This window comes from Triturus cristatus, chromosome 6, assembly GCF_964204655.1.
Source record: "Triturus cristatus chromosome 6, aTriCri1.1, whole genome shotgun sequence".
NCBI lineage: Eukaryota > Metazoa > Chordata > Amphibia > Caudata > Salamandridae > Triturus > Triturus cristatus.
Window position 1 is genome coordinate 1,654,001,399 of NC_140589.1, and position 72,089 is coordinate 1,654,073,487.

The following is a 72,089-nucleotide window of genomic DNA, read 5'->3' on the forward strand; positions in this document are numbered from 1 at the left end:
CCATCTGACCAGAGTGGGTTCCAGTAGATAATTGCGAGATACTCAAATGGGCCGGAGCAGTTGGTAGCAAACGAGGATGGTTCCTTACTGATAGCGAGGGAAGATTAGATAAGGATAAGTGACCCTTGAGGCCCGAGAGACGATAAGTGATGCTGAATCATCAGATGGCGAGCAGCAGACGGCGGCAGATGAGCATCGACGGCGAGTAGCAGCGCGGCAGAAAGCAGCAGTTCCAGGAGTGAGTATGAACATAATGAGATGTTGTAGATTGCGGAGTTGATTTGTTGTGTGATGTCTTGCGGAGTTGTTGTGTATGTCGTGTGATTGTGAGATCAGGCTGTGAGCGCGCGCAGCCCGGGAATTGTGGTGTAGAAGACACCTGAGATAGATTTTGTTGACCACCCAAAGGAGATCGTGAGGTACCATCGATCACCTGGACCGAGATAGGGGGAGCGAATGCGTGTGTGTATGGCAACTTAACGCTGGTCGTGGGTTGTGGTGAGCAGATCGGAGTGTTAGTAACCTATCAGAGGCGTTTTTGTCTGGCCGGACGGGGGCAGACGGGCGCCAATCGAGGTCAACAAGGTCGAGAGACTGTGGACGGACAGTCAGAGGCTGTGGACGGACAGCCAGAGAAATAACTTAATTGGTTATTTCAGTGTATGAATGGGACGTGAGTAAGCGTGAAACGAGTTAGGAGAAGGGAACTGCTGCGAACGAAGGAAGGTGACGTCAGAGAGTGTCGCGCTGTGATAGGCCGGTTGGTGTGAGTCGCGCTGTTATTGGAGGATTTGAGGATAAGAAGTAAATAGAGCGCGAGATCGAATTTGCTCATTATGAAGTGTCTTAGGGCTTTGCGAGAGTTGTGTAGAGGTGATAGGCATGTGGTTGTCCGCGGGGGAGAAGAAGCTCCTCCCGAGGATACACCGGCACATTACATGGCACAGAATGTGGGGTTACATACTATCGTTTGGATCGAGAATTGGCACAAGGTTACACAAGGTGAAGGGGAATTAGCTTTCCCGAGGTACGGCTCATTTAGATTAGCGGTGCTGTACCAACTGAAGACGGTGATGGGGTCCTTAAAACCCTTGCCAAGACCAGCACAGTTTGAAGCATTACATGCGTGGATTAGGGCAGCGCATGATAAGGAAAAGGGAAGAAGTCAGGAGAGGATGAGGAAGTCGATTAGGGCGTTTCAGGATGCCAAATGGGACGCAGCAGAGAAAAGATGGAGAGTGCAGACAATTGAGGAAGCGAAACTGTATCCCGCGATAATGGAGGAGACGGGGATAAGGAATGGGAAAGCACAGAAAGAGGATAGTGATTCTGATGATGATATATTGCAAAGATTGCTAGACGAGAGACCACCCCCTTATAACCCGGATGAGGCAGATGATAGGTGGAGCGAGAGAGAGGAAACTAGAAGGGTAACGATCCAGCCCGAGACCCGAGTGGAAGGGTTGGTCTCGTTTGAAACAGCGAGTTCACAGGGTCAGTCGGGGACCAGCCGAAGGATTGAAGGAGAGATGAGGTTACCGGATGCATTGAGGGTACCGGTCACCATTGGACCGATTGTGTCTATATACAGCCCGGAATCAGAGGCGAGAGAGAGGTCTGAACGAGAGGCAGAGAGAACTAGGCGAGAAAGTGGGGAAAGTGAGTTGGAAGGGGCAACGGCCCGACCTCCAAGCCCTGTGCAGTGGAGTACACCATTAGCAGCGGTGTCGGACACATCTAGGGGCGAAGAGGACGAGAGACCGGTGAGGCCGAGGACTCTGATGGAGTCGAGACCAGATTTAGGATCATGGGTACCGCCAAAGAAGCAAATGAGCTGGAATATGGGCCGAGCGGGGACAACCCCAGTTGCCTTTACGAGCCACTCTGCTCCCATAGAACTACCAGAGGAAAGGAGAGAGCAGGAATCGGAATGCGAGTATGATGAGGGACGTGGAGCAAGTTGTCAGGTGTTGAAAGGAGCCTTGAAGGCAGGAATGATAGATGTAGTAAGACTTAAAGCAGAGGCGGATGAAATAATATATGGGAATCTACCTCTGGAGAGAGTATTGACCTATACTCCCGATGAATTGCTTTTTGTGGCAAAGGATGTGACTCGTAAAGCACGAGTGGCACATGAGAAACTGGCGGGTTTGGCTAGAGAATATGGGGTGGATCTATCCAAGACTAGAGCATTACAAGGGAGCCATAGGATGCATTGTACCGAGCGGGAATTGGAAGAGAAAAGGGTTGTTGGTCTAAGGTCACATACCAAGGAATTGATTGTAGCTATGAGAATATGGCTGATGCTCGACCAATGGCAAGAGAAATGGGCTAGGAAAAAGAATTCTAGGGGAGCGAAAGGAGGGAGCTCTGAAGGGGATTTGCAGGAGGTAAAGATCCTTCCCTTGAGAGAGGTGGCGAATGGAGGATACGTGCATGTACCATGGAGCAGGGGGGATTTGGCCTCATTTACGAATGATTTTCCCAGGCTCAGGGAGAAGCCTGCAGAGTGGTACAAGCAAGTTGAGCGTTTCGTTAAGATTTCGAAGGTGTTGTGGATAGATCTGAACACCTTATTCGATATCGTAGTTCCGGGAGATCTGTGGAACGCATGTAAAATTGCTGTTGATTGGCCGGACTATGAGCCTGATAGGAACATAGTTACAAATGGTCCGTCGCCCGTGGTAATGAGGCTGTACGATAAGGTAATTACCTGGTTGAAATCGAAGGTTTCACCCCAAGATATCGATTGGGTGAAGATAGACAGGACAGTGCAGGAGCCCAAGGAGACAGTACATGAATTCTATGAGAGACTTTTGAAAGCTTTTAAGCAGTACAGTGGGTTAGATGAGCTGGAAACAAAGGACATGGGACAGTTTGTGTCTAAGTTCGTGCTGGGTTTGAAGCCCGAGGTCAGTCTTATGATACAGCAGCATTTGATCTGTTGGCAGAATAAGCCCGTAGACGAGATCTTGCGGTACGCCAGGTACTGCACGGATGAGATTGAGTCAAAGCACAAGAAGATGAAGGATAACTTATTGCTCATTCAGATGCAAGCGGCTCAGGGACCGCCGAATGGGGGTCCAGTGGGGCGAAGACAGGGAAATTATCAGACAGGGAATCAGAATATGCAGGGTCAGGGAAGGCCGAGACCCGTAGACCCTAGGACAGGAATAGATGTAGCAATCTTGAAGAAGACGACTGCTTGTCACCAGTGTCACCAGGTGGGACACTGGAGGCGCGAGTGTCCCTTGAACCCCTATAATCAGCCGCAGATGGAGGGAGGAATGGGTCAGGTCCCTGGGGCGGAACAGGTACAGACGGTGACTGTACCGAGAACGATGCAAGGGGGGACAGGCGTCTCGCAGGTGCAGGTTCCCCAGCCACCCAGGATGCAGAACATACAGCAGGGAGCTCGGACTTATTTGCAGATGCCCATGTTCGAAGTGGAAGAGGAGAGGGATGCAGATTTGCTGGCGCAGTTAAGTTTGGGTCAGGACGATGATTGCCTGCTCAGGGCCATACTAGAAGTAGATCAGAAGGGACCCTTTGTGGAAGCCGAACTCGATGGACGCCCTACTACCTTTTTGGTAGATACGGGGGCTACCAGGTCAACCATAAGATCAGCAGTAGTTCCGGGGGTAGCCCTCTCGGGAGAAAGTATACAAGTGGTTGGAGTGGCGAACAAGAGACTAGTGAGCCCCTTAACGGAACCGATTCCAGTCAGGATAGGAAACTTTAGGGATCGACATCAGTTCGTGGTGTGCGATTCTAGTCCTGTTTGTTTGTTGGGAAGAGACTTGTTGTGTAAGCTCAATTGCACAATCTACTGTACCCCGAAGGGAGTAGAGGTACAGACAAGAGATGACGACGCGACCTTTAAGGTTGCAAATCAGCAGGGGTGCGTGGAAGTGTACCCGGCTCTGACAGTGGAGGAGCTTCCACAGGACTTGAGGGAGTCAGTTGCGACCGATGTGCGGGATCTAAGCGGAGAGGAGATCGGCTTAGTCAGGGGAGTGGAACCAGTGAAGATACAGGTTAAGCCAAACGCGGAATTCCCGAGAACCCCTCAGTATAAACTGTCGCCTGAGACGATTGCTGGGATCAAACCTGTGATTGAGTCTATGATTAGGCAGGGAATACTGGTGGAGATCATGGGTAGTCCATGTAATTCACCCATTATGGGACTGCAGAAACCGAGTGGGAAGTTCAGGATAGTGCAAGACCTGCGGAAAATAAACGACATAGTTGTTCCATGTTGTCCAGTGGTACCGAATCCGTCTGTGATACTGTTCCAGATCCCATGCGAAGCTGGATGGTTCACAGTGATCGACTTGTGTCAGGCATTCTTTTCGATTCCCCTACATGAAGAGAGTAGATTTCTTTTTGCCTTTAGGCTAGAAAATCGTATATTAACGTGGTGCCGTATCCCACAGGGGTATACGGAGAGCCCATCGATTTTCAATCAGCTGTTAAAGAAGAACCTTGAAGGTCTTGTGTTGCCGAAAAACTCTGTTTTGGTGCAATACATTGACGACCTGCTTGTTGCGTCAGAGACAGAAGACGCTTGCAGGGTCGATACCATTGCGTTGTTGAATTTCCTGGGAGAGAACGGTCACAAGGTGTCTCCAAACAAGCTGCAATACTGTCTACCTGAGGTACAGTATTTGGGGCACAGAATTGAAAAGGGTAAAAGGAAGGTGTCTCCAGATCGCATTGATGCGATTTTGAGAATGCCAGTTCCCTCGACGCAGAGGGAAGTTAGAATGTTTTTGGGAATGGTGGGCTATTGCCGCCAGTGGATCCCAAACTTTTCCTTTGAAGCGAAGCCTTTGCAGCGGCTGACGCGAAAGGATGTAAGTGATCCGGTACCATGGGACGACGATTGTTTGAAATCATTTCTGAGGCTGAGAGAAGCCTTATGTAGCGCTCCTGCGTTGGGAATGCCGGATTATAACAAGGCATTTGCATTGTTCTGCTGCGAAAGAGAAGGTTGCGCATTAGCAGTGTTAACCCAGAATCATGGAGGTGTCCGTAGACCAGTTGCTTATTTCTCAGCTACTCTAGATCCAGTAGCTTCTGCGTTGCCCGGATGTCTCAGATCCGTTGCGGCAACAGGTGTCAGCATCGAGAGATGTGAGAGCATTGTGATGGGTCATCCACTTACTGTACATGTGCCACATTCTGTTGAATTGTTGATGACTAGGACTAAAACGCAGCACCTCACGAATAATAGGCTGACTCGTTATGAGCAAGTTATCCTTGCAGCCGATAATGTGACATTGAAGAGGTGTGCTGTTTTAAATCCTGCTACATTGTTACCTATTCCAATTATAGATGAGAATGAAGATTGTGAGGACCATGATTGTCTCGATGTGACTGAACTATGCACCAAACCGAGACCCGACATTGTCGACGAACCGCTCCCAGTGTCAGATGAGATTTTCTTCGTGGACGGTTCATGTTTAAGAGACAGTGTCGGTCGATTGAGAGCAGCGTTTGCTGTATGCACCATTACGGGTGTGGTTGAAGCCGCTTGTTTAGAAGGAGTACACTCCGCGCAGGTGGCTGAGCTCATTGCTTTGACTCGTGCCTGTTTGGCGGCCGACAAGATCCGTGTAACTATTTACACGGATAGCCAGTATGGGTTTGGTGTGGTTCATGACTTCGGACAGCTATGGTCTCAGAGAGGGTTTATGACGTCTTCAGGTTCTCCTATAAGAAATGGTGATTATGTGCGGAAATTGTTAAAAGCATTGCAAGGTCCTGATGAAATTGCTGTTGTTAAATGTGCAGCCCACACGAAGGGAAGCGACTTTGTCTCGTTGGGAAATAACTATGCAGACGAAGTAGCTCGATTTTGTGCAGAGCAGGGATGCAACTTTACTGAGATCCACATTGAGGAAACTGGGGAAGAGGTGGTGTATGGTCAGATGTTAGCAGTGGCTGACACATGGGAGGAACTGAAGCAGCTTCAGGAAGGGGTCTCAGATCAGGAACGGGACAGCTGGATACGAGCTGGATGTGAGAAGGGAGATGTGGATATATGGGTTTCGAATGATGGACGAGCAGTGTTGCCGGAAAGTTTGTTGAATCCCATGGCGAGGTTGATACATGGTGCTGTACATCTGGGTAGGGATGCCATGATGAGAGTGTTTCGTCAGACTTGGTACAATCCGAAGTTTCGTGCCGTGGCTGAAACTGTGTGCCAGAGATGTGTCACTTGCCAACAGATGAATGTAGGGAAAAGAACTGCTGTGACATTGAGCCACATAGGGAGGTCAGGGGGACCTTTCAATAGGATGCAGTTGGATTTTGTCGAAATGCCGAAGTGTAATGGGTTGAGGTACATATTAGTGATAGTATGTGTCTTTTCCAGGTGGGTGGAGGCGTACCCTACACGCAGATGTGACACACTCACAGTAGCGAAACTCTTATTGAGAGAACTCATTCCAAGGTACGGGTTCCCGATGTCCTTTGAATCGGACAGAGGAACTCATTTTCACAGCGAAGTTATGAAATTGCTTTGTGCTGCTTTGAATATAGATCAGAAGTTACACTGTAGCTATAGACCAGAAGCTTCAGGGATAGTGGAGCAGGTGAATGGAACTCTAAAGGCTCGGATGGCGAAGGTGTGTTCGTCTACGTCTCTGAAATGGCCTGACGCATTACCTTTGGTCCTTATGAGCCTTCGAAGTGTGCCTGATAGAAGAACTGGGTTGTCACCCCATGAAATCCTCATGGGAAGAGCGATGCGTTTGCCTGCAATACCTGCTACTGCTCTGATAAATATCACTGATGATATGATCCTGGACTATTGTAAAGGCCTTGCTGACGTGGTCCGTTCTGTGTCTCAGCAGGTGCAGACAGCAACGGTTCCAGCTGCGAGTGACAGGTGCCACGACTTGGACCCAGGCGATTGGGTCCTAGTCCGAAAGCACGTGAGGAAGAGTTGTTTGGATGCTAGGTGGCGCGGCCCTTTCCAAGTGATCCTTGTCACGAACACCGCTGTCAAGTGTGGAGGTTTACCGAACTGGGTGCATGCTTCTCATACCCGTAGAGTTCCAGCACCCTTGGAAGATACAGCCCCTCTCGAGAACCAAGATCCCAGTGAGCCGACAGAATCGCCAGAGAGGGCCAGTCAAGCTGTAAGGGTTGCTGAAGCGGCTGATGGTGCACTGAATCGAGTTGGGGGAGGACGTGAAGAAAGTACTGACCCAGAAACCGGCGAAGGAGCGAGAGGTGCAGTGGGTAGTACAGAATCGAGTTCTGCCGAAGAAGAGGAAGGCAGTGCACAGGGTATCGGAGAGAAGACTGGGGAAGCCACCGAAGCGGAAAGGGTTTGGCCCACAAAGCAGAACCGGGTAAACCTGAGGTTGGCCCCAGACACCGACCTTGCACCAGTTTCGGAAGAACCAGAAGAAGAATCGGGAGACGAGGAAAATCCTCAAGGTGGTGTGAGAAGGTCCAAGAGAACTCGAGTGCCAAGTCGGAAGTACGCTTCCCCGGAGAGGGCATACCAAGTGACTGATGCCAGGGTTACCGAGCACGGGAAGATTGAGGTCGATGACATTGGTCAACAGTGTCCCGCTCCAGAGGGTGGAAGTGTTGCTGAAAGTTCCGGGATTGGAGATCGAAGGGATTCTGACGATTCATATCCCAAGTCCGCCATTCCTGAGTACCATTCGAGGTATGATTTTGGACAATTTAGAGTTCCCGACGTTCACAGCATTGCCAGATCCACAAGAACTGATTATCCTTAAGCTCGAAATATTGCAGGGAGTCCTGGAGCTGTTGGGACCGGCGCTTATGTTAGATTGATTTGAGAAAGGTTGCCAGCTAAAAAGAAGATTACTTAGAGCCGAGCGGAAGAAGAACAAAATTAGGGATTTTTCCGTTATAGAACGAAGAAAGTTAGGGAGGGTTGCCTAAGTTCACGAAAGAGACATTAATGAGAAAGAGACTTATCCTTTCAGAGACTGCATTGGACATTGAGCATACTCCGAAGATGGCAGATCCTGTAAACCCGCATCGTAGGGCTAAACTGATAATAGGCACATTGATCGGAGTTGTAGTAGTCACCATATTTGCGGTAGTGATCAGTTCCTACATGGTGGCTCACAGGCAAGAGGGGAAGGTTCAGGGAGCACCCACACCTATTACCCCAGGGCAGAGTGGTGTCAGTATTAGCGAACAGGAATTATCGGAGTTGAGAGATGTTCGCAGACTTCACATGGATTTGTCAAAGGGTGATTTTAAGCTCAATGCGTATGCAAGGTTGCTGTATGAGTATGTTGATGCGATGGATGTGAAGGATTGCTATGTGTGCATGCAGTTGCCTGCTTCAGTGGATGAGGGTATCAAGTATCATCATCTCCCATTGACTTATGGGATTTCTTGTAGTATATGGCTCAGTTTATTTTATGACAGGAGACAGTTCGAGTATTTCTTCTCAAATTTTGACACGGTACTTCCCGAGGTGCCAGCAATCAAGCATTTGAATAGATATGATCTGGATAAGAAAGAGGACAGACTCCTGAAATATTTTAGACCGACTGTGAAACTGGATACGGCGCATGCTCACAGGAATAACCTGACATGTGCGTTATCAGAGATAGAGAAGAAATTCATAGACCAAGTAGAGGACAGGTATAGAAAGTTGACCGAGACACGACACACCGGAGATAGCCCAGTAGATTGGACGGACGAGGAGAGAGCTCACAGATCTAAGGGAAGTTATGGACCAATAGCATTGGATGAGGCACAGAGAGGGAATTTGTGTATTGCACGGCCTCAATCCAAGACGGAGAAGGTCGCAGTAGGACATAGCATTTGTTCTCAGACTTTTACAATGGAAGCTTATGCTAAGAATTTTATGCAAGGTCCAGTAGAAGTAATCCCGACAGTGTATTATGTTTGTGGGACGAATGCTTATGTCAGACTACCCGACAATTGGTATGGAGTATGCTATTTGGCTATCATATTCCCGAAGATTTATCACACAAGGGACTTGGAGTTGTTAGAGACGAAGCGACCGCCCAGGAAACGTAGGGCTACAAATGCCGGTGCAGTGATTGGGGACATATACGGAGCAATGATACCTAGTATGGGTGTGGTGTTGAATGATGTGAAGATCCGAAGGTTGGCGACTGTAGTTGATGAGTTGTCTATGAACACGGCGAGATCTTTGATATTGGTGGCTGGAGAGATGTTGTCGATCCGGAATATGGTTTTGCAGAATCGCCTTGCTTTAGATGTGTTGTTAGCAAAAGAAGGCGGAGTCTGCAAATTATTGAAAGTTCAGGAATGCTGCACGTATATTCCAGACAACTCGAAGGAGATAGGGAAGTACATAGACAACATAACGACTATTCACAAGGAGATTACGGATCTGACGGAGGTGAATGTGTGGGAGAAGATTGGATTAGGATTTGGAAGAGTGGGAACTTGGTTTGCGAATCTGGGAAGGGGATTTCTAGGTTCAGTGTTGAAACCAATTATTATTGCCGTGGTTTGTGTGATCTGTTTGTGGGGATGTGTGAAGGCATGGAAGTGGTATCAAGGAGGCAAGGTTGAAAGAGCTCTAAAGGCAAACGAGAGGAGGTTGGCAAAGCTCCAGGAGCAGCAATATGAGAGTCTTAAGAAACTGGAGGGAGTCCGACATGGAAACGTTATGACTAGCACGGTTTAAATCAGTTCTGAAGAAGGAAAGGTAATGGTGTGATGACGGATGTCATCAAAGGGGGGAACTGATGTAGCGTTTAAAAGTTTGAGAATTGTAGGGGTGCGTTATATTCACTGTTAGTTGGCACCCGCATATAATCAAATGTGTACTCAGGTATTTTGTGTGCAATGTATTACAACTGTATAACCTATATCGATTTTAAGTAGAAGTGCTAGCTATGTACAAGCACAAGGTAAACGTAGTAGAGAAATGTATAGTGTTTAGCTACGGGAAATGCAATGTGGTGTTAGAAATGTGTACCCCAGACTTCGTGTCTGTAGTTTGTTTAGGTTGACCACACATGAAAGAAAGACGTAAATGTCAATACTGTGATTGAAACCTGCTTGTGTAACCGAAGTAGTGGCCAGAATTCGCATATATCGTTGAGGCGAAAGGCCTGGTATTTTCTTATGTTAGCCAAGGGCAATAGGCCAAAAAGGATTTATTCCAGTAGAGGTTTTAGGCTGTAGTAAATTGCAACTTAAAAGATGTGAAGAATGTCTGCTTTGCATGATCTCACCCCAGGTGCAAGGACAGTTGCTCGTTAGTAGAGAAGCTCTTTGTTCGTAATTTGAATTATGTAGAGAAAGCCAGACATGGGAGTGTATTGGAATGTGCCAATCGTAACTCCTAGTGCGGATGGCGTCTGGGACTCAAGGCCAAGCGATGGACGATGGAACTGGACAGCGATCTGTGGAAAAGTACTGAAAGACGACCCCGGAAGGAGAGGAGGCGCAAAGGGCGTGTTCGGAGACTTGGGGTACTGTATTAGGGACAGCGCCCCGAGGGTGGAGGCAGAGCAGAGCGGGGCAGCCCAAAGCAGAGGACGGCTAGGCGAAGGGTAGAGGGGGCAACTTAGACCAGGCTCTCCAAGTGAGGACTTCTTATGAAGTTTCACTCTGACACCTTTTATTCGATGAGGGTCTCAAGGGATGGCTAAGTAGGGATGTCATCTAGTGCAGAGTAGGGACAGAGATGGTATGGTTCAGTGTCCCTAGTATCGACATTTGCTTGGTGGTGTTCTACCTCATGCTTTTAGAGATTGTACTTTTAGTTATTTTTAGCCGGATGCGGATTCTTCGTAGAGTAGCATTTGTGTTAGTGCCTATGTACATGTTGTGCCTCGTATTGAGGACTTTGTATCTGCAAATCTTCATGTTGATAATAAAAACCAGAGAGCCAAGAGATTAAGTTTCGAGTCCTTGATTATGGAAAATTGCAGACTGTAATTGTGATAACGGTGATTTTCCCTCCATGCTATTAGGCAAGTAAAAAGTTCCATCTGACCAGAGTGGGTTCCAGTAGATAATTGCGAGATACTCAAATGGGCCGGAGCAGCTGCATATCAACATGTTGAGCCGTGGTGCCTCCACCTTTGACCTCTCTGTCTACCCAGCTATCTTGTAGCTGGGCAGTGAGCCTGTCTCTTAGTTCGCACCTACGGGATGTTTCCCAGAATTATCCAATCTCAATGCTGTTGAGGCTTTTTTGTCAGGGTGGGGATGTTGTATTTGGCTCGATTAGCGGGCCATAGTGGGAGGTTGGTGGGCTTTTTGATTAAGGGGTTATATATGGCCCTATGGCTGCAAATTGTTTCTATTGTTTTTTTTGTATGCCATTCAGCTTGTACAACTACTAATCATTAACTCTTTTTCAAGGAAGATGCCTATTGTCTTTCACATCTAGAACAAAACTATAATGGGACCTATTAATGCACTCACCTGGAATGTTAAATGATTGTCATAAGGCGCAATAGAGACACTCTGTGGACATCTGCCTTCTGCAAGAAAACACCTCACTGAGTGGATCCTCTCTTGATTGTGATCCAGATGGGTGGGGCACCAACATGTAGCTTGTTACTCCAACTATGACCGTGGAGTGGCAATCCTCATTAGAAAGGCATTACCTTGGCATATGCGCCAAGTTATATGTGACATGCAGGCCAGGTTTGTTCTCCTCTCTGGCATTCTACATGAACATCCCATCAAACCTCTCTCTGTGTACATTCCTAATGTTGATGACCCCCTGTTCTTTGCAGAAATATGGAGGCTAATCAGGACACTTGGTCCTGGTGCGCCTCTCTGGGGAGGGGAATTCAATGTTGTACTTATCTGGAGATGCATCGATCTGGTGACTCCATACATCCTCATTCCCAAGCAGCGGTGCATTTGGGTCTCATTATGGAAGACTTTAACCTTGTTGACCTCTGGCATTCCTGACATGATGAACGAATAGATGGTACCCGCATATAAGCGGGCCATGCTTTTCAGTCTTGCATACATTTTGGTTTGGATCCGAGGACGTGTTGGCCTGGGCACTCCAGTTTCCCATTTACCAAGAACGTTTTCTAATCATGCGCCAGTTTTCTTGGAGCTGGCCTTTCTAGATAGTCCTCCTCTGGCTTTTATGTGGAAACTCCCACCCGGAGTTCTGCATGACTAGGTGTGCTAGGAGATCAGGACAGCAGGGGTGGAATACTTTGCTCATAACAACAATGCAGAGATATCTAGGTCTTCTCTTTGGGAGGCCTTTAAAGTCGTTATTAGGGGAGCCTGAATCACAAAACAAGTGGGTGTGCTCTGTGCTTTGCATGGTGATCTTGCATATCTGGAAAATAAATTCAGAGAACTGGAATTGAGGTTTTTTTGACACACACTACACTTGTGGTATTCACATCAAACCTTCTGAATTTGAAGAAGCAGCGCAACGAGAGACACACTATTTGGGTTGGGAACATGGGCTTGTCGGTTTGGGGAGGGCGAGCAATTACATCACTAAGATACATGATGACCATTCACACGTGCATATGCGTATACAGGCAGGACAGGAAGCCATGATGGACTTCTTCTCCTCTCTGTACCGGTCTCAACATGGCCCCACTCCCTTGATCTCTCTGCCTACCTTGACTCGGTCCAACTTCTATGGCTGAAGGACGGTCATAGACGGTACTTGGACAAACTTTTTACAGCTGAAGAGGTAATCAGGGTAATCGGAGCCGTGCCCACTGATAAGACGGCATACCGGTTGCATTCTATAGGGAATATGGCTCCCTGTTAACCCTGTATAAACATCATATTTGAACGAGTTGCACACCTTATTTTCGACAAATTTCTCCAATTTTATAGACTTTTACTTTTAACCGTTGCGTGCTCAGTGGCGTCGCGCCCAGCCCAAACAGCACGTGTGAAACCAAACAACAACATTTTTGGGACAACCTTCTGCCCCTATCCACTGGCACAGCCAAAACTGCATTTGCAATAAATTGTTCTTCTCGTATTCCTCTTATCCAATATTCAAAATGTTATTTTGTTCCATAGATAATCCATGTATTCCCTTTGGAATAATTTAGATCTTCATGCAAGAAAAGGCCATTTTCCATATTTCTAATGCTCATGCCTGGCCATCCAAACCTCACTTCAAGAACACGACTTAAGGCAAATTCATCCATAGCAGTTTATTAAAATCCAATGCATTTTGGGCCTCAAGGGCCCTTCGTCAGGGAAAACTGCTAGGAAGCAAACGTCCTCCTCACTACACCGAGGAGGAAGTTTGCTTCCTAGCAGTTTCAACCACTGCTGAGTGACCGTTTTTCTTTTCTCCCCATTTTTCCATTCCTTCTTCCCCTCCTCCTCTGTTTGGCTGCTATACAGCGGACTGTTAAAACCTGTTATTGATGATATGTATGCAGCTCTGTACATCACTACTAATTATGTACCTAGTGGTCGCTGTTTGGTGCCCTTTATGTTTTCTATTAATAAATGTAATTAAAAGGACAAAAAAATTAAAAATGCTGATATATGCCCTGTGAAAATCGCTCAGAAAATGAGTTTATACATATTGTAATGTATTTTTTAATTAAGATTACATTAAAATATTTTCTATTTAAAAAACAAAAAAAAAGCTGGCCTTGAAGCAACTCTTCTCCCAGTACTGTCCACAGAAGCCTCATTGACCCAAATGTAAATTTCCAGAATTTGTAAAGCAAACAACTACCTCCGGAGCGGTGGCACAGCACTCAGGACCGCCAGGAAGATTAAGCAAGCTATTGCTCAGAGTGACATGGTGCTGGGCTGATCTGCCGCCGGCACCGGGAATCAAACCATGTGCCCCAGGAGCCAGAAGCAATCGCCCTGACCGCTGCGCTACACCTCTTCCACAACCCAGCCGGTTCACTCTTCTGTCACAGTCTTTATAAACGGACCTGACGACTACTAACATACATTTACAGGCTGCATTTATGGATGAGTGTCTTGCAGGAGTTTCATTGTACAATGCAGGTTTAGACAAATCATACATTTTGTAAATGCAATTAAACTAACAATGCACAACAGGCCTGCAAAATATGGAAGCTATTAAAGAATTGAGACATGATGTAGCGCAAAATTCATTTTCATTTGTAGGGGTGCGTTATAATTAATGTTAATGTTAATGTTAGGGGGTACTTGTAAAGCGCAAACAATCATCCCAGATGGGATATCACGGCGCTATAGTTGCAGAATAAAGTGCGTAGGTAGTGAGGGGAGAGTGCAAGATGATTAAGTTTTTAGTCGGGTTTAGGAAAGAGAAACGTTTTTAGCTGCTTCCTAAAGGATAGGTAATTAGTTATTAATCTGAGGTTCACTGGCAGATTGTTCCAACTGTTAGCCGCCAGGTGGGAGAAGGCTCGCCCTCCCATCTTTGCGGTTTTAACGCGTGTGGTTCTGGCTCTAGCAGTAGTTTGGGAGCGTAGATTTCTGGATGGGATATAGAGTGTGACTTTGTTTTTTAGGATGCACGGGCCTGTATTATGTAGTATTTTATATGTTATGCAAAGTAGCTTAAAAATAGCTCTTTGTCTAATCGGCAGCCAATGCAGATCTCTCATGCAGCTCTTGGCTGAGTCGTATTTTCTTTTGTTACATATTGCCTTGGCTGCGGCATTTTGTACGGTTTGTAGTTTAGAGAAAAGATAGTCACTCATTCCAACAAACAGGGAGTTTCCGTAGTCCAACCTACTCATTAGTAGAGATTGGACCAGGATCTTTCTGCAGTCCAATGGTATCCATGAAAAGACTCTCCTCAGCATTTTCAATAATGCAAAGCCTTTACCACATATTGTGGATACGTGGGTTTTCATGCTTAAGGCGGTGTCCAATGACACCCCTAGATTCTTGGCAGTTGTAGTCGGGTCCGGGGGGGTGCAATTATACATGTAGATTGCATCCACATATAACCTTTCGTCGTGTTAACATAAGGTGTTAGGGCTCTGAGATGTAATGATATAAATGTGATGCATTCAGGCAGTTACATAGAAAACGTGAAAATCTAATGTGAAAACCTAATGTAACTAGCAGAAAACACTAACGTGAAAAATTTGTGTTGCGCAGCTGATAACCATTTATAATTGAATGAGTTTATTAACTGTGTCATCTTATATGTAGGAATATTAACCAAATGTGCCATATTTTCAATGCATTCTGCAAAGCTCATGCCCCATTTCTCATATGTTCACTGAATCTTGTAGGCCTGATACATTGAGCGTTAAGGCAGATAGGGAGAACTGTTGTATTTTACCAGGGAGAAGGCCTGGGAATCAAGGTCATCATGTTGCTGTTCAGTAACATCGCCGTCCTGTGGAAAACTACCTAAGAGAACGTGGTGAGAGCGGATGGTGTGACTTAAAAGGAAACCTTTCCATTGACAAGGATGCTTAAGTAGGGTTGTCACTTTAGTGTTAGTGTTAGTGTAGGGATAGATTGATGCTTTATATTCATTAACCCTCGCTGCAGGGAAATTTGAACTCATGCTTTTTGATCCTCTGCATTCTATTCCTTGAGTTTATTGTCTTGTGCATGTTGCACCGACTTACCTTTATCCACAGATTTGGCTTTATTTTGATTGCAATCTATTTCTACACTCTTGTCTTGAGGTGTCTTTATGTCCCTTTTTTTGGGCTGTGTAATAAATTAAATAACCTTATTTAGTGGTCTGTAGTTACTAAGTATTCAGAGGAGTTGTTTTTGAATTGATTGTATTGATTGACATTGTTAATGATTTCTCTCCCCTCCACTCTTTCATTCTTCAAAAAAGAGCCATTGTCTTGTGACTCTAGAACAGATCTAGAACTTATGGGCCTGGCCCTTTCAGCATTAAGTACAGTGGGGCTTATACGCAGGTTAAGTCTTTAAAGATGTGCTGGAAAACAATGTAGTCTACACATTCATCAGACGTAATCTTACTTTTAATCATAAGGCCTCAAACATTTGGTAAAATTGTTGCACTTTCTGAATGGGAGATATTGATCCATTCCACCCTTTTAATGTACTTTAGATCCTATGTTTACCAATATTAACATCTTTGCAGATAAGTTCACTTTTCTTCAAATATTTTTGCAAATTATATATATAAAACGGAAATCAGCTTTAATAAAGGAGAAATCCACAAAGCCATATGTAAATGGATCATATAAAACATCACACACTTAAAAAGGGCTTTCTTGAGATAACTTAGTTGCTTTTCATAATTTACCTATTATGTTATTTCCATTGGTCACATTCAAAACATGCTGGAAACAGGTTTAACTTTCTCTATATTGTTTTCAGATCTTTTCTTGTCATGATCACTTTCCTTTTCATCTGCCACTGTGGCGCTTTTTTCTGCTCCAATTCATGGACTTTCTCCTCTCTCTGCATGCATTCATTATAGGAAGAAGGAGCATTATGTGATGATGCTGGTTAGGCTTTACCATGCAATACTTTCATAATACCCCAAAGATGGTCATCAGGTTCACAATAATAAATCCTTAGCTCAGTCCTGGTAGAGTGGCAAAGGGTAGTCAGGCTTTACTAGAGGAACATGTGTTAAGCATTTTAGTGTTCCAACAGGGACGATAAGTAATTGATACAAATCTCGAAAGATATCAAACACCAATTTATAAAAACAAATCAGATTTTTATCTTGATTTAGATACCAAATTGAATGAGATCAGATACAGATAACCGGAGTTATGGATTGTAGAAGGAAACATAAATCACAGAAATTTTCCATCTCAGTCAATGGGAACAATTGGTAGTAACAATCGGTCACTTGCAGGTCGAGTTGCATGGAACCTGATGAGGGTGTGGTGATTTGTACTTCATGCACATTTATACCTTTCAGTTATTTATATGTAAGTTATGTTGTTATTTGTTTTTTGTCATGGTTCAACCGTGTGCCATATTATGTGTGGCTTTCATGCAAGTGAACTCCTGCTGAATAGAATGTTTACTTTTAAAAATGCATGTACAGCAGTTGGTCAGTTGGCCTTTGCTAACTGTCCCTGGCTGTTCTCCTATAGCTGTTGGAGACACTATACTGATTAAATCACTTACCAATAAATACTGGTCACGAGCTCTCGTGTCCCCAACCGTAATTTACTGCTGATAGGAGAAAATATATAGGCTATCAGTAGGCAGTCCTCTGTTAGGTTGATGTTCTCTGCTGCTGCATCATGACCAGTGATTGTTGAGGCAGTGTCAGTGTTTCGGGAAGCCTCAGCTACAAGACGAGTTTGCAGAGGCATCAGCATTTCAGAAGGATAGTGTTCCAAGTGTGCATACGTCATCGGCAGGAGTCGGCATTTGGGATGGAGTTCACATACCTCTTTGGCAAGGTTTAGCTCTCTGGAGGACTAGGAGCTGCCCAGCACACACATGCTTATGTATCGCTATTTTGGGAATCCGAGCAGATCATCGCAGCAGTGCTTTTCATCCCAGCCAGTGCTCCGTTTGTTGTGGTTGTTGTGGTGTGACAATTTCACGGTGTTCAGCACCCATAGTACATTGCGTGTGGCACTATGGATTCTTGTATATTATTGACTTTTCTGTGTGGAGATATCGTCCTACTTCTTTCAATATCATTTGATTTCTTGTCTGGTTTTAGTACTGCTGCCAGTGATATTATTATTAGTATCTTGCTGAACAGCAAACCAGGAAACTCAAAGGTACTGTGTTAGTTATTATTACATTCAACATGCAGCAGTGTTGCAATCCACCACCACCACTGTTACAGAATCCAGGGGATCAATCCATGAAATGGGCAAATTGATTGGGTTTGTTTAATAATTTCATGGAGTTATTGATGCAAGTTCATTCACCGCTAACAGAAAAAAAGGGTTGTTATTAAATGCTATTGGTAACGAGGCACAGGAGATCATGGACCATTTACCTAAGCTTACTCCTCCTCAAGGCAATGAGGATTATGAAGAGTTTACTGAAGCGCTGGACAGACTTAAGTTACATTTCACAATTGAACATAACATCATGATGGAACTTTTAATTATTTTATTCCAATCACCAGAGGTCATCTGAGATTATGGAGAATTATGTTGCTGTGCTATGTATTTTAGCTGCTACATGCAAGTTTGTTAACATTGCAGAGTTTTATATTAGAGATCAAATAATTATGCATTGTTACAACAAGAAAATTCAAGAACTATTGCTAAGACATAACAATCCATCACCCATGAAAGTAATTGATATTGCCAAGGGATCAAGAGATCACTGAGGTCAATCAACATTTTGAATGCTGATAAGCATAATCAACTTCAAAGGAAATAAAGCCACAAAAGGCAAGAACACTACTTACATCACTAAGGAAAATGTTCTACATGTGGATTAGGATCACATTTCAATAAACAGCATGAGCCTGCTGTATTTGAAGAATGTTTGAAATATGGGAAAGTTGGATACTTTTCTAGTGTGTGTAAATCACAACAAAATGTTAATAGGCATTCAGTGTAATAAGAATGTACAAAATAAAGTGATTGAGAAAGAGAATTTTGTTCTGGTGGTAGAGAGTCAAGCAGCTTAAATAATTATGAAGTGATTATTGATGGTATTAAGACCATGATGCTAACTAATTTAGGATCACCATTTACTCTTTTACCCGATGTGTTCTTTAAAAAGCAGTGAAAGAATGGAATGCCATTAAGGCGTATGGATATGGAAAATTCACCATTAATATCCTTGGTTGTTTTGCAGCATCTATCTCTTTCTTGTCTTTCTCAATGTAAGGCAAGATTTATGTCACACAATATGGGCAACATGTCCTGGGTTGGAGACACCAAGGAAGCTTGGGAATGGTTCTGGATCCTGCAGTTTATTTACCTGTGTGTTTACATGTCCACTTAACAAGGAATTGAAGGTATTCTTTCACAATATGGAAGTGAGTTTTGTAGGGGGTTGTTAAGGGTTTCATCCACAAGGATTAACTCAAGGAATGCACATGTCCTGTTGACATAAACTTTGGGATGTACACTTGAGTGCAAGAAAGGACCTTACTGATCTCTTAGGTTAATTACAGAATGATGAAGTTATTGAACCTGTTGATGCATCTAAGATTATGTGCAGACTTGAGATCTTTAAATAAACAGATTATATTTAACTACCACCCCTTCACAAAATACACAAACTATTAGCACATTTGGAAGAAGCTAAATACTTTACTTCCCTTGACCTGAAATCAGCCCACCACCAAGTTGAACTAGAGAAAGGTTGTAGAAATGTAAACACTTTTATAACCCCTGATGAGGATTTAAGACTTTGCAGAATGCCATTTAGGCTAGCACCAGCTGCTTCTGTTTTACAGAAACGTATGTTTAATTTGTTACAGGGACTTAGTGGGGTTATGGCTTTAGAAGATGACATTTTGATCTATGCTGACACAATTGAATCACATAATCAAAATTTATCTCAAGGTGTGCACATATTTCTTGGAAAGGGTATGACAATACAAACAGAAAAGTGCACATTTTTAACACAAAAAAATTGAATAGCTTGGACATGTAATTTGAGGTAAGGGTATCTCTTTCAAACAGAACTTACTCCAGGCGATTGAATTATTACAGGCTCCATCTATCTTTTAAGGATCAATTAGCTCACACCTAGGATTTTGTGAGTTTCATGCCAGATTCGTTAATGGGTTCTCTCAAATAGCATTGTCACTCAGACAACTACTTAAGAAGGGTGAAAAATGTTATTGGCATCAGGAACACCAACATGCCTTTGAGACCCTCAAACAGTCTATAGTTAATGCAGCTCCCTACTTTCCATTTAATCATACACTGCTTTGTATTGTGTATGTGGATGCCAGTGCTGATGGTTTAGGGGCAATTGTTGAATCAAAAAAGTAGTGCTGGTAAGAAAATGGGGGCTTGTACTTCTAGACCACTCTCAATGGCTGGGTCAAGATATTCCACTATTGAGAGAGAAGCATTATCCTGCACTTGGGTGTGGAAATTTAGCTTGCAAACTGAACATTATCTGCGCCATCTTGCCTCTCCCCAGCGCCACGCATAGCGAATACACGGCCGCCATTTTAGGCACCCCACTCTCTCCCCGCTCATTGTCAATCGCCAGCGCGTTCCCCTTGGCGCTGCGAGCATCCCCCGCGTGCTGGCCACCCCCGCTCTCTCATACAGGCCATAAACCCTCTCTTTCTGCGCGACCCTGCTACGGAACCACATCCGACCGACATCCCATACATGGTCATGCCTCTCCTTTGATAACCCCCTTCCTCTGCGCCCCATTGTCTGAACTGGTCCCAGGCCATCACCTAGCCCTGCGGATGCAGTTTATTGCCCCTACTGTAAGGGAAACACCCCACATCAAAGGGATTACAGTAGATCAAAGCCCCTACCCCCTGAGACCCGACCGGTCACACACACCCCCAGGAATTGGCGGAATACCCTGCTGCGCAATAGCCATCTCCTACTGTGGGTGGGGTGGGAACTTCTACTGTATCTATGTGTGGGATCGGATCTGAACCGGGGCTTCAGGGGATATTCTCCCATACATCAAGGGAACCTCAAGAATGTACTATGAGTAATAAAGCAATAAACCAGTGTATAAGAGACCAGGTCTCAGAGATGCAGTTAGAGCACCTCGTGACGATACCTTGCTGTCTGATCTGATGTGTTCTGCTCCGACGGAATAAAACTTTGTTTCCTGCCTTCCAGTCTCCGGCGCCTGCCTCTTTCATTGGTAAATTATCGAGTTGTATGAGAGGCGATTACCGCCGGGCAAATACTTGAAAGGTTATCGACTGAAACTGCCGCTACCATTTAACAATTGGCGTCCCAAACGTGGGGCCCATCAGCGACACGTGGATCCAGTGGGAGAGGTCCCGACGACAGAGTGAACGACTGCAACGATCGGGAGAGCTCCTGCCCAATAGACCCTCGTCTAGCAGCCGATCATCCGAACTTCACTGGTTCCGAGCAGACCTCTCTCGAGTGATCTACGGTCCTGACTGGGAACCATCAGGAGTGCCGCGGCAATAACGGAGAGTAGAGGACGATCGGGCGCTGGAGGCGGAAGACGAGAAACTGTCCACGCGGTCCGGGTAAGGTCGTGATACACGACAAATGGCGAAATAATTGATTGATTGTCCGAAATTTTTTGAATACTAGTATTGCTCATTGATTGTGCTCATTGATTGTTCTCTTTGAGATATTCGCTGTCTACAAACGGGGAGGAGTAGAAATACTCTCTCTCTCTCTCCCTTTGCAGATAGTGAAGGGTAGGTAACGCAGACTTTTGTCCCCGTTGAAACCCGTCGTGCCTATCTTTATCTCCCCACTGATTGATTGTCCGAACATTGATTGTTTTGAAGAATAGTGCTCTTTGAGATATTCTCTGTTTGCAAATAACGTAGAATAGAAATATTCTGTCTAGTCTTTGCAAGCAGTGAAAAGATAGGTAGTGCTGACTTTTGTCCCCGTTGAAACCCGTCATGCCTATCTTCTCCCCACTGATTGGTAGTTGGTTCTGCCCGGACCGCTTATTAGAGGTGAACCATCCGGCTCCACTGGAAGGCACCCCTAATAAGGACATGTTCACTAAATATGGACTAGTCGCCGTGGCTTATAGCAAACTGTGGCATAAATATACCAAGAAGGACCCCGAGAGTCAGTGGCCACTGATGGGATCCTTCGACGACCATAAGATAGAAGCGCTAGAAATAGCTCTGCGTAGCAATAAAACGACGCCTACTATGCTTGACAGTATCGGCATGTGGCGTAAAGAAGCAACGCAACGGAAAAAGAGGGAAGAAGTAAAAGCAGAAAAGGAATTACGAAAGGCAGCTCACCTTGCCGCTAGAAGGTTAGAAGAAGACATAAAGGAGAGAAGGGAAACTAAACTAAGACAGGAGCCCGAAACCTCAGGCCAGTACGCTGTTAGGACCCCTTCTTTGCTCTACCCTGAGTTGTCCTCCAAGCAGCGAACGAATGACGAATTACTGTTAGGTCCCCCGATCATTTACATGCCCCCTCCGTATGCACCCTCCCAATCAGTAGTGCAACACCCACAACCCCCGAACACGAGCGAAAGCAGTACCGGGGCCTCCGCGCCGGCTGAGCCTCTTGTGCCAAACCCAACGTCGGCTATAACGCTAGATGACCATGAGATGAGAAAGAAAGATTCCACCAGAATGAATCGATTAACTAAGGATGAACGAGCAGGAATTGATAAGATAGTAGGGACGCTGGTGGAGCGAAAAGAAAGTGAGGAGTATATAACAGACGTGTATAACTCGTATGCCGACAGCCGCAGACGACACTTCGTCGTACGGCTCTGTTATCACGCCCTGAATGCATATGAGGACAGATACCACGATAAAGGTCCCGAGGGCTTAGCGGCCCTATATAGGAAGGTAGACATTGGGGAAGAAAGAGAGGGCGATGTAACGAACCTCTTCACTCGTACACTCGAGGTCTACCGACACCTTAAAGAACATGGACAGACCACCAAAACAGAAACCCCCATAGCAACTAAACCCCAGGGAGGAAGGGCTGATGCCATGATGCCCATTAAAGAAGCTGCCCCCTACTGGGTCCCCCCACGGGGTCAGGGAACACACGACGACATCAACCACCAAGATGCGAAGGGAAGGGTTGTATATAACTGGGTCTATCAGCCGTGGGACCGGCAAGATATTTTGACTTTTAGAAAGACTCTACCCGACTTGAGAAAGAACCCGACTGCCTTCTACACAGAATTGGGTACAGCCTTAGGCTCAACGATAATGACGTTAGCAGATATCGACTTGTTCTTTGGGCTATGCCTGCCGGCTGATGTGTGGAAACAAATCCGGAAAGTTGACCACGCTGAGCCGTTCGGATATACCTGGGTACAACTCGATACCATAGATAAACAGCGAGAACCAGGACAGAAACCCCCGAAAGCCATCTTAGAGCTCCCAGACAAGATTGTACAAAAGCTGAAGACTCTAATCCCAGAAAGAAAGGTAGACTGGTCGATAGTGACGGCTTGCCGCCAGAAACCCCACGAAGATGTGTCTGAATACTTCTCCCGATTCGAGACTGTGTTTTCCGATTACAGTGGCCAAGACATGACCACCGCAACCGGACACCACCTCTTTGTCCAGAATTATGTAAAGGGTCTGTCGCAAGAAGTTTCCCAGAAGCTACAGACCAGCGAGAGTAGTTGGGCAGCCTCCAAGCCCGCAGCAATTCTCCAGATGGCCCAATACTACGAAAACTAGAAGAACGAGAACGATAGGGCGTCAGAGAAGAAGAAAAAGGAATTAAAGGAGAGGGTGATGATAGCACAGTTGCAAGGGGTGACAATAGGAAGGGAACCCCCGACAGAGAATTACCAACCAACCGCCCCTAGAAAGCTATCCCCTAGAGACCATACACCTACACCCTACAACGGACGGAGAGACTTAGATGGGAATCAATGTGCGTTCCGTAGAGGGTTCGGACACTGGAAATCCCAGTGCCCGGTCCTTCTGGAAATGAACAAAAATAGGGACCCCAGAGACACAGCATATGACCCCAGAAATAGAGGACGGGGACGAGGGCACACGAACGACGCCATCAACGACAGGCCAGGCAGACCAAACACCTTTGATCGCCCCCGACAAAACCAGTGTCAGCAGTCCGACTACGAAAGCACTCATGACTTCGCATAGGACCGCCAGGGGCAAGGGAGGGATCCAGTCGAACTCCGTGTTGACCAGCAAGGTCCTTACGTCACCGCTAAGGTCTTGGGCACAAAATCTCCATTCCTGGTAGATACTGGGGCGACACGTAGTGCGCTATCTAAACGACTGATTCCTAGGGCACCCTTGTCTGGCTCACACGTAACCTCAATAGGCTTTGACGGAACGCCCTCCGCTAACCCCTTATCAGCACCTATCCCCTTTGACTTAGAAGATAACACCACCGACACGACCTTTCTGCTCTCCTCCAACACCCCCGATGCTATTATGGGACTTGATTTGCTAAAACATTTTCGAGCTACCATCAGATGCTCCCCAGACGGAGTTCGAGTCATCCTACACGATAACCCAGATCTGTCCAGACCCTGTCACACACGGCGTATGCTCTCTATAACCGATGCTGATATGTCCCTACTCGACACATTACCTTCACATCTATGGGCTAAAACCGACTCAGACGTAGGGCGCATGGTGATCGACCCGGTACACGTAACCGTCCGACCGGATGCAGTGCTCCCAAAGCTTCCACAGTATCGGATATCACCCGAAGGCGAGAAGGCATTGGTGGAAATCATCGAGTCCCTAGTCGAGGCAGGAGTGGTAGAAGAAGTAGTCAGTAATGTTTGCAACAGCCCTATCCTACCCATTGTAAAAAAGCAAGGCGAGGGGGATGAGAAAGCCTACCGTTTCATTGTTGACTTGCGAGAGGTTAACAAAGTAGTCGTACCCCAGTACCCCGTGGTCTCAGACATCACCACCATCCTCACCCTGATTCCATCCACTGCCACCATCTTTACCGTTATTGATCTCAAGAACGCATTCTTTTCCATCCCCATCCACCCAGACAGCCGCTACCTGTTCGGCTTCACTTTAAAAGCCCGTTCGTACAGATTCTGCAGGGCACCCCAAGGCTACACTGAGAGTCCTAGTATTTATAGCCAAGCCCTCAAGAGGCAACTAGATGCAGTCCAACTACCCGATGGAGTGGTGTTGATACAGTACGTCGATGACATTCTTTTGGCGGCCGACACCACTCCACTTGCCGTCACAGCCACCATTCACCTCCTCCGCTTCCTTGCGGAGAATGGTCACAAGGTCTCCAGAAAGAAATTGCAATTCTGCCAGCCCCAAGTAACGTATCTAGGCCACCTACTATCCAAAGACGGGAGGAAACTTACCCCTGACCAAATTCAAACCATCCTAGAAACCCCTGTTCCCAAAACTCAGAAGCAAGTGCGGTCCCTAGTGGGCCTCACCTCCTTTTGTCGTCAGTGGTTGCCAAATTTCAGTCTTATCGTAAAACCTCTGCTTTCCCTGCTGGCTAAAGATACCCCCTTCCCCCTCCCCTGGACACCCGAATGTCAATCCTCCTTCCAAGAATTACGAGACGCCCTCTGCTCGGCCCCAGTCCTAGGAACCCCAGACTACACTAAACCTTTCTCCCTCTACACCCACGAAAGGGAGGGATGCGCGTTGTCTGTCCTAACCCAGTCCATAGGCCCTAAGCAACGCCCTTGTGCCTACTTCTCTGCCACTCTTGACCCCGTAGCCAGAGCTTTGCCCGCCTGCCTTCGAGCAGTAGCCGCCGCTGCTGTCTCTATCCGGCAAAGTGAGGGGATCGTGCTCTCGAACCCCCTCACAGTATTGGTACCCCATGCTGTTGATACCCTCCTGAACCAAACCAAGACTCAACACCTGACTAGCGCACGACTGACTGGTTATGAACTGACTCTGCTTGCACCCCACATCACATTGAAACGATGCACCACTCTGAATCCAGCTACACTACTGCCTCTCCCTGACGCTGACCCCAATGCATCCCCTATACATGATTGCGTGACCCTCACCGACGAACAAACCAAGAGTAGGGTTGACCTCCGGGATACTGCCTTCCCGGACCCTGACGGAGAACTGTGGGTGGATGGCTCATGCATCAAGCTCCCCGATGGCACCACCTCAGCTGCCTATGCAGTCACCACAGCTCAAACAGTTGTTGAGACAGCCCGCATCACACAGCGATCCGCGCAAGCGGCGGAACTAATTGCCCTCACACGAGCCTGCATCCTGGCAGCAGGGACAACCGCAAACATTTACACCGACAGTCAGTACACCTTTGGGGTAGTTCACCACTTTGGGCTCTTATGGAAAGAGAGGGGATTCTTGACTTCTCATGGCACACCCATCCTGCATGGAGATCTAGTCTCTGCCCTAACCGAAGCAGTCCTCCTCCCCACACGGTTAGCTGTGATCAAATGCCAGGCACACAAGAAGGTGACAGACATTATAGGACGGGGAAATGCACTAGCTGACATTACTGCCCGAACCACAGCCGAGAATAGGTCCACGACCCGTATGTACGTGACCAGGTCACAAACTGAGAAATGGAAGGATGCTAGGGAAACAATTAGGGATATCCAACTAGCCAGCACACCACACGAATTAACTGAATGGGCCCGGGTGGGATTGAAGGACGATGACGGTTGTTGGCGAACTAAAGACTCGAACAAATGGTTGCTACCCGACTCATACTTGATCCCCATGCTGACCATGGCACACTCCCCCGCACACATAGGGTCTGCCCCCATGATCGAACTCATCTCCAAAGTCTGGCACAACGACAGAATACCAGACTCAGCCAAACGTCTGGTCCAACAATGCCTAGTATGCCTCCAACACAACCCTGGGAAAGGAACTGCTGTACCCCGGGGAGGGTTTGGGGTCCCCAATCACCCCTTTGAAGTCCTACAAATGGACTATGTCCAGCTAGAAAGGTGCCAAGGTTTAAAGTATGTACTTGTCGTTGTGTGTGCCTTCAGCAAGTGGGTGGAAGCCTACCCAACCCATGACAACACCGCTATGACTACCGCAAAAGTACTACTGAAGGAATTCTTCCCCCGATACGGCCTTTGTCGAATTTTGTGGAGCGACAACGGCCCCCACTTCGTAGCCGAAGTTATCCAACTCATCTTAAAAGGGTTGGGTGTAAAACAGAAATTCCATGCGGTCTTCCATCCCCAATCTGCAGGCCTGGTTGAGCGACACAATGCCACATTGAAGCTTAAGATAGCAAAAATAGTCGCCACCACAGGGCTAAGATGGCCAGACGCTCTCCCACTAGCATTGCTATCAATGCGTTCCACCCCCACCAAACACCACTTAACCCCCTACGAGGTCGTCTTCGGGCGGCCCATGAACCTTTGGACTGCACCAAAACCGACATCCATCCACGACGTCCCGGACGTCCTCATGTCTGATTATCTGTACAATCTAACTAAAACGTTGTCTATCATCCATCAGCAGGTGCTGCACGCCATTCCCGATGTTTCCAGGGGCCCCGGGCACGACATCCAACCTGGTGACTTCGTCTTAGTGCGTAACTTCCAGCGCACCAAGAGTCTGGAGCCCCGGTGGACGGGCCCCCTGCAAGTCCTGATCACCACCCGAACAGCTCTTCGAGTGGAGGGGAAACGCAATTGGCTGCATGCACACCACTGCAAGAAGGTATCACCGACCCTGACAACCACGGACAACGTCACCGCCCAAGAGGAACTTCTGGACAAAGACCGACCATCCCTGAGCCGCTGCCCGGATACAGAGACACTTGAATTGATTGAATATCCCAATCCCACTGTGCCATCCAAAGAAGGGTATAACTTGCGACGAAAGGAGAGAACTTCGGCTAAGCAGACCACAGGCTAAGTGGAAATCTCAGAGCGGTAGCCTAGTCACCTCAAAGGCCACCAGGAGAGAAACTAAACAAAGTCTGTGGTTCTGCCCGCTACCGAGTCTCTTGAAGGTGATGGAAGCGCCCAACATGAAGATGATGGAAGCAACCGGACGTCCGAAGATCCACTACAGAAACCCAAAGACTGACCGAATGCACAGCTTAAAGACTATTACACTTTTCATTACCCTTCTCTTTTGCCTTCTCCTCATGGTCACCTTCTGGATCATGGAGGAGAACACACCCGCTCATAAGACATTGCTGACCACCGTTCAACCTACCACCACGAAGGAACACCATCTGATCTCACTTTCACCCCAACTCCGAGAAAGGCGTAAGGAGTTCTGGAATAACTCTTTTGTGCAGTTGCTCCACCAACACAATCTTGACACCAACGCCACTAACTGCTGGATCTGTGGATTGCTACCACATGCCACTGGGCACTCAATCCCTTTCATCCCTTCACCTTTTTCTGTCCATGGTTCCTGCCTCGCCTGGCTGATCCTCCTGCAGGAGAGCTACAAGGACAATGCCACTTCCGGCAGAACCATGTCACACTTCTACCATGGGTTCTGGCTGAACAAAACTGGTAGAACTTCCGCCCTCTTCTGCCCTCTGAGATCGAACACTTCCTTTCACATGGACATCCCTGCCAAAGAACGAGTTGAAATGCAAGTGTTCAACAATCCAGCCAGACCCACCTTTTCTTACCTCCGAAAACGGACGGCCGCCACCCTAACAGTGGCCCTGTCCGTCATCAACATCTCTGGATCTGTATGCCTCGAAGGCCTGGGGGCACAGCTGGTGGGCCACAGCTCCTGCCTCATCACCCGAACATTGGACTCAGTTGACCCACCCTCCTTTGTTACCTCCCCGAATATGTACTTCGTCTGTGGTACTAAGGCCTACACCTGGCTCCCGAAAGGTTGGGGAGGCACCTGCTACATCTCCTTTGTCCTTCCCCCGACATATGTGGCTCCAGCAAACCATCACCGACAGAAACGTGCCAAAGACATTGTACAAGCCGACTCCACCGGAGCGCAGTTCATGGACGCAGTAAAAGGCCTTGTTCCACTCTGGGGTCCAATGGCAAACAGCCGTGCCATCCGCCAATTAACCCAGGCAGTCGAAACGGCAATGAACATTACGGCTGGCGCCCTCGCCAACAACACCGCCGAGCTCCAGGCCGTCCGCTTAGTGGCTCTTCAGAACCGCCTCGTTCTAGACGTGGTTCTGGCAGATCGTGGAGGAGCATGCCGCATCATTGGGTCCAGCTGTTGTACCTACGTACCAGATAACTCACCCTCAGTCTATAAAGCAATTGAACACCTCCACAGACTGTCCACAGAGGTCCATCAAGAGCAAGAAGAATGGTCGCTGGGGAGTTGGTTTTGGGACGCTATTAAAAGTTGGGGATGGAGGCTGTTTTCATTTATCCTAATACCGATTGTGGTACTATGTGGATGTTGTTTGGGGATTCAGTGTCTGCCACCTTTATGTTCGCTTTTTATGAACTGCATCTGCCCTAAGACTTTGAACTTTGAAACAGAACGGATGAAAGCCCTTTATGAGGTGGAAGTCCGTAGTATTATGGGGATAAATCCGAACTAGACAAGCTGGCGAGATATGTTAAAAGGGAGGACTGTGGAAATTTAGCTTGCAAACTGAACATTATCTGCGCCATCTTGCCTCTCCCCAGCGCCACGCACAGCGAATACACGGCCGCCATTTTAGGCACCCCACTCTCTCCCCGCTCATTGTCAATCGCCAGCGCGTTCCCCTTGGCGCTGCGAGCATCCCCCGCGCGCTGGCCACCCCCGCTCTCTCATACAGGCCATAAACCCTCTCTTTCTGCGCGACCCTGCTACGGAACCACATCCGACCGACATCCCATACATGGTCATGCCTCTCCTTTGATAACCCCCTTCCTCTGCGCCCCATTGTCTGAACTGGTCCCAGGCCATCACCTAGCCCTGCGGATGCAGTTTATTGGCCCTACTGTAAGGGAAACACCCCACATCAAAGGGATTATAGTAGATCAAAGTCCCTACCCCCTGAGACCCGACCGGTCACACACACCCCCAGGAATTGGCGGAATACCCTGCTGCGCAATAGCCATCTCCTACTGTGGGTGGGGTGGGAACTTCTACTGTATCTATGTGTGGGATCGGATCTGAACCGGGGCTTCAGGGGATATTCTCCCATACATCAAGGGAACCTCAAGAATGTACTATGTGTAATAAAGCAATAAACCAGTGTATAAGAGACCAGGTCTCAGAGATGCAGTTAGAGCACCTCGTGACGATACCTTGCTGTCTGATCTGATGTGTTCTGCTCCGACGGAATAAAACTTTGTTTCCTGCCTTCCAGTCTCCGGCGCCTGCCTCTTTCATTGGTAAATTATCGAGTGGTATGAGAGGCGATTACCGCCGGGCAAATACTTGAAAGGTTATCGACTGAAACTGCCGCTACCATTTAACATGGGCAGTCGAACACTTTAAGATGTATATTTGTAGGGTATATCCTTTACCATGAAGACAGATAACAAACGACTTCTATTATTGCTTAACAGCAATGGGACATGGGGGGCTTCCGCTGGACTTGTTATGAATTTGTCCAAGATGTACAATTTTAATTTTAAGGCCTAATATATTCCATGCCAATGCAATGTCATAGCTGATTGTTTCTCTAGACTTCCAGTGGGAGATGCCAAATTTAATACAGATTTATATGAGGGATATGTGGTTGCGTCTGGGAATGACATTTTGGTTTTGTAAGACAATTAATTTTCTGTTGACAAGTGGAAGGACAGTACTAAGGCTGATATGGAGTTGAACAGGGTTGGCCTAAAGAAAAAATACTTTCCCCTGTTGTCAAAGCATTTGTTGCAATTTAAGTAGCTGAGGGCATTGTATTTAAAGAGGATTAAATATTTCTTCCCAGAGATATTTGACATATTATTGTTCTGTTAGCCCATTCTGGTCATGTTGGTGAAATGCTCACAAAAAAAGGGTCAGAGAAAGATTTTGGTGCCCTTACATGGATACTGACATTGTGAATTACGTGAAGCAATGTACCATACGTAAGAATTCAGATAAGTCACTAACCATGAGTAGGACTGAAAGTTGACACTCTCAGTTTCCAGATAGACCTTCGGAAAAACTAGCCTTTTATTTTTTGGGTCCCCATGACAATGTGGTGCAAGGCAAATTTTATGCATTTTTTTGATTATTTCTCCTAGTGGGTGGACTAGGCAACCAACTAGTGTCACAGTTAATCAATTTCTCATGCAAAGCTTTAGGAAGGAAGGTGTGCCCAGTGATATTGTGACTGACAACGAGGTGCAGTTCATGTATTTAAAGTTAAAAAAAAAAACTTCTAGGATAGGAATATTTTTCACAGGAAAATGGCTCTTTATTCTCTCAGCATGAATGGTTTGGATGAGAGGTTCAATAGACCTGCTGTGGAAGGCGTTCAAGCTGTGTTAGCTAACAAGGTTGATGTGAAAGAATTCATTGTCAATAAAATCTGGGTGTATCACACTTCTCTCAACACAGTTACAGGATTTCCTCCTTTTTCCATGTTTCAAGGAAGAGTTCCTCGTACCATGTTTGATACTGCTTGGATAAGGTAGATCATACCTATTGGAAATATTAAGGATATGTAAGCCAAAGCCACCTTGGATGTCACTTCTAAAGCCACCGGGAAAGGTACATGTGATTCATATGTTAAGACAAATTATATCTAATGCAATCTCTGTGTGGGAGATTTGGTTAAAATTAAATTGCTATTCCATGTCAAAGAAGGGTAATCCAAAATTTCTTAAACAAATAGGATTGTCAGAAAGGGTACAATTTCCACTAAACAGAACAATAATTTGTGGTCGAGGGTTTGCAGACTTGCTAAAGTCAGTAAAAGAGTTACTGATGTACCTTATTTCACGTGGAATGTTTTAAGCAATCAGGCTTATTTTGCTTCAGAGTGCGCTGTTGGAGACTCCTCACAATTTTCTTCTTTTTCAGCTCGTGGTGATGCATCTGTTTTAGAGAATTCAATGGGTGACTGCAATAAATCTAAAATTGATACTTTTGGATGCATCAACGTTTTTTATTTTGTTGAGGAAGAGGTATCTGTGCATAATGGTCTCGAGGAGCATAATTTTGACTCCGGTTTCAAAGGTAATCCTTTATGTCACACAGAATGTATTTCTGAATGCCCAAAAAGAACATCCACTCTTCCAAAAAAGTTTGATGTATTTTGTTTTGCATGCAAATGTATTAAGAGAGGAGATATGCTGTGATTTGTACTTCATTTTGTTTTGTGTAAGTTATGTTCTTTATTGCTTTTGTCTTGGTTCAGCCTCATGCCATGATATGTGCAGCCTTCAAGTGTCTAAACATATGCTTTGTAGAATGTTAAGCTTAAAAAATGGATGGGAAAGAGTTGGTCAGTTAGCCCTGGATAATTCTCCCTGTTTTCCTATTGCTGTTAGGGACACCATATTGATGAAATCACTTACCAATATATATTAGCTTTGTATGCTTCATTAGATGGTAATGGTGATGCGGATCCCAGGACCAAGTTACGACAGTCAGTTCAACTTTAACTGATTTGAGAAACCTGTGTTCAGGGTTGTCCTGGTTCTCCTTGGTGTGAAGCAGGGGCCATCGGAAAGCTGGGTTTACAGCTTATACTGTGCTGGTGGGGAACAGGGTGCAAAAGGTTGACAACTAAGCCACTGCGGATGTAAGTTTTGTGAAGCTTCTCTGAGGTGCAGAGTCAAGTAAAGGGGGTGGTTGCCAGACTGGTGATCAACAAGCCTTGGCAGTGGTAAGCACAGTAGCAAGTGATTTTGACATCTGGAGGTCCTCGGGAACATGGTAGCCACCTTAACCTTCCTGGAGGTCAGGGCTATGTTTCCCTCAATGCACTGGACCATCTAATTCATGGCGATCCCACGTAGGGCCTGATTGGCAGCAATTCTTTGAATCCAGTATGCAGTTTTTACCTGCGGTTGCAGGGGACTAATGTCACTAGACATGGGGAGTCTGATGATGCCTTTGGCTCTCAACGGGGTACCACATTTTGGTCCAGGATGATCTGCAATTGTACAATTCTAGCAAGGTGATCACAGGTGCAGAGTATCATGCCTTTGGTTTGTGCAGCGCCTGTTGTCATAGACACAGGTCTCTTCTTTTTGTACTTATTGCAAGTCATATCAGACCTGGAGTTCAAGTGTTAGGGGTAGCCCTTAAATCCTAGATTTTCGAGTATTGGGGTTGTGGGTGCAAGCAGCCAATGGGATACAAGCCCTACTGGGTAATCCACCCCAAGGTGACCACATTCCGGGGTGTAGGCCACCTTTTCTGCCTAGAATCCACTCTTCTGCCACTTTTAAAAATGGCAGAAGTCTTCCTTAGCTGTACAGACCAGGTAACCCACCTTAGAGGTGTGGCTATCTTTCTGGGGGTGTACACCTCCGAAATACCTAAGTTTGCTGCCTGCCCGTGTGCAAATGTGCCTAGGGGCCAGGGGAAGGCTGTTTCCTCCTTTGGGATGCAGAGTAGTTGCATATCCCAGGCAGTGCAGCCTTTGGAGCTAACCTCCTTGATGAACCACTTCACTAACCAGCCTGTCTGGGAGAGAGGTGTGACCTCTTTCCCATTAAGTCCATTGTTTCAGATTCCTGAGAGAGTTCACACCTCCTGGCAGGAGGTCAGATTCCTTTCTTGGCAGCAGCAAGCGTGGTTTGTCAGCCAGAGCTACCAGCTGGAGCTACCAGGTGGGCAGCCTCTAAGATAGCTACCTGGGTACATGCTGCATTGTCCCTGATACGAATTTCATCTCAGGGGTGATGAGGCATGTTGTTTGATAACATACACAACATATTTAGGCGGTACATAATGGAGATGCCAACCTCTGTATTGCCAAGGTGCCAGCCCATGTATTTCTATAGATCGTCTATCACTTAAACTGTCCTTTAATGGTAAAGGCCACTATAGTGACATATAAGATTGCACATATTTGTCCACACCTTTAAGAGAATGCATCCTGTCAACTGAGCTCAGGAGGCCTTCGCTAGGGATGACTGCATTGTCTTTGCCACACATGGTGTGGGCAAAGTCAAGTTTAAGGAGTTTAAACTGCTCCTGCAGCCTGCAATGGCAGGCCTGCTGTCAGTAGTTTACTTGGGTCACTCAGGGTGGGACAAACAGTGCTTAAGGGCCTTGTGACCCCATTAACACTCATGTACATCACTGGTACCATTAACTAACTACTTATTAGCGGGTTAAAGTCCTTTGCCAGTTGGGGTTACAAATTCGCATATATCAGTTTTAGGGAGAGAGCACTGGCATTGGGGCCTGGTTAGCAGGCTTTAATGCACTGTCAGAGTTGAAAACCAGCATCTAGTCGTCCAAATTTGGGGCAAAAGGTTAGGGGGCATCTGCAAGTATGTGATGTGCTTTCTTTTTAAAAAAGTTTTTTTAAACAATGTTATTAAAGTTGAAAGCACAGAGTAATCATTACAGTACAATACCATAATTCAATTGCAGTGAAATACAGTGCATCAATACTCATAGACTACGCATATTCAGTAGTTTGGGAGGTTACTGTTCCGGTCATCTCCGCATTGCCATATCCTCTGTCGGTGACTTACAAATGTCCCCTCTATAGGCATTCCACCCACCCTATTTCTTCCACTTCTTGGGGCAGCCCCGTAGTTTATAGACCTCCTTCTCTGCTATCATGCATCTATCCATCTCCACCACCCAGCCAACTGTAAAAGGCCGTTTATTGGAACCCCAGAGCATCGCTATAAGTATCTGGTTTGTTGAACTCCTCACTGAAATTCGCCTATCAGTCTTAGCTCAAATTGTATTGTTTCTTCCATTCCCAGCGTCTAGGCTTGATCTATTTTATGTTATTACTGGGTTCTGTCATGTTTGTGTTCACCTCAACAAGGACCAGGACTACCTGCCCTCTGTTCCCTATTTTTCCCTATGCATGCCTCACACTCCCTGCTTTCCCCATGTCGGAGATGAATTCCCCACAAAAAAACATTCTGCTGCATCTTTGCCCACCCCATTTCCCACCTTACCTTTCAGGGTCCCCTCCTGTGAAATAAGGTCTGGCCCAGCCACCAAGGTCAGCACCACCTCCTGCATTCACCTCACAGCCCAATCCTGCCCCCCAGGAAAATAAAGTTGCACAACGAACTGCCTTGTGTTACACTGCATCATAGGGCTATCCATGGGTGGTGCATGGATGTTCCCACGCACCCACACATGAGTTTTGAAGCAAATCCATATCTGCAAGAAATCATAGACAGGGATTTGGGCCACAATCCTATATCTCTTTGCGACAGGTGCATCGAGGGTAAAATGTTTTCATTTCTCCTAGTTTTTCTTAGTTTTCATGCGTGCTGCATTGTACAGCATACATACAAAGCACGACATATATTAAATAGGAGTTTTTCTACTGAAAGCGCCCTCTTCCAGCAGAAAAGCTAATCCTTACAGAATGCACACACCCTTGCATTCTTGCGCCAGATGTGCGTGTTGGTGCATGGTATCCTAAAGTAAGCTATTGCAGGGAGAAAGGGAAACAGCACCACATCTTAGTAGATGTGGCGTTGTTCTGCTCTTTTCCTTTAATGCTGCATTACTTTTTAGTTAATATGGGTCTTAGTGTCAGTTCCACAGGGGCCCAATGCATGCAAAGCAAAAGCAAAGGGGATGATGGACGGAGTGTTGAAAATTGCAAGCACTCACCCCCAGTCAACTGATCTGGGTTTAATCCATCATCATTCTTTAGCTCACTTCGCCACCCCAGTTTAGACATGGCCATATGCATATCAGTCTGACACTGTGCCTCATGGGAACAGTCCAGCCCCAACTGCCAAGCCATGTCTTCCCTGGACCGGAAACAAGCATCCTGGGACCAGTTTCTGGCTAATCAGCCGTCATCAGCCAGGCTAGCTTGAATACAGTGGCAAAGTGAGCAAGGGACCCACGTCTGGGCATACCCTGCCAACTTAGGGTGAACAAAGCAAAACCAAAGGGGATGATGGACGGAGTGTTGAACATTGCAAGCACTCACCCCCAGTCAACTGATCTGGGTTTAATCCATCATCATTCTTTAGCTCACTCCGCCACCCCAGTTCAGACATGGCCATATGCAAATCAGTCTGACCTTGTGCCTCATGGGAACAGTCCGGCCCAAACTGCCTAGCCATGTCTTCCCTGGACCGGAAACAAGCATCCTGGAAACCAGTTTCTGGCTAAGCAGCCGTCATCAGCCAGGCTAGCTTGAATCCAGTGGCAAAGTGAGCAAGGGACCCTTGCTCTCCATGCCACTGGAATCAAGATATCCTGGCTGAAGAGGGGTGTTAGAAGTGTTGCAGCGATGCAGATGTGTTGAAGTTCTTGGTGCAAAAGAAATAAAGACGGGATCTTCCAGATGCGTTACACTTCTCCGATGTTGCGAGAAGGCTCAACTCGATGCGTCAGCTACAGTGGCGTCACCCTTGACGAGATGCGACGACAGCGGCCTTGGCAGCGGCACTCTTCTCCGACGTTGCGAGACGCTTCCGCTCGATGCGATGCTGCAGCGGCGACACCCCTTCTGCGAGATGCGACGACAGCGGCTCCGACGGCGGCACGCTTCTCCGTTGATGCGAGGCGCTTTTCTGGTTGCGGTGCAATGCGACAACTACAATGGCTGCGATGGCGACGCGCTGCCTCCTCGATGCGAGACTCTTCTCTCGATGCGGTGCAATGCGACAGCTACAATGGCTGCGATGGCGACACGCTTCTTCGGCGTTGCGAGACACTTCCGGAATGATGCGAGATGCTTCTGCTCGATGCGATGCTGCAGCGGCGACACTCTCTGCGAGATGCGACGACAGCGGCTCCGACGGCGGCCCGCTTCTCTTCCTTGCGTCGCGCTTCCAGCTCTTTGCGACACGCAGTCCCTCAGAAGGCCCAACAACAGCAGCAGGCACTTCCAAAAGACTCTGGGGAGCTGGGGGTGAAGTCCACTGGTCCTGGGACTTCGTTCAGGGGGCAAGCTCAGGTCAAGCCCTTGGAGATCTTTTTCAAAGCACAAGTTGAAGCAAGGTCTTTAGGAGTCTTTCTCCTCTCCTTCAGCAGCAAGGCAACCACTGCAGGCCAATCCCCCAGGTCAGGGACAGTACTCCTCCTACAGCTTTCCCAGTTCCTTTTCTTCTGGCAGAGGTTCTTCTTGTTTCAGCAGGATCTAATTTCTTGGGAGCAGGGTCCCAATACTTATACCCCTATTTCCTTTGTTCCTCTGGGGTTGAGGGGCCTTTGCCCAGTCCAAACCAGTTCTTGAGCACTCTGTTGACATGACTCTGCCTTTCTATTCAGGGAGCAGGGCAGAGTCATCAGCCGCTCCGCAAGAGGTGGAGCCAGCATTGTGGTAGCAGAGCACAACCCTATACAGAGCCCAGGTGTACTCCTCCCACCCATCTGACTGCCAATCTTCCTATTCACCACCAGGCTGCCTAGCCCTGCCCCTCTAGGTTTCCCCAGCCCTGTCACTCACACAACCAGACAGGCAGATACACATCATAGCAGAGGTGGGCTGAAATGGTCAAGCAAGTAAATACCAACTTTCTAAAAGTGGTATTTGCAAACACAGAATATTAAAATAAACTTTACTAAAAGATGTATTTTATTATTCTGAGTTCAGGCATACTAAACTCGAATTCCTACCATGTTCCCTGGGTCTGTTAGGATCATAGAATGTAACAATTCTAACAGCCCATTCTGGCCTATGGAGAACAGGTAGCCTTACAATAGTGAAAAACGAAAATGGCTGTAATTCACTATTAGGACATGCCACACACATCAGGCTTGTCCTACCTTATGCTTACAATGCACCCTGCCCTTGGGCCTACCATAGGGGTGACTAATATGAAGTTAAGGGAAGGTTTAGGGACTGGTAAGAGTGTGCACTTACCCAGTCAGCATGACAGTACCAGACTGCACGCAGGTTCTGCAATGGCAGACCTTAGATACATTTTACCAGGCTGCCTCCGTGGGCGGCACAACCAGTGCTGCAAGCCCACCAGCAGCATTTGTATTTACAAGCCCTGGGCACTCCTGATGCACTTTACTGGGGTCTGACAGTAAACATAATAAGCCAATCATGGAATCCAACCAACATATACATTTTAAATAGGGAAAGCATATTCACTTTAGCACTGAACAGCAGTGGTAAAGTGCCCAGAGTCATAGAATAGCCAACTACAGGACAGAAAAAGTACAGGTGGAAGGCGAAAAGTCTAGGGACCATCCGGCCAAAAGGGCCAGGTCCAACAAGGGGTGAAACCCGAAACCGGTTCTAGGATGCTTGTTTCCAGTCCAGGGAGGACCTGGCTTGGCAGTTCGGGCTGGACTGTTCCCATGAGGCACAGGGTCAAGACTGATTTGCATATGGCTCGGTTCAAACTGGAATGGCATGGTGAGCAAAAAAACGATAGATTTAGGCCCTGATCTCTGTACTGAGGTGAATGTATGACATTGTTCTGCATTCTGTCCATCAACTATTGTTTTTGCATTTGTCTCCCCGAGTGGGAAGGCTATGCCCAGGCGTGCGTCCCTTGCTCTCCATGCCACTGGAATCAAGCTATCCTGGCTGTAGATGGGTGAAACCCCGAAACCGGTCCTAGGATGCTTGTTTCCAGTCCAGGGAGGACCTGGCTTGGCAGTTCGGCCTGGACTGTTCCCACGAGGCACAGGGTCAAGACTGATGTGCATATGGCTCGTTCAAACTGGAATGGCATGGTGAGCAAAAAAACGATGGATTTAGGCCCAGATCTCTGTACTGGGGTGAATGTATGACATTGTTCTGCATTCTGTCCTTCAACTGTTGTTTTTGCCCAGTGCATGCATCCAGGCTCTGTGCTCAAGCCCCTCAGTGAATAGAATTAAGGTTTCTTCTTAATTGAGGCCTCCCTTCAAGAGTGATCTATTTTCCCTATCTCGTTCCCGGTGGGAAGCCCGTGGACTTTAAACTCCATGCTTGACCTCATACGGTGAGTATCGATTTCCGCATCACTTCCACGGCCTCTACTTCCACTCCAGACACTTTATTACCTACATGCCACTGAAAGTCAAGAGGATTCCTCAACTGCTGTGGGCATGTTAAATACCCGCAGCATTGCCAGGATGTCATCCCACCAACACACAAATAATGTGAAGTTGTTGGGAGGTCCTCAGATATCTCCTTTGCCCCATTTACACACATGTCCCCTGCTATGGAAAACTTTGCACAGAGGGGTGCATTGTTTGTCAGACATGATATCTTGGTGCTGGAACTGATAAAGTCACAAATGTGGAGTGCTTAAGCACTGAAGAAATATATTTCCAATGGTTTAGAAAAACACTATGGTTGGTGTCCCTTGGTGGATGATAGGAGGGCATTCAATAACCAAACTACAAGTAGGCACAGGGCATTGGAATTTCAATGAGAGGTCCAGCCCAGGGCCATGGGGTCCTTAGTGCCAGGCTCAGCTAATGCAGTGGACTCAATGTAGTGGAGGATAATGTACATCACAAGAGGTAAAGAAGGATGTAGGCTGCATCAGAATGAAATTATGCAAGGTTATATTTGGGAGAACAAAGGGTAGCCCATAGACGTAGACCAGCCTAGAGGTAATCATCAATGTGGAGGTTGCAATTCTTTCTTAGATGACAGGCCAAACAGTCTTTAGCATGAAATATCTGACCATGTGCATATTTTTTATTATGCAAGTGTAATCATGTGTAGATCCAAATTACTGGGCTACCTGCATTTTGCATAATTTACTATTTTCTGCACTTATGCCACCTGTGTAAATTTGATGCTGTAAGATGTGGTTTGAACAGGAATGTTTCACAGGTACAGTCACACTTTTCTGGCAAAGGTCTTGGATTTGGTGCTTCAGGTCATCCATCACCATTTCACATCTTTCTCTTCTTGCCATCGAATGGCAGCTACAGCAGACCATGCCTGTTCACTCATGAGATCCTTCCGGTCCACCTTTGGGTCCTACAAAGCCAGGGTCAAAAGCATTTCCACCAGACGCTGCCACTTCACAAGCTGGCTTTCCTTTGGAGGGTGAATGATCAGTGTCCTGGGAAGATCCTCTACTCCAGTATCAACACCTCCACTCTTTTGTTGATGTATTTGACAGATATCCCAGCTTTGTCAGGAACGTTGCCAGTATTGGCGGTAGTGGATACTCCCTCCTTTAGTTGATAAAAGCAGGCAAGCTACTTCAATGTCCTTGTATGTCGCTAAGAATATATATTGCAGAAGAGGTGAGGTAGGTAGAAAATTTTGAGCTGTACCACGCACTGGATATTGATGGAAGCGTAGACATCGTAGCTGCATGGTTCCCACTTCAGCCAGTGTTTTATCCCAGCGGTCAGATGGCAGAGGCCAGCTACTGTTCTGGTTTGTTACACAAACTCAATAATCACAACCAACCAGTGCTCTAATGAGCTGTTCACGTTGCTAATCACCTAGTTAAGGTCAATGATGGAGAGGCTCGGAGATGTAAATACATTTTATTCTTGGATCCAGTCGCAGCCACAGATGCAGTGACGCCGCCGACAAGAAGGCAGTTGTACCACATCTGGTGAAAACTAATGCTGCAGACCGGCTTACGGTCTATTAGAAGCCATTGTTGGATGTAGGTACAAATGTCAAAGATTAAAAATGTCAAGATATTTAAAAATGGTAAAACACAGCCGCAATCTCTGATCATGACTAGTAGTGGGAAGTGACACAGCGCAAACACTTCTTCATCTTCCTTGTCAAGGAGAGGACCCCTGGTCCTCTATGCCATCTCCTCCTTCTCTGCCTGAGTAGCAAAACTATAGCCTCATGTGCTGGTAGAGCCCTCTTTCTAAACCTGATCTCATCATCTCCCCACTACTTATATAATTGTGCCTGCATGGGACTCGAGTAAGTTACACAGTTCTGAAATGTGAGTAAGGCTGTAGCTCCTGTTTTCTATACTGCTGCTACGGACGAGGTTGGATGTATTCATGTGTAGGTGTGTACAATGATTGCAATATTTACTCATGGATGCTCATTTTCCAATCTCTTGGCACTTCTAATTATTTTGCGTATAAAAATTGGGGAATTTTCCCATTCAGCCTCTGGTAACATCTTCGATTTTATGATCATTCGGAAAATGTGTTCGCTTAATGAACACTGGTATGGCATATATTGCACACAGGATGGTCGCACTTGCAGGTGACGGTAACAATAAGTATGACAATTTGGGGGCTTTACCACTTCATCACGTTTGTTAATAACTGGTGCTACTAATACCCAGTTCACCTAGGCTCACATCTTTTGCAACTGATGAGTTCTCCACTTAGCCATATGTCACAAATTCTACTAGTGCACTTCTATTGTTGGCATTAGTGGAACCAGGGCAACACTACATTCAAATGTGCACCAAAACCAAATGTCTTCCAGTTTCTAAATCCAAATAAACAAAGTGTTTGTCCAAATTTGTTTATACTCAAAATCACCTCTGGAAAGGGACAGTTGTCTTAAACATATGAGAGTTGATTTGAACCCTTGGTCCCATCTCCAGATGTGATGATCAAAGCCATTGATATGCACTTCCTTTTCCAGCTCCTCTTCTGTCAAACGGGAGCTCTGCAGGATTCTTTTTTAACCTGGTAGATACATTGCTCTAACACTACATTCATGGCACCACTAGAAACATTGATGGAAAGAACAGTCTTTATTAAACTTACTGAGAGTGAATTCTAGTTTCCTGATGTCCTTTGTAGTTTACACATATCCCATCAGCAGCACTGGTCATCTTTCATCTCGACACCCACTCCAACAATATGCAGCTGTGAGAAAGAGAAATCGCAGCCACAGAGAGAGTGACAGCTAAATTAGATTTTGCCACCGCTGCATGGGAGGACGGTGGAATTATGGCTGTACTGTTTTACGTGAAGCTCCCTTCAGTGCATCCGATAAAGCAGGAGACAAAGCAATACCACAGTCTTCACTGAGAGCACACTTCAGAGTTCACACACAGTGCACTTGTAAAATCAATTATTAGAGCTGGTGAGAGCGATGTGATGATCAGCCCTCATGCCGGGCTGATCACCTGCCTAAGGCGCAGATAATGGGATATCCCTTTATTTTCAGTTGTAAATTGCATGCTGTTTCAGTTGCAGAGACCACGGCTTCGTTATTGGGATGTTATTCTGTTATTTATTTAGGTAATGTCTAACCCTGGTCACGACTGGAATTCAGTGCTCTGAAACGAAAGGCCAGACCCGCTTTATTATTTCCATTTTTCCCCAAAGCTATTCGTGACGAACCAATATTTTGCACTTGTCCTCAATTTTCAATATTTGAATCATTAATTTAGAATTTCTATCAGGCGCGGTGCGTCGCTTTTGGGCCACTTCAAAATGCAGATTCATTTGTGATATTAGATTCTTCCAGAGGACTCAATGTGCTTTTAGGTTTTTCATCCCTAAATTTGTTTTACCACAAATTGATATGGCTGCTGGTAGGCTCGAAAACTACTGTTGCAAAACGAATATAGCTAAATGGACCTCAATGTGAGTTAAATCCGCTTCAACAAGAAAATCCAGATGCATATGCAGCGATTAGATGGCCCTTTTTATTAGGTCTCGACTGAGCCAGCGCTTTAGCGCTCTTCTGGGCGAGAGTTTTAGTAAGCGGGATTTTGAAGTGCAAACTAGTGGCTTTTGCAGGCCTCTAGCTACAGTGCATGTGCGCCGCCGGGCGCGTGCACCATTTGTCCGCCTGCGTGATCACTTTCGCGGCCGCTTTGATGTTCTCAGTGAGCCGCGCAGCCACTGAACATCAAAGCGGCCGCGAAAGTGCTCACCATATGCTCTGCACGCATCTCCCTCCCCCTTTTCTGAACATGGTTCGTGTGCGCTCGCTTTCGTGACTTGTTTTAAAATTGCACTTTAAACGAAGCCTGCTCACAGTGAGTAAACTACAGGGTCTGAGGCCAGGTCTGGTGCCCAAACAAACACGGTCACCCATTGTGCGTTATGTCTTGCCGGGATCGCTTGATCTCTTGACTCTTTTGTCATGGCGTCATTCTCAAATCCTTCTAACGCTTACCTAATCCCAAACGCACCTGACACACATTGCTGTCTATGCTTGCTATAAATTTTGGGACCCAAGTCATTGTGCCTGCTCCAAAATACATTTGTCTTGTCACTATTCATGCTTCAGACCATGAACCTTGAAGAATTTTATATTTCTACAAAATGAAGTAATACCCGTCATCATTGCCCGTTACCCATACGTCTGCATTGTTTTAACTCAGTTTCACAATTCCTTTTACTCTCCCAACCCTAGTCCTTCGTGTTGCTTCCACCACCCCCGCCGTATATGTTGCTTCTGATCCCCTGCCCTTCGTGTTGCTTTTTCCCACTTGCGCCCACCATGCTGCTTCCACCCCATGCCCTCCTGTTGTTTCCCAGACCCGCTTAATAAAAAGAAAGACTTTTGCGCTGCTTTTTTTTCTTTTTATTTAGATTCAAGATCAGGGACACTAAAAACCATTGTCAATGCAAACAGGGCCCAAAGGCGAAACCCATTGGCATTGCCAATGCTTTTTTCATTACAAGGTTGGGAAAATTCAACACATCTACCATGCGACGCCTAAGGCAATGTGCCAATACGCTGTTTAGACACTACCCGTGTGTCTTTAACTTATTTGAAACGTGTCTTTGTTATTTGAAATGCATTTCTTCATAGTTTCGCACTACAGTGAAAACGCGTCACACCTCTATCGTGTTGCGCCTCTGGCAGTGGGGCAATGTACTGTTTTTTACACTACATGTGTTTCTTTAAGTTATTTACTATGCGTGTGTCTTTAAGTTATTTGAAACGCGTGTCTTTGTTATTTGAAACTTATTTCTTCATAGTTTTGCACTACGGTGAAAACGCGCCACACCTCTATCGTGTTGCGTCTCTTGCAGTGGGGCAATGTACTGTGTTTTACACTACGTGTGTTTCTTTAAGTTATTTGAAACCTTCCTGGCAATGGGTCAATGTGCTAGTTATACAGTACTTGTGTGTTCGTTCAGTCATTTGAAACCAACTATCATAGTAATTTTGTACTACGCTTGACACTCACAACAGTACCGCTTCCAGACACAACAAGTCTAGGAACAAATTGCGCCCCAATCTTCTTTCCGCTCCTGACAGGGCTGGGGCTCAATTGCGAACTAAGCTTACAAGGGAAAGAAATAAGCAAAGGAATACAGGGGTATTTTTTCTTTACTTGAATCAGGATTTAAAGTATATTTTGAACAATATCCAGGCTTTCACGTCAGGATTAACTCCGAAGAATGTTTCCCATATCAACGGAGGAAACAGGCAAAAAGCCATCAGATATTATTAGGACTCCCAGAAATACAAGCCTTTGTTGATCACAACCAGTAAATATCTTGGCTCAACACTTCTAACGTGGCACCAGATGCAGCTCACGTCTGCAAAAGGTTTCTAAGCAGACGGAGGGGTCATAAAACACCCACCCCCCACTCCACTTCAAAAGCAAACCCAAGGAATTCTTCTGGTAGAGCAAAGGGAGCCCCATAACACTTGTGCTTATCTCAAGGAAGCACATTCCGCAAACGCTCGCAAAAAACAGGCAGAAAGAACAGTGAGGCCCCAGCAACAACACAGGTCATTCGTTAGCTATTACCAGGGCTCTCATACATATTAAAACATGCACTACAAGGGGGAAAAATGCATTCTCTATAGCCGTCCAAACCTTCAATTTCAATGCACAGCATTTAATGTTTATAAAGCAACAGCTCACAACTACCCTATCGAGGTGCCTCAAACACGCACTAACACGTGGAACAATGCTACAGTTACCATTTCTCATTGGTAAAAAAAACAAGCATTGGCATAGCCAATAGGTCTCGCTTTTGGGACCTTATAAGTCTTTAGTTATGCAGCACAATATCCTTGGTGCAACAACATCAACTGTTGCATGGCTAAACACTTATAAGGTACACGGTTTAGCCATGCAACAGCTGATGTTGTTGCACCAATGATATTGAGCTGCAAAACTAAATACTTATAAGGTTCCAAAAGAGAGACCTATTGGCTATGCCAATGCTTGTTGTCTTTACAGGCTGTCTGATAGTGCATGGGTATGTAACAGGGCCTGGCAAAACGAAAACTGCAATCCAAGGCAGATTATTCACAAATTGATATAAAAAGAAACATCATTTAATCGAAAGTCAATGAGCTTCCTTCTTGACCTATCTTGGACAACCAACGAGAGAGAGAGAGCAATATGTCCATCCACTGTTTAGTAGTAGTCTGGGCAGAGAAGTTCCTCAAGGGGCCTTAAGAAGATGAAAAAGATGTTCTACATATATGCCTCTCGCTTGCCTACAATTTTATTTTTATTATACAACTGAGATTGTGTTACTCTTAGCTAAGCTACCTTTGCGATCCTCTTCCCGCTGTGAATACAAACAGCATGGTTCTTGACATGATGGCTATGTTTGCATATTGGGCTCATAAAATCTCCAGCAGGCCTTCAATTGTATTGTCGAGTGGTAGAGATGAGGGTTGGAGACATGCCGAAACACGGAAGGGAACAGCATTTTTAGACCTGCAGCAAATGGTAGAAAACGTTTAAGCTCCACTTCTTGGCTAGCATTAATATATACGGCTACAATTATAGGCAAGACCCTATGACGTGAGCAGGCAAAGTTGCTTGGTAATGAACATTGTTTAGATTTCAAGTTTAGAAATGGGGATGCTTGGGCTGCTTCCCAGCTTTTAGTACACTTTCATGTTCCTGAGCAAATGAGTTTATCTTGTATCCTGGTTCCCTCTGTTGTCAAAAACTAAAGCACAAAGTAACTTTCAATCGGCCAATATTCAGTGTTTAAAAAGTAAAAAAGGTATTTTTGTGCCTTGGTTTGGAATTAGACCACCCCCTTGGCTTCTAGCAAGCACCCAGAATCGAGGCTTGGACAGATATGACCAGCCGCGGTCCATGCAGGTAAGGGGGGGGGGGGCGGTGGAGCGGGTGAGGGGGTATTTCAAGGGACAATGACGAGGGAGTATTAAATATTCTCCCTCTGCATCGTCCCTCGAAATCCCCCCCCAATCCGGCCCCACTGCCCCGCCGCTGTTACCTGCATGGAACGCGGCTGGATGTGACGTAGCTGATGACAGTCCTCTATTATGCCTACACAGAATCTAGAAACCCATGTAATCAACAAACATGGGGGCATAATTACCATAAAGTGGTGAAGCGTGTTGTTAAGCCAAGAAGGCTAACGACACGCTTCTTCACTTTAGGATATGGTGCAACCCTGCGTTTCCCCCTGTGCTGGGGCTAAATTTAGCTGTCTAGCGCCAGTGCAGGCACCCTTGCACTATAGTGCAAGGGTGCCTGTGTTGAGGGGAAGATAGTTAAGTGCAGGAAGGTCCCCCTTCCTGCACATAAACAGTCACTGGTGTTTTGCTGCTTCTATGTGTGCTGCAGCACGCAAGGAAACAGCAAAAACGAGGAGAAATAAAGCATTTCTCCTTGTTTCACCTATTTCAGACCAGGTTTTCCCTGGTCTTCATTTTGGCGCTGCCTCCTATTTATGCTGCTCATGTAAATAGGGGGGGCAGCGTCAAAATCAATGGTTGTTGCGCTGGAACACCCACCAAAACACCCTTTGCCCACTCCTTTCACGCAAAGTGTAGCGTGAAAGAGGGCCTTATTTACAAGGCAGCGTTAAGCCACTTTAAGTGGCTTAATACTGCCTTGTAATTAAGGCAAAGCTCCTATCGTCATCACAAACCCACTAAAAGTGACATTGTGGTGGCAATAGGGGTTTGTAAATATGCCCCATGGTCTACTGAAAGTATCAGCTAAAAAAACATACACATGCCAAAGAGAAGGACTGAGCCGAAATTAAATAGTAACCCTGTTTTACATTCTAGAAAATATCCAGTTGGTAAGGCTGCCCCCTGCAGGCCAGTCCCACATTGGCGTCAATGCCAATGAATATCTGTGAGATACAAGAGTGTCAGAGGCGATCACAAATACACTGTGGGGGAGAGCATCATTTTGCGCTATGCCACTGAAAAGACCAGCTTTAAAAGAAGTAACAAAGTACAGTCCATTTACCAGCACAGACTAATCTAAGTGAATTCCTATATTTTATTTGATATAGTAAGCCTTTATCTGAAAGGAGCAGATGAACCCTTCACAGAGAGGATTTTGTTGCAAAATGAGCATCTCAAACAACTGGTGCTCTATTTAGAATGGCATTTTGTGTATAGGGTCCGCTTGAAATTAAAGGTCAGGAATCATAACTTGGTGGAGTGAAAGACATGTTACCGGGAGGGTGCTAAACATCATTTTTAGTTTGAGCCATGGAGAGATCAAGTGATTAGTCCAAAACTAAACAAATTATGGTTACATTTCAAAGCCAGGACTAAGGACTAAATTGCTAAGAATAAAAGCAGACAGAAAATACCCTTCACAAAATCTCCTCTTCTTGTTATTGTATTAGATAATGATGAGCTGGCATGTCTGAACTGAAGAAGGAAAACAAATTCAAACTTCTGAGATGAAACCAACTCAATGATTTCCACTAGTTGACTTACCAGCAACACTCAACAAAATCTATCCAAAATCATCAATGTTTTAGAAGCAGGTTTTTTGGAAAAGCGTGAACTTACAGACAATATCACCATGAAACACAATCAAGATGTGCGTATTATCAAACAAGAGGTTGATGCAGGAAGCAACCACTTGCAACCTCTGTGTATCTGGGCATTCATTTTCATTCCATTTTCTCCATGATTCTTAAGTTTTTGACCATAGGGCACTGCTGTGTTGCCTGCTGTCATTTTAAAGGCAACCCTGCTTTGTAGGCTGCTTTCATTTTAAAATTAAATGATATGCAAATTTGAGTTTGGATTTTAAGGTACATCCAAAGCCTTAAACTAGGCTAACATGAGAATACTTTATAACTATTGATAGGAGTGAGCGAAAATATACTTCAAAGTATTAAAACGATAGAATAAATCCAACAACTTGTCAAGGTTAGAGTTATTATACCTATGACAGAAAAGTAGATATAGAACTTGATTTTCTTATGTGGCAAAATCCAGCCTTCCAGCAGCCTCTCCTGATTGGCCAGCCTTTGACAGGCTGAGGCAAACTGCTCTGATGAGGTGACAAGGGCTCTTCTAGCAGAGGTTCTGGAAAGGGAGTGTTGAGGAAAGTTAGACATACCAGTGGATTGGCTTAGCCAGACCTTCACCTCCAGGAGAGAGCTTCTCCATTTTGGATATTTTATGCCACACTTGGGAGGAAGCTGTCATACCTGAGGGTTGCACCTTGCACCCCATTGCTCAGAGGTACCCCCCTGCTTGTCACACCAGAAGCAGGGATAAATATGGGAGAGCTGCACAGCAACTCAGAGCCCGGCCTGGAAAAAACAAGGACTGGCCTGCTAAACCCCTGGTTCACAATCTTGTCCACGTCGAATCTAAGGTCCTACAGCCAGGTAATCCCCTTTGTACCCATGGGAGAGGGTTGGACAGATTCAGGGGACCCTCCCAGTGGAGGGTCTGGACAGTGGGGAGGTTACTCCCATGTCCTTTGTCCAGTTTCGCGCCAGAGCAGGAGCCAACAGCTCCCAGGACTGGTGTGAACTGGATTATGCACAGGGACACTAAATGTGCCCCTCATGCAGACTTTTGGTCACTGGCAAGCTCACCCACTCAGCCCTTATACACTAGCTGGCACATGCTTCAAGCTATTTAGCGATCGCAAACCTTGTGAAATTGCCGTTTGCGATCGCAAAATAGGCCTTTTTCAATGCATCAACACAATTCTGAGAAATGTCATGAAAATCGCAAAAATAAGAAATTGCAATTTTGCGTGTACCTAAATTGAGAATCCTTAATTGCGAGTCGCAATTAGAGAATCGCAAAGCTATGCAATAAAAATCGCATATACCGATTTTCATGAAAATCGCAATTTACCGAATTTTACAGGGAGGTGGTAAACAGGTGAAAAGAATCTCAACAGGTGCAAAACATCAGCAAAGTATTTAAACAGGCCCAGGAGGCCTCAGAATGCTTCACATTGGCAGCACTCTACGTCCTGGCGAGGATGATGAGGCTATGAGGAGCAGCACAGAGAAGAAGAAGATTACAGGAGCACATTTATATAGTGCGCCTCACATTGTTGGGACACACTGATGAGGAAATCTATGACAAGTATAGGCTAAATGATGCCATGATCCTTGATCTGATTGCTGAATTGGATCCCCTACTGCAGTGCCAGACTCGCAGGACACGTGCCATTCCCACTCATTTGCAGGTCCTATGTTCCCTGCACCTGCTAGCGTCTGGCAGCTTCCAGGGTGTAGTAGCTGTAGCTGGAGGGGTGTCAAAAAGTTCCCAGTCATGTTTCTTAAATTCATTACTTAAGGCCAAGTTGACAAGGATACACCACCACATTAGCTTCCCCTCAACCCCCCAAGATTTGCTTAAGACTAAACTAGACTTCTATTAGGTAGCCCAGTTTCCCCATGTAATAGGCTGCATAGATGGAACTCATGTTGCCATTTGTCCACCAGTGAATGAGTACATCTTTAGGAAATGAAAATCCTATCATTCACTGAATATCCAAGTAGTCTGCAATGCAAAAAATATCATCACTGACATTGTGGCACAATACCCTGGCAGCACACATGACTCATACATATTTAGACACACTGGCATACACACTCGTCTCCTTGGGGGTGAATTTGGAGAAGGACATCTGCTTGGTAAACATATATTACAATTTCTCTAACACTATGGCCCAAAGGTAATGCATATCTATCACAAACCGTTTGCTTGCTACCCTGTAGGTGACAGCGCATATGCCATGCGCAACTACATCCTGACACCATACCTCAACCCAACTACCCCAAGTGAGCAGCGTTATAATGTAGCGCATATCGCAACATGAAACGTCATAGAGCGCACCTTTGGCCTGCTGAAAAGTAGGTTTCGCTGCCTCCACAAGACTGACGGGCGTGGCAGTACCGACCAGAGACCTGCTGCAAAATTGTGGCCACATGTGCCATGTTGCACAACATCGCTACTAGGAGAGGCATACGCCTGGAACTGTCAAACAGCGAGACTGAGGAGGACAACAAGCCAGGGCAACCACTACTAGCAGCAGCTGGGGCAAGCTTAGCAGAAGGGAGAAAGAGACATGCAAAATTGCACCTTATTTTTGAGGTGGGTAATAATGAGACAAGACACAGCATGGTTGAACTGTACTGTATGTATTTTTATGTAGAAATGTGGTAGTGTTAATGCACACAGACCAGGTGCTAAATAGTACAGTGAGTGTAAACAAAATAAATCAACAAGACATCATCATTGGACCTGAATGTCAGTCACAACTTTTGCATCGATAATGGTTACATCACCATATAGGAGGTAGTCTGCCAACGTCACCCTATTTTTTGCAACCACGCACACCCAAACACCTTTCGGTGGCCTCATTCACATCTCTCATGGAAGCTTCTGAAGGTGTGGTACTTCTAGTAGTGCACCTCCTGCATGTAGTCACTGGCACAAAGAAACTACTGAGGCTGGACACCTCCTCACTCTCCCCTCCCCCAATACATTGCTGCCCCCAGCAGAAAGAGTCTGAAATTGCTCTACTGCATTTGTGACGTAGACGAGTTCCCTGGCCACATCCCCACAACAATGGCTCATTTTGACCTGCATGGCCACAGACCGACGTGACAGCAAAGCTGTGTTGTTGCTCAGTTGGTTGTTGGATCTGGTGTAGCCATCTAGGCGCACTAATAATTGGTGATGCCTTTTTCTTTGGGACACCTGGTCCTCCTGCATCACCCTGCATAGCTCCTGTATGGCCTCATTGGACTGTCGTTGTCCTTCCACCACTGCTGTAGTCAGCTCTTTCAAACAGTCTCTCATTTCTCCCATGTTGTTTGATATATTGCAAAGTTGTGCCTGCATTAATTACATGTTCTTTGCTTGCAGGCACTGCACCCTCAGCATTTGGCTCTCCAACTCACCCTAGACATTTGGACTTTCATCCTCTGGTGTTGTCATCCGTGCCCTTGACCTGCGCCTCTGGGTTTGGTTATTGCTGCGCTGGACCTGTGACTGGGGTCTTGTCATGTGTGCACCTCCAGGCTGGGATGTCTGGGGATCATGTTTGCTCTCTTCCTTAATTTCCATGGCAGAAAGTGGTGGGACTGGGGACTTGGGTTTGGTGGATGCATGGTTTGTGGTTTGTGGGGCCACGGGTGTCTCCACATCTGCCTTAGCCGGAGTCTCCTATGTGTCTCCACCTTCACTTCCCTCTGACACCTCTGCTGCTGCATCTGTGATGTTAAACAGTGCAATTTTTAGTAATTGTTTTTAAAAAATTGCGTGTCACATACTGCATTTTTTTGTTCCATTAAATTAATGTCACACAGTGTCCATATGTTTTACTTCCTTTTACTTGCCTACCAACTTCCCTTCTCTGCCTGTTACTTCCATAATGTATTTGGGTGTTGCAAGTTAAATGTGGACTAGAGTATGATTCTGGACACTAGAGCTGAATTGACGTGATGTTTCTAGATTTATATTCTGCTTTGAATGGACATTTGCATGCATCTTACCTTGTGAAGTACTTGCCGGTGCAGAGGTGTCCAACTGCGTCACTCCGACTACAGCTTCAGGCTGGAGTGTGGACTCCACTAGGTCCTCCAGGGGTGTATTCCCAGGCAGTGTTGCAGGTCCCCCTCCAGTTTTCTTTGCCTCCGAAATCCTGTCAGCAACCCTCTCCTTTACATGACTGTGCAGGCCATACCACCGTTTGCGCAGGTCCTCGAATGTGCGGTGGGTGACCCCCAACTGCGTTCACTTTGGATTGTATCCTGAGCCAGATTTTTCGCTTCTCTGACTCAGAGACCTGGAGTGATAGTTTGCCAAACACCTTGTTATGGCTCCTCACAACCTCCTCAATGAGGATTTCTATGTCCTTGACTCTAAGTTTGAGTTTCCCTTTCCTATTGGCAGCTTTCTTCCCAGTTGCTCCTGAGTCCATCTTTTTGTCATATAACTGTATTTGCAAAGCTAAAAAAGGTAACTTTAGCTGTGCTCCTTCACTCTGCCTCTTCCTGTGACTCTCTCAGTGCACTGGAAACAGGTTATTTTTTAGCGAATTTATTCCTCCATTGCATTTTGAGATTCCTAATTAGCAATTCCTTAAAAATCGTCAATAAGGAATCGCAAACACAAAGTTTGATGCATGTGCACCTGAATCCTGTCTGGGAGGTGGTCACACCTCCCTGTGACAGGATGCCTATTGTTCTGCCTTCCCTCGCTCAAGCTTGGCTCAGCAGCAGGAGGGCAGAAATGTGTCTCTGGTCGGTAGCAACCATTTTGTGCTTCCCAGGGCTACAAGGCTGGTACCGGGAACACCAGGGACCCAAAGAAGCTTGCTTCTGAGGGGTGGAATCATACCTCCCATAGCGGTTACCGGTGTGGGGGTATGATTCCAACATGTTTGACACCAAAACAGAATAGGGTTTGTTTTAGCCATTTTAGAGTTGGTCATCACGCGGTCGCATAATGCCACTCTATATTTCGTCTCATTGACAACCCGGGAGAATGGACTTCATAGGCTGCAGGGGTGTCCTGCTCATGCAGTAGCACCCTCTCACTTAGAACCAAGCACCCTGCCTTCAGGATTGTTAAGGCCTGCTGTAGGGGTGACCTATAGGTTTTAAGTGCAGTGAGCCTTAGATATAGTAAAGTTATATGTTAAGTAAGTGGTGCATGCACCGACTTACACAAGCTGCAATGGCAGGCCGTAGTTCCATTTTACATGGCCTCTCATGGATGGCATAATACATGCTTCAGCCCATGGGAGGCCTCTGGGTGATTAATGCCTTGGGTACATGGGTACCATATACTAGGGACTGACAAGGGTACCCCAGTATCCAATCTGGAGTGTACCTACGTACATAGCATAGCAGTTTAAGGAGAAAGCAGACTGGGGTCTTGATTAGTAGGATTCCAGTCAGTCTAGTCAAAACCAGCTTAGCACCAGGCACAAAGTGGGGGTACACATGCAGAAGGATCCTACCTTCCTACATAACCCCTCCCAAATGAAAGGAGATAAGGCTAACCTTGCCCAGTTGAGACTTCATTTCCCAAGTGGCTGTTAGACCTGACATCCTTGGCGTGGGTTTTTCCCCTATCTTTTGCCTCTGCTACATGGATTTTTGATGCTGTGCTGGATTTCGTTTTGCTGGTTTAGATGCTTTGGACACTCTGCCACTGCTAATCAGTGCCAGAGTGTAAGTGCTCCCTGTGTAAAATATCGTATTGATTGGATATACCTGATTGGCATATCTGTATCACCATGAAGTCCCTAGTAAAGTGCACTGTGTGTGCCAGGGCTGGTGATGACAGATGCTACTAGTGGGTCTGAAGCGCTGGTTGCGCCACCCACCTGTGTAGCTCTAAAACAGTGTCTCAGGCCTGCCGCCGCAGGCCTGCCTGCAGTCCCCGGACTGCCATGTCCTCCTGGCCAGTGTCCACACTGGCCGGGCCTAACCCTTCCCTTTTCATACACGTCAGTCATCCCTATGGAAGGCCCAAGGTACCCCCCTGGGCAGGGTGCAGTATATGTAGAAGGTAGAGCATGTACTAGTGCAGGTAACATGTTCTGGTAGTGAACACCGGCCATTTTGTGTGTTCACTATTGCAAGGTTATCTTGTTCCATAGGCTAACATGGGGGAGGCGGGTGCCAATGGCTATCTGCCTATCTTCCCATAGGAACAAGATAAGACATGAGTGTTTGATATCCCTGAGCTCAGCATTTAATAACACATCTTTTAGGAGAGGTTGTTTTTAAATCCTGAGTTGGAGAATAGTACTTTTTAGAGAGTAGCTGTGTTCTTGTCTGATCTTTCTGTGTGCCTGGGCGCGCTTGTGGATTGACTGTCTGGTTTGAGAGTGACAGGGGCTGGGGATCCCCCGGGAGGTTGGCTGAGTTAGCCCTCTGCTGAATGGCGACATTTGCAAGGAGAGTGGAGGGAGGAGATAGCACCTGGGATTGAATAGGGCTGTGCCTGCCTGCCACTCTACTGGCTCCACCTCCTGCTGGGTGGCTGACGACTCTGCCCCTCGCTCTGAAAAGAATGTAGAGGCCAGGAAAACAAAGTGCTCCAGCAACACCCAGAACTGGATCAGACCGGGCTCAGGACCCACTTGCACAAAGACTTCAAAGACTTTTAGGGGTATAAGTATACGACCCCTGACAACAGATTTTTAGATTCGACCATCGACAGGAACCTCTGCTGAAAGACGGACCGCTGAAGAACTAAAGGAAGATTGCCGTGCTGTGTGCTCTAAAGGCTGACCTGTTCTGCTGTACAACTGAAGCTGAGGAGAGGAAGGGGTCTTGCTGTGTGCTGACCCTATCCACTTGACCAAACAAGACTTTGCTGTGTGCTGTGTCTTCAACTGAATCTCCAAGGGCCTGAGAAGAGCTGGCCTCCTGTTTCGCAACCCAGGGATAGAAAGGTTGCCAAGAACTCAAGACTCTGCTGTGTCCCACCTGCGCTGCTGTGTGCCGCAGGGACCGTGGACTGTTCTACCAAGCTTCTCAACATCTGCCTGTGAGTTGGGCTGGCTGCTCTCTGTCTTGCTGGAGAGTACCGCACCGAGCCGGGCCCTACACCGGTTGCCGCATCAAGAAGATCGACGTGCTCATCGGCACGTGCCTTGCCGCGACCGGGAGGCCTGAAGCAGATCGAGAGTCGTATTTCCCTGCTCTACGAAGCCGCGCTGTAAGTGGCTGACTCCGGTGGCGTCGACATCGTCACTGGGGGCTCGTCGAGGGAGTTGTGGAATCCTTGCACCGAACAGCCCGAGGAGCGCTTGTACAACGAGCGCAGTGACACCGCCAGAGCAACGTAGCTGCCTAAACATCGAGAGCCTGCAAACTGATTCATTCTCAGTGAGTATCGAATCACTCAAGAGACTAGAGACTATCGTCTAACGATCCCGACTAACCAAGAAAGCGAATATTGTGTAAACCTGTGATGCTTGATTTCAACTGCGGAAACTAGATAAAGATATATTATTTTTGATATAACTCACCTGTGTGGTCTAAGTTTGTGGTGTGCGGAGGGGGGATCATTGTGGTGTCTACGTGCAAATACCTTACACATTGCCTTGGGGATAAGCCTGTCTGCTCGAGCCAAGCTACCTAGAGGGTGAGCAGGGGTTATCTACCGTGTGTGTCCTTGTACCCTGACTAGAAGCAAGGGTCCCTATTTGGTCTAAGGTGAATACCTCTGCCAACAGATCTAACATTGGTGGTCAGCGGTGCGGATTAGAACCAGTATTTGCACTTGACCTGCAGTGATTCTTCGTACATCACTAATCTAGTAAGCAGTTGCATCGCACAAAGTTTTTTGCGAAGACTATTCTTGGAGGATCGACGAAGCATCATGTCTCTGAATGGAGTAGGTGAGGAGTCGGAATTGCAATTCGAAGTGAAAAAGTTGCTCGAATATAAGAAGGGGCAACTAAAGCAATTCTGCAAGCAGCTTGGATGCCCAGTGAAGGGCGGCGCCAACAAGACGGAGCTACAGAAAGCTCTAAGGGCCTGGTGGGAGGCCAAGAATGGCGCAACCGAGGAAACTACTGAAGTGGATGGCACACCGGAGCACGGATTTGGATCCGATGATCTGCCAGTGAATAGGCCAGCGTCTAGGGCTGGCAGCGCCCATTCCAGTAGGAGCCTCTCTCCAGAGGAGCTGGAGGAAAACCAGAGGGTTAGAGCCCATGAGATTGAACTTTTTAAACTCAAAGCTCAAGCGGAAGAAAGGAAACTGCGCCTTGACAGTGAGAAAGAGGCGGAGGAGAGGAGGAATGCTCTCGCTTTGGAAGAGAAGAAACTCCAGTTGGCTCATGAGTTGAGCATGAGGGAGCTGGACATTAAAGCCAAACAAGTGGCGTCCAGTCCGAATGGTGGCAGCGCACAACCAGTACATGCGGGTAAAGTATACATACTGAAAGATTTGGTGCAGAATTATCAGAGGGGTGAGGATATCTATGCGTGGTTTAGATCCTATGAGCTTGCCTTAAAGATGAATGAAGTGCCTGAGAAGAGTTGGGGAGCAGGTTTGTGGAAGCATTTTGAGGCCTCTGGGAGGGATGTCTTAGCATCCTTAGAAGCAGCAGGGACCTTAACCTACCCCACTATGAAGGAGGCCTTATGCCTCAGGTATGGGCTTACACCAGAACAGTACCGCCAGAAGTTTAGGAACTTCAAGAAACTTGATTCGAGTACGTGGGTGGAGTGTGTGAGTATGTACACGCGTGCACTGGAAGGTTGGATAAAGGGCAGCAAAGTTACTGATTATGTGGGGTTGTGTCACTTGATTAGTTGGGAGCACTTGAGTAGTCTATGTGTTCCAGAGCTGCGCCAGCATCTTTTAGACAGCAAGTTAACTGATCCCAGTGAGCTTGCTAAAGAGGCAGACCGCTGGACTAGCACCAGGGTCAACAAAGGGGTAGTAAGTATGCCAGCCAAGGGTGGACAGGGTCCCCAGCAGAAAGGTGGGGAGGACAAGGGTAACAGTAAGGAGTTCTCTAAAGGGCCCCAAAACAGTTCCCAGGAGAAGGAGTCCCAAGCCCCCAAGCCGAAGAGGTCTTGGCCCCCTAAGGGCAACAGACCACCGCCTACTTGCTATGCTTGTAGGGAAGTGGGGCACATCGCCCCTAAATGTCCCAAGAAACCCCCAGCACCAGCTGCTGCTCCAGTCCCAGGGTTAGCTAGTGTAGCTTTGGTAGGGGATTTGATTTCCAGTGGGGAAGAGGGATTAGCTATGATGACCATTGTCTCGTTAGGAGACCAAGAGATGGTCCAGGATACCTTGATACCCGCTAACACTAAGAAATACGGGCAAAAGGTGACCATCAATGGGAGGGAGATAGAGGCTCTGAGAGACACCGGGGCTAGTGTGACATCTGTCAGGTGTCAGTGGGTGTCTGAAGAGCAAGTCATTCCCAATGTGCTCCGCCCAGTAGTGGCAGCTGACACTTCAGTTCGCCTCTGCAAGATGGCGCGTGTTCCCTTTACATGGGGGGGAGTCTCTGGTACCTTGGAAGTCTGTGTCAGTGATGCCTTGCCGGTAGATTGTCTGTTGGGTAACGACCTGGAGAGTTCTCCATGGAAGGACGTAGAGCACAGAACTCACTTGGAGATGTTAGGACTGCCAGCGTGGATCTGTGTATCCACACGTGCCATGACAGCCAGTAAGGGTGGATTAGTAGAACTGGAGCCTGGAACGATGGCCCAGGAACCTGCCAGGAGAGGAAGGGGCAGAGGGCGCGGGAAACCAGCCCCCACTGTTCCCACGGTCCAGGAGGAAGCAGAACCTGAGGGGGATGCCCTGGAACCTACAGGGGAGCAGGTGGCCGCACTGGGGGAGTTGTCTGAGCTGACCCATTGGCAGCAAGAGGGTGGCCCCTCCAGGGAGGAATTCTGCCAGGCTCAGAAGGAGTGCCCTTCTCTTGTCGGTGTGCGGCAGCAGGCTGCAGACCAGGCAGCAGGCCTAGGGTCCAAGGAACATTTGATTTACTGGGAGGAGGACTTACTGTATAGTGAGCCTAAGTTCGCTGAGCCCGGTGCAGCCCGTGTGCTGGTGGTACCCGAGCGCTTCAGGAACTTCTTACTGGGTCAGCTCACAACGTGCCTCTCGCAGGACATCTGGGGCAAGACAAGACCTATCACAGGCTTGTCACCCACTTCTACTGGCCTCAGATGAAGAAGCACGTCGGTACCTTTTGTAAGTCTTGCCAAACCTGTCAAGCCAGTGGTAAGAGCGGAGGGAAGTGCGTGGCGCCCCTCCAGCCGTTTCCTGTAGTGAGCACCCCTTTCGAGCGGGTGGGCATTGATATCGTAGGGCCCCTGGATCCCAAGACCGCCTTAGGCAACAGGTTTATCCTGGTCTTGGTGGATCACGCCACTCGGTACCCGGAAGCAGTCCCTCTCAGGACAATCACAGCACCCGTGGTGGGCCGTGCATTGATGGGGATCTTTTCCCGTGTGGGGTTCCCCCGAGAGGTGGTCTCCGACCGGGGTACCAACTTCATCTCTATGTATATGAAGTCTCTGTGGGAGGAGTGTGGAGTAACTTATAAGTTCACCACTCGTTACCACCCTCAAGGAAATGGGTTGGTTGAAAGGTTCAACCACACCGTGAAAGGTATGATTATGGGCCTAGCGGAGCCCATGAGACGGAAGTGGGACGTCTTGTTACCATGCCTGTTGTTTGCCTACAGGGAGGTGCCTCAGAAGTCCTTAGGGTTCAGCCCCTTTGAACTGCTGTATGGCCACCCTGTTAGAGGACCTCTCACGCTGGTGAAGGAGGGGTGGGAGAAATCCCGTGGGAAAACCCCCCAGGATGTGTTCAGCTATGTGCTGGCCATCCGCAACCAAACGCAGCGCTTCAGGAAGCTCGCTCAGGAGAACCTAGAAGCCAGCCAGGAGGAAATGAAAAGATGGTACGACCAGAATACCACTCTGGTAGAATTTCATCCTGGGCAGAAAGTGTGGGTAATGGCGCCGGTGGAGCCTTGTGCGCTCCGTGACAAGTGGACCGGGCCATATGAGGTGGTAGAGCGCAAGAGTGAGGTGACCTACCTGATCAACATGAAGACTCCTAGGCAGCCCCTTAGAGTCTTGCATGTGAACCGCCTCAAACCCCACTTCGAGAGGTCTGAAGTGACGATGCTCATGGCTACGGATGACGGTGGGGAGGAGGATAGTGATCCTCTCCCTGACCTCCTGGCAACCAAGGAGCAAGACGGGTCAGTGGATGGTGTGGTCCTCTCGCCCACCCTGACCCCAGAGCAGCAGAGAGACTGTCGCCAGGTGTTGGGTCAGTTTTCCTCCCTGTTCTCCCTGACACCAGGTGTCACCAATTAGTGCGTCCATGATGTGGACACTGGAGATAGCCTGCCTGTGAAACAGAAGTTTTACAGAGTAGCTGACAAGGTCAGGGCCAGCATCAAGGAAGAAGTTTCCAAGATGTTGGTGTTAGGGGTAAATGAGCCCTCTAGCAGTCCCTGGGCTAGCTCAGTGGTCCTCGTTCCCAAGAAATCTGCTACTTCCGGTGGCCCGTCAGAACTTCGGTTTTGCGTGGACTACCGCGGGCTCAATGCGGTCACCAAGACTGACGCGCACCCCATCCCCAGAGCTGATGAGCTCGTGGATCGGTTAGGAGCTGCCCGGTACCTCAGCACCTTCGATTTGACTTCGGGGTACTGGCAGATTGCCTTAACTGACGGGGCAAAGGAGAGGTCGGCATTTTCAACCCCAGAGGGGCACTTCCAGTTTCGCGTCATGCCCTTTGGATTGAAAAATTCCCCTGCCACCTTCCAGAGACTGGTCAACCGGGTACTGACCGGGCTGGAGCAATTCAGCGCCGTGTACCTGGATGACATTGCTGTGTTCAGCTCCACTTAGGAGGAACACTTACAACACCTCTGTGAAGTGTTGAGGGCGCTGCAGAAGGCAGGCCTCACTATCAAGGCCAGTAAGTGCCAGATAGGGCAGGGATCGGTGGTGTATTTGGGACACCAGGTGGAGAGCGGCCAGGTGGCGCCCCTACAGGCGAAGATCGATACCATTCTGGCTTGGGAACCCCCCAAGACGCAGACAGAGGTGAGAGCCTTTCTAGGACTCACCGGGTATTACAGACGGTTCATCAAGGGATACGGCACCATTGTTGCCCCCTTGACGGAACTAACCTCTAGAAATCAGCCCAGGAAAGTGAATTGGACCGAGGCCTGTCAAACTGCTTTTGATGCCCTGAAAACTGCAATGTGCACAGCACCGGTGCTTAAGGCGCCTGACTTTTCGAGTGAGTTCGTAGTGCAGACAGACGCTTCAGAGCAAGGCGTGGGAGCAGTACTCTCACAGATGGACGACGAGGGCGGGGACCAACCCGTAGCTTTCATTAGTAGAAGGCTACTTCCCAGGGAACAGAGGTGGAGCGCTATTGAAAGGGAAGCATTTGCTGTGGTCTGGGCCCTGAAGAAGCTGAGGCCCTACCTGTTTGGGACTCACTTCCGTGTTCAGACCGACCACAGGCCCCTCAGATGGTTAATGCAGATGAGGGGTGAGAATCCAAAACTGTTGAGGTGGTCCATCTCCCTACAGGGAATGGACTTTACGGTGGAACACCGTCCCGGTACAGAGCACGCCAATGTGATGGTCTGTCCAGGTTTTTCCGCCTTAGCGATGAGAACTCCCAAGAGGGTGGGTAGTTCTCCCTGCTTTCAGCTGGAGGGGACACGTGTTAGACCTGACATCCTTGGCGTGGGTTTTTCCCCTATCTTTTGCCTCTGCTACATGGATTTTTGATGCTGTGCTGGATTTCGTTTTGCTGGTTTAGATGCTTTGGACACTCTGCCACTGCTAATCAGTGCCAGAGTGTAAGTGCTCCCTGTGTAAAATATCGTATTGATTGGATATACCTGATTGGCATATCTGTATCACCATGAAGTCCCTAGTAAAGTGCACTGTGTGTGCCAGGGCTGGTGATGACAGATGCTACTAGTGGGTCTGCAGCGCTGGTTGCGCCACCCACCTGTGTAGCTCTAAAACAGGGTCTCAGGCCTGCCGCCGCAGGCCTGCCTACAGTCCCCGGACTGCCCTGTCCTCCTGGCCAGTGTCCACACTGGCCGGGCCTAACCCTTCCCTTTTCGTACACGTCAGTCCTCCCTATGGAAGGCCCAAGGTACCCCCCTGGGCAGGGTGCAGTGTATGTAGAAGGTAGAGCATGTACTAGTGCAGGTAACATGTTCTGGTAGTGAACACCGGCCATTTTGTGTGTTCACTACTGCAAGGTTATCTTGTTCCATAGGCTAACATGGGGGAGGCGGGTGCCAATGGCTATCCGCCTATCTTCCCATAGGAACAAGATAAGACATGAGTGTTTGATATCCCTGAGCTCAGCATTTAATAACACATCTTTTAGGAGAGGTTGTTTTTAAATCCTGAGTTGGAGAATAGTACTTTTTAGAGAGTAGCTGTTCTCTTGTCTGATCTTTCTGTGTGCCTGGGCGCGCTTGTGGATTGACTGTCTGGTTTGAGAGTGACAGGGGCTGGGGATCCCCCGGGAGGTTGGCTGAGTTAGCCCTCTGCTGAATGGCGACATTTGCAAGGAGAGTGGAGGGAGGAGATAGCACCTGGGATTGAATAGGGCTGTGCCTGCCTGCCACTCTACTGGCTCCACCTCCTGCTGGGCAGCTGACGACTCTGCCCCTCGCTCTGAAAAGAATGTAGAGGCCAGGAAAACAATGTGCTCCAGCAACACCCAGAACTGGATCAGACCGGGCTCAGGACCCACTTGCACAAAGACTTCAAAGACTTTTAGGGGTATAAGTATACGACCCCTGACAACAGATTTTTAGATTCGACCATCGAGAGGAACCTCTGCTGAAAGACGGACCGCTGAAGAACTAAAGGAAGATTGCCGTGCTGTGTGCTCTAAAGGCTGACCTGTTCTGCTGTACAACTGAAGCTGAGGAGAGGAAGGGGTCTTGCTGTGTGGTGACCCTATCCACTTGACCAAACAAGACTTTGCTGTGTGCTGTGTCTTCAACTGAATCTCCAAGGGCCTGAGAAGAGCTGGCCTCCTGTTTTGCAACCCAGGGATAGAAAGGTTGCCAAGAACTCAAGACTCTGCTGTGTCCCACCTGCGCTGCTGTGTGCCGCAGGGACCGTGGACTGTTCTACCAAGCTTCTCAACATCTGCCTGTGAGGTGGGCTGGCTGCTCTCTGTCTTGCTGGAGAGTACCGCACCGAGCCGGGCCTGACACCGGTTGCCGCATCAAGAAGATCGACGTGCTCATCGGCACGTGCCTTGCCGCGACCCGGAGGCCTGAAGCAGATCGAGAGTCGTATTTCCCTGCTCTACGGAGCCGCGCTGTAAGTGGCTGACTCCGGTGGCGTCGACATCGTCACTGGGGGCTCGTCGAGGGAGTTGTGGAATCCTTGCACCGAACAGCCCGAGGAGCGCTTGTACAACGAGCGCAGTGACACCGCCGGAGCAACGTAGCTGCCTAAACATCGAGAGCCTGCAAACTGATTCATTCTCAGTGAGTATCGAATCACTCAAGAGACTAGAGACTATCGTCTGACGATCCCGACCAACCAAGAAAGCGAATATTGTGTAAACCTGTGATGCTTGATTTCAACTGCGGAAACTAGATAAAGATATATTATTTTTGATATAACTCACCTGTGTGGTCTAAGTTTGTGGTGTGCGGAGGGGGGATCATTGTGGTGTCTACGTGCAAATACCTTACACATTGCCTTGGGGATAAGCCTGTCTGCTCGAGCCAAGCTACCTAGAGGGTGAGCAGGGGTTATCTACCGTGTGTGTCCTTGTACCCTGACTAGAAGCAAGGGTCCCTATTTGGTCTAAGGTGAATACCTCTGCCAACTAGAGACCCCCAGATCAAACAGTGGCTATATAAGGAAGGTCCTGCATTTGCATGGACACCCCCTATTCTATGGTCCACTGAGAAGTTCCTCCTCTCAACACTTTGGAATTACTACCTGTAAGCTCTTTGAGCCAAGACAACCTAACAGGGTTGGGCTCAGCTTCCTCAGAGAACTGGTCACCATGGAGGCCTTTCTTTCTATGACTGACTTATACCTATCCGTAGGGATCACCCTCTGTCTGCCTACAGTGTTTGGTTGATCCCTTATGATTGAAGCAATGGAGGGCCGTGAAGGTTTGGGACAGCTTGGTCCTAGGTTTTCCCTTGTCCAACAAAGTCCACCTGGGGGTTGTTATTGCCTAAGGATAAGAGGGATCCCTCAGATTGCTGAGGATTATCCAACTGTCTAGTACTACTAGGCTGGGGGTCCCTAATCTGGAGATGAGGGGATTCCTTCTGCCAATTAGCCCTATGGGATCCACTGACATCCCTGACCTCTGCAGCCCTAGGCTGACTGAGGCTGGGTAGAGAGGGGCAAGATACCTGCTCCAGTCTGGGTACCTCCTTGGAAGGTTCCTCTGCCCTCAGTGGCTCTGCCAGGCTTGATCACCTCTCTGGCAGTTGCTCCACAAGGGGTAGGATCAGTTCCCTGAGGAAGCTGACTGGTACCTATAGTATAAGGGGGAGGATACTTTTCTTCATCCCTTGTGCTCTCTGGTGGAGTAGAGTGGGCCATTCTTTCAGGCTCCACTGCTCCAGAATTTCCCTGGGGTTGGACTGGGGCCCTAAGGGTCACACCAACTTTCTCAATGAGGCCTTACATTTCTAAATGGGCCTTCAGATCTTCTTCAGCCCAGGCTAAAGTTTCCAAATCATTACTCAATAGGCAATCTATAAGCAAGTTTGGGGACACTGTAACTCTTTTGGGACCAGTGACACCTCCCCAACTGAGATTAACTATGGCCATGCGATGGTCTGTCTTAACACCATCAGTGTTGGTTAACTGGTACTGGTACTCAGGTAAAAGCTAAAGGGGGAACCAGGTTCCCTGTCACCATGGTGACACTAGCCTTTGTGTCCCTATAGGCCACAGCTTTCTGCCCATTAATGAGAGGCTCCTGTCTGTACTTGCCCAAAGTATTGGGACTCACAGTAAAAGTGACAAACCCCATGCCACCTTCACAGACTAAGGAGACCTGTGTGGGGATCTGGCTAAGCCAGTTTACACCTCAGTACCCCAAGAGAACCCACCTAAACTTTTGGGAGGGCGTGCTACTATTTAGGGGACTGCCACTTGGAGCACTGGGGTGGTGCTGTAGTAGTAGTAGTAGGAATATTTCCTTTATTATTGGCCTTAGGACAGTCAGAATCATTCTTCCTGTGGCCTGGCTTTTTACAAACAAAGCAATAAGGTTTCTTACCAGGTGAAGAAGGAGTTTGCGAACCACCCCGAGAGGAGGAGTTTTGGCGACCTTCAGAGGACTTCTCTTTAGACTTATCCCCCCTTTCTCTTGGGTTCTGGAAATATCTTTCTTCTGGTCATCACCACCCTGTTCTTTCTGCTTGATTCTGGTTCTGACCTATTTATCTGCCTTCTTTACCAATTCTTGGGGAGAAGTCAGATCTGAGTCCACCAGGTACTGGTGCAAAATCTGGTTCCACAATTATTAAGGATCTGCTTCCTCATAATCAAATTGTACAATCCTAAATAGTCATGCACTATGCTGCCAAGCAACCAACCTTCCAGAGCCTTTGCAGCACTATCCAGTCTTGAATCCCAACCGCTGCACACCAATGTAAGAACTTGGCCTGGTATGTGCTGTTCACTAATTAAAGTGGGCACCTTGCACCAGTCCAAACAATCCTTATGGTAATTTAAGAGGTCAAAGATAACCTTAGAAAGCTATCCAAGTGGTAAGTGTAGAGAGCAGCCTTCAGGCTTAGTCTTGAAGGAAAGTTAAGCAGCTTGTTTTACCAGAATGCAACCTTATAGTATTGGTTAAATGAAAGGAGAACCACACAGAAGTTATAAAAATATATATTTATTGATTTAACACTCTCTAGGATGACACAATATCTCCTACACGGAGATAATCACAAAGCACACAATACTTAAGCAGAAAAAATGACAGTTAATAGCACTAATATGCAGTAGGCCAGGAGAAAGGGTAACGGGATAAGAAAGAAAACAGAGGCACAGGACTCCACATTCTGTGTCTTCACTTCTGGAGCCCAAGGGGGTTACAAGTTGTAGTGTATCTCTACAAGACAAAATATGTCTTAAATAACCTATTATTGGCATATTGAGGACGACTGTAATTGTGAAATGATGTGCCTTGGCAATATATGTGTGTGCCTTAACAATTGTAACGTCAATGTCTCTCTGCACCTATATTTCACAACTTGCACTGATATTGTTAAGAATCAAATATGGATGTTGTTTCCTTGTAAATTTGAAGTGCCCTTTACCATCAATGTGCATGCTAAGTTTCGTGAATTTAATAGACCTAAAAAACATTTTATTCAAGATCGTACATTTTCACATTTCCTCCATCAGGTAAGACCTTGACCTTGGTCACAGGCCTGCACTCTCCCCTGCAGCTCCATTCGCTCCGTCGCCGCAGCTAAGCCCCCAGCCTGGGTGTTCGAGGCTGCTCTTGCCCGCCTGCCGCATTGCGGTAACTGTTGACTCTGCATGTATTGTTTTTCTCTTGTCCATTATTGTTTTTCTCTTTGCTTATTATTGTGCATTTGTTACCCCGTTCTCTTTTGTGGTTTTCTTCTACTCAATCATCCTCTGTACCCACTGCCCCTCTCTCTCCCCTCGCCGTTCCCTTCTCCCTAATTCCCGCTGCTGCTGACCAGCGGCCCCTCCCCCCTGCCATCACCCGTTTCCCACCTCCCAGCTGAGCGTGCAGCGGGCGCGCCTAAGGCAAGCCTGTCTGCTCCCGTCCGCATCTCGATCGCAGCCAGCACCAGGAACCCTGGCTCCCCAGAGCCCCACCGATATGACACCATCACCCTCCTCGCTCTAAACCCCGGCAGACACCCAGACTGCCAGAACTCCTCATCGACCACCACCTATGGACCTTTCTTCTGCAGACACTGCCAACATTCCTTCACCATCTGCAGCACCCCCGCATCCGCCCAGGCTCACTGGACGCCTGCACCACCGAAGCCCTGACATGCATCCTCCTAAACGCGCGCTCCCTCCACAAACACGCTGTAGAGATCTGGGACCTGATCAACACCCTCTCGCCTGACGTCGCCTTCTTCACGGAAACCTGGACCAACGCCACCTCCGGTCCCGACATCGCCACCGCTATCCCCGATGATTACAAGATCCAGAGGAAGGACCGCCCAGGAGGAGGACTTGCTAATGCACACAAGACCTCCCTCCGACTCTCCACCTCCAGCTCGAGTGACCCCCACTCCAACACAGAACACCTCCACTTCCAGATCCATACCTCCCTCAGGACCACACTACATGGCACTCTCGCCTACGGACCGCCAGGACCCCGCTACCTGGCCACTACAGCAATCACCGACCTCGTCGAACCCCAGACCATCACCTCCACGGACTACATCCGACTCGGACACCTCAACAACTGCAGCGACCCCGACTCCACTGCCCTCCTCAACAACCTTTCCAACCTTGGACTGAAGCAGCTAATCAACACCTCCATGCACAGAGCAGGACACAACCTCGATCCCATCTTCGCTGGAGGGTCAAACGTCCACTTCAGCCACACCATGCAGCCCCTCCGGACCAACCACCACTGCGTACATTTCAACTTCAACACCACCACCGCACCAAAGCCGGCCCACCGCCTGCCACGAAGGTACTGGAGCAAAATCACAGAGGAACATATCAACTCCACCCTCTTCCTTGACCCCCTCATCACCATGACCAACACCAACCCCGCAGCCTAAGAACTTCACTGATGGATCTCCAGATGCGCCGGAAAGATTGCCCCCATCCACCACCCTGCCAAACAACGCCCTGTGAAGGCCGCCTAGTTCACCATCAAACTCCAAGTCACCAGGCGCAACTGCAGACGCCTTGAGAAAAAATGGCAAACCACAGAAGACCTAAACAACTTTAGGAGCGCCGTGAAGAAGTAGCACCAGCTCATAAGGGACACCAAACGGACCTTCATCAAGAACAAAATTGACACCAACGCAACCAACGCCAAAGAACTCTTAAAAGACATACAGCAATTCACCAAACCCCTCAGCGAGGCCACGGACGTCACACCTCCCTAGGAACTCTTCAACAAGCTCAGAAGATCAAGGCCCTCTACGACCACTTCAGTGGCCAGACGCTGCTTACCACCCTCTCCCCCTCCACCGACCGCCAGCCGACCATCACCACCTGGACTCCCACCACAGTGGGGCTCATCACCGCAACTATGATGAAACCCAGACTTGAGCCCCCACGGACCCCTGCCCACCACACATCTACCAGAGGGCTGCCATTGCCCCGAACTAGGACAGACCATCAACTCCTCCCTCCAATCCGGCATCTTCCCTGATGACTGGAAGCGGGCAGAAGTCAAGCCCCTCCTTAAGAAGCCCACAGCTGACTTAACGGACCTGAAGAACTACTCTGCTCCCTTTCACCACCAAAGTCACCGAAAGACTGGTAAATGCCCAGCTGACCACATTCGTCGAAGACAACTCCATCATAGACGCCTCCCAGTCAGGATTCCGCAGCAACCACAGCACCGAGACTACCCTCTTCGCCGCCACTGAAGACATCCGCATGCTACTCGACCAGGGACACATCACAGCCCTCATCCTACTAGACTACACTGTCTTACACCAAACCCTCACAGCTAGACTGCACGACGCAGGGATACAAGGTACCACCCTCAATTGGATCCAATTCATTCTGTCCGGCAGAACCCAGAGGATAAGACTCCCCCCTTTCACCTCTAAACTGACTGATATCAACTGCGGAGTACCACAGGGATCATCCCGCAGCCCCACATCTACATGACCCCCCTCACCGCCATCGTCAGACAGCATGGGCTCAACATAGTATCTTATACCGATTAGACCCATCTCATCCTCTCCCTCACAAAGGATCCCGAAGACACCAGGGTCAGTTTCCAGGAAGTAATGAAGGATTTCGCGGCCTGGATGAAGAGCAGCTGCCTGAAGCTCAACACTGAGAAAACAAAGGTCATCATCCTGCGACCCTCGACCTCCGCCGGGGAAGACACATGGTGGCCCTTGCCCTCGGCAGTCCTCCCACCTCGACAGACCACGCTCGGAACCTCGGCATCATCCTCGACTCCTCCCTCACTATGACCCGCCAGATCAACGCCGTCGCCTCCACCAGCTTCAACTGCCTCCACATCCTCCGAAAGACCTTCAAATGGATCCCCACGAACACAGAAAAACCATCACCCACACACTCATAACCAGCAGACTGGACTACGAAAACGCCCTCTATGCCGGTGTCAACAGGACCATTCTACACAAGCTCCAACCATCCAGAACGCCGCAGCCAGACTCTTCCTCGCGAACCCTCGGCATGAACACATGACTCAACACCTTCGAGAACTACACTGGCTCCCCGTAAAGAAGAGAATAGCCTTCAAGCTTCTCACCCACACCTACAAATCCCTCCACAACATAGGACCCAAATACCTCAACGAGAGAGTCTGCTTTTCCAAGCACCGAAAAGAAATCTCCGATCTGCCGACCTAGCCCTAGCAGATACACCCTGCATCCGCAGAAGCAGAGCAGGAGGAAGGGCCTTCTCCTACATCACATCCAAGACCTGGAACGGTCTCCCAGTCAGCATCAGACGCTACCTGAACCTGCATGCCTTCAGGAAGGACCTCAAGGACTTGCTCTTCGACTGAACCGGAGCTATCCACCACGCTTTGAGACCCTCAAAGGTGAGTAGCGAGCTCTAAAAACCCCCTGCTTGATTGATTAATTGTTTGATTGATTCATTGATTGATTGATTGATCTCGTAATAAAGCATAGCCTCCCTTTCGATACTGGCAGACAGAAGCATGAGTTTATGAAAAATCATAAAGTCAGCAGTATATTCTTGTATTGTGTCTTTGCTTCAAGGACATTTCACATTTTCTCAGTGAGAAGATCCTGCCTCCTGCTCATTAGAAAAGTTTTGCTAAAAGTGCTAAGTTTCTGTGTTGTGTTATCACCCCATAACTTGCAAGGAGAGAAAAATGTATCTAACCAATTCTATTTTGTGTACATTTTAGCCTTATATACTCCAACTGGCCATTGACTGAAATGACAATTGTCCTTTTAATATTTGTTCTGTGTCTCACTATTTTTGCAATAAACGCAAGTTATTCTGTTGGCTTTCCAATGTCTATCATATGTTGTATTAGTGGAGGAAAATAAACTTTACAAGCAGCAGCTAGATGAGTGCTGGACCGGACTCCCCACTATGACCCAGGTGCCAGAGGTAAGTGAGAAGGTTTTTCAGGAGAACTGGGGTGGAGTATGGCCCAGCACTGGACCTGGAGAACTGGTTAAAAACATGTGCATGATTGAACCAAAATGTAGGTAATGTCTAAATGCCTGTGCTCTATATATGTTTGTTTGCATGTGTGCATGGCCTGTATTGTTTAATGCTTGTGAAAGGGTGTGCACAATTGCACAATTGTCATCCGGGTCAGAGATCACATGAAACACAAGTTGGCTCACCAGGAAACATTGGGAGGAGTCCACTGAACAGAAAAGGAGTGTAAATCCATAGTTTAGAGAGAGTGGACTCGAGAAAGAGTGCGATAACCTGAAGATAGGCAGGAGCAGCAGAACCTGAAGCACAGACCCCTGATGGATAAATGTGTGTGAGAAAGACGCCCCCTGATCTCCCGTCCCGACACTCCAGGTGTTAACTAAAGATTTGTGGAATATAAGGGGAACTTTTGGTGTGAGTTTGCAATACCTTCCTTTCCTCCCCATCCATGAGATCAGTTTGGAGAACTATAACTCGGGGAACCCTATCCTTTTTATACATATATTTTCTGAACACCACCATGGGATGAGCTCTGGGTATAAGCCTGGTAGGCCCATTCCTTGTTACCCAGGTGTGAGTGAGCAATAGGGAGGAGGGATGGGGGCCTAGAAATATAAACATAGTAAGCATATAAGAAACTGAAGGATCCTAAAAATAAAATAGAGGCCAAGCAATGGTATCTCTTCCTACCGTGGCACGAGGAGTCACACAAGCTCAATAATGAATCCCAAGTCCAAGGTATGAGAAATACCCAGGAAAAATTAGAGTAGCAAATCTCATTAGAGACAGAATTAGGGCTTGTGCTCCAACTGCTCTGCCTTCTCCACTATAAATCTTTCCCCAGATTATTGAACCACAAGGAAAAGAGAAAGAGAGTGAGGACTCGAGAGAGGAGTATGTGCTGTACTTCTCTCGGGCATGTCCATAGACGCAATTGGTATTTAGAATCAATGAGTTCCTCGGTATATTTATGATCCTGTGTCCACCTCTTTGGGACCATTTAGCAATAAACATTCCATCTTGTTACCCCCAAGTTCCCCAAATCATCTGTTCGACAAAGACATTCTTTGCCAGCTACATTGCACTGTATTTTGCACTCTGGAAGGTGTGTTCATAAATAAACCCGTCAACAAGAATACAAAGTACTTTTACTATTGTGTGAGAGCACAAATCACCGAAGTAATGTGAATGAAATTGCCATGTCTGCTGATTTAGCTGAATAATGTTTACAAGTACCATCCGCATTGTGGTTCACAGGAGTCAACTATATGGAATTTGTAACATCGATGGAACCAATGAAGGTGATTGTGACCCTCAGAAGAAGCTACTCAAAATATCTGTGTGCCTGTTAAATCCTGAGGCAGGGGAAAGTATCTTCCTGTAAAAGAAAATTTGATTAAGTAAGGACTTTTAGTACCTACTGTTAGTAGATGTAATACCCCTTTTTCCCTGATATGCAAAGCGGGTAAAGCCAACATGTATAGGTTTGTACTAGACCTTAGGGCCAGTAGTAATTTGATAATCCCAAGTTTCCCTGTGGTTCCCAACTCTGCCACCATTTATTTTTGCATTCCCAGTAATGCTCAATTGTTTACAGTAGATGACCTTTGTTGAGCATTCTTCTCGTCCACATACATGAGGGGAGTCAGTATCTCTACTCGTTTACATTCCAAGGACCTCGTGGACCCAACCTCCTCAAAGATTTATGGAGTCCCCTTCAATATTTTCCCAACCCTGGAGAAGTCTCTGGATACATTAGTTTCCCCAGTGCTTTACTTTATTCCAATATGTTGACAAACTGCTTTCTGCATCTATTAGTGTAGTTCATTCCTAAGAGGGCACCATCTATTTCCTCACAGAATTGGCTCATTAAAAGTATGAATTACAGCTCTGTCTTCCCCGATTGTGATACCTTGATCATGAAATGTCTGCTGGCAAGTGTCATTTGGTAAGTTGCCCCACCCTGTAACTGCCTCCCAAGCATATACCTTAATGAGCATGGCTGGGTATTGCAGACAGTGGACCCTGTTTTTTTTTTAACCCCTTCGCTGCGGCGGGAATTCCGCCGCAGTGCTGGGGGTTGCGGGGGGGCAGCGCGGTGGCGCTGTGCTCATGACGGAGCCACTCCGTCATGAGCCACGGTTGAGCTGTGCTCATGACGGAGAGGTTCCGTCATGACTCCGCCCAGTTGTGTTGTCCCCCCGCACAGGCGGGGAAACAGCGCCGCGTGGGCGGAGCAGCCGCCAACGGTCGTGGCATGACGGAACCGCTCCGTCATGAGCACACGGCAACCGTGGCTCATGACGGAGCGGTTCCGTCATGAGCTGGGAAGGGGTTAAATAGTAACTGTTAGAAAAACACCCCTGAATGCTTGACATGGTCTAGTGAAGCCAAACCTTTTACTTGGTTTTGTCATGAAAGTAATGGCTTTGCACTAGTAGTTTTAGTATAGTGCCATAGGGATCAGAAGCAGCCCATAACTTATTATCCTTCTATTCTGGACCTGGTCATAGGTGGATGCCTACAATGTTGAAGTCTGTGACAGATGTTGCAAATTATGTTTAACCCCTTCCCCGCTCATGACGGAACCGCTCCGTCATGAGCCACGGTTGCCGTGTGCTCATGACGGAGCGGTTCCGTCATGCCACGACCGTTGGCGGCCGCTCCGCCCACGCGGCGCTGTTTCCCCGCCTGTGCGGGGGGACAACGCAACTGGGCGGAGTCATGACGGAACCACTCCGTCATGAGCACAGCTCAACCGTGGCTCATGACGGAGTGGCTCCGTCATGAGCACAGCGCCACCGCGCTGCCCTCCCGCACCCCCCAGCGCTGCGGCGGAATTCCCGCCGCAGCGAAGGGGTTAAGGTTTAAGCAACTAAAAACATTGTGCTGTCACTATAATACCCAGTGCCTATTCACAGCCCGATTACCCTGATATGAAATTTTATTCTTGTTTGATTCTCACTTTACCCTAACACGGTGTGCTACCAGAACCCTGCCTATTTAATGCCCACTAGTGAGGAAGGGGAACCCCATGACTGGATCCTTGTCATAGTCCATGTAGCTAAACCCTGAATGAACTTCACTGATGTGCCCTATTCTTGACTGTGAGTTAACATATTTTGTTGATGGATCATGTCTCAGAAACTATCATGAGTCCTGGTTGCGCGTTATGGTGCATGCACCATGTATCAGATTATGGGATTTTATAACTTTCCAAAAGTGAGATTTGCTCAGGTTGCAGAGTTAATAGCTCTCACTAGAGCCTGCATATCAGCCAAGGGAAAGACTATACCCATGTACAAGGACTCAATTCAATTCAATTTTATCTTTATTTGTTTTAAAAGAAAAAACATAAAAGCCGAGCAAAACATACTAAAGATGTATTAAGCAAGTGTAGAAAAATAAACTCTGGGCAACTTTGTAAAAAATCAGCTTGTTTAAGTATAGAGAAAAAAGAAACATCCAACAAGTAGATAGAATTTACACCAAAAAAACATAAAATGCATGAAGCATTACAATGAAGGATTATCACAAAGACAAACTGCAATGTTGT